Genomic DNA, 72,089 nt, shown 5'->3' with positions numbered 1-72,089 from the left:
CGCCCGAGCTTGCACGACGCGACTGCACCCTTCTAGTTCGTCTATGGCTTGGAGTAGCATTTTCAAATGCGTACTCCTTTCTTATCGGAATGTTCAACAGCCCACTTTTTGACTTCTGCGGATGCAATGAAACAATCGCGCACCCTCTTTGCCAGTGCTCTCTTTTCAACCCGCAAAGAGCAGTCCTCTCAGCCACCCTAGACAAACTGGACAAGCACAGAAAACAAGATCCTTGGAAACTTCCAAATCATATCGGACAGTTTTCCAGGCACAGACGCGGAACTACTAGAGAAACTGAAAGAACGATACATAGGACCACCATTAAACACAGACGCCCCAAACGAGACGCGACCATACCTTGGAAAGGCGAATTCCAAATTAGATGAACCTTTCACATATGCAGAAGTCTTTGAGGCAGCTCAAGCAGCCGCCAAAAACTCGGCTCCTGGCCCTGATGCCATCACGAACGCGATGCTTCGGAACCTGGACGCTGGAGTCCTGACTAAAATCACAGAAGTATTCAACGGCGAGAGCTGGCTCAAAGGCCAATTGCCCCCGGAATGGAAACACGCTAAAATTATCATGATCCCCAAACCTAAAAAGACCCCCTCAATAGGCGCTCTGAGGCCCATTTCTCTCACGTCCTGCCTGGGTAAACTGTACGAACGAGTAGTACAAACAAGACTGCAGCGGTACCTCGAAGAAATAAGATGGTTTCCAAACACCATGATAGGGTTCCGTACGGGGCTATCCTGTCAAGACGCATTCTTACTGATCAGAGAAGAAGTTATAGCTAACATCGCCCGCGGAGAGGAAAGACTAGTGCTCGCACTAGACCTCAAGGGCGCATTTGATAACGTTTCGCACAAAACAATATTGGAGGAACTCGAATTGACGGGATGTGGAGAACGAACGTACAACTACGTGCGGGCTTTTCTCGCCAACCGCACCGCCACGATAGGAATCGGTCAAATCACTTCCCAAAAGTTCAATATGCCCAGTAGAGGAACACCCCAAGGGGCAATAATCTCACCTTTGCTGTTCAATATGGCGATGTGTCGCCTGGCGCGACAGCTGGACCAAATCCCCGATTTGGGTTACACACTGTACGCAGACGACATAACGCTATGGGCAGCAAGGGGCTCTCTGGGACACAAAGAAAAAGTGCTACAGCAAGCAGCCGAGGAAGTAGACAAATTCTCGAGGAGTAGTGGCCTCAAATGTGCCCCCGAAAAATCGCAGGTCATTCGGGTACACTCGAGGGGCTACATATCCAACGGGCCTGTCAACATCGTTGTGGAAGGACACACGGTCCAAGAAGTTAAGGCGATGCGTATTATGGGTTTCTGGCTCCAAAGCAGCGGAAACGCATCCCACACCATCAAAACATTGAAAACCACCGCAAATAACATTGCGCAAATGATCCGTCGTGTAACTTATAGGAAAGTGGGCATGCAAGAACACGACACGCTGAGGCTCGTCCAAGCACTAGTAATAAGCCGAGTCACGTACGGCCTGCCCTACCACTTCCTTAGTCGCGAGGAGGAAAGGCAGGTCGACATCATAATAAGATCAGCATATAAAGCGGCCCTCGGACTACCCAAGGGGACGCCCGCAGATCGCCTGCTAGCCTTAGGAGTACACAACACATTCGAAGAACTAAAACAAGCCACACTAATCTCCCAGAGGGAACGCTTGAGCTACACTCACGCAGGACGGGCCCTACTGACAAGGGTACGTATTTCCCCACACCCACAATTTATCAGCGAACAGTTATTACCACTACCACCCTCAACACGAGCTCGAATAACAGTGGCACCCATACCCAAAAACATGCACCCTGAATACAATAAAGCAAGGCGAAAAGCACGTGTACAACATATTAGAACAATGTATGAAAATAATCCCACGTACAACACAATATACACAGACGCAGCCGCGTATTCGAACGTGCACTCGAACGCCAGTGATGCCCAAATGAACATCAGGAGGTACGCAGTGGCAATCATCGACACGAAAGCACGGCAACAATTTACGGCTTCCGTTAGGGCAGGTACTCCCGCTGCTGCCGAAACTTTCGCCGTGGCAATGGCCCTCGCTCACGCGGAACGCACGCAAAAGAGCGTCACCATAATAACAGATTCACAAGAAGAATGTCGCCTTTTTCTCAAGGGCCACGTGACCAAAACATGTCACTCAATAATACCGACGAAATTCGCCCATCATCACCGGATCCTATGGTGTCCAGGTCATACAGGCCTTGAGGGGAACGAACTGGCCGATTCGCTAGCCCGAGGTATTATTAACCGGGCCGACTCGACTGGGACGGTCCCAGGTAGCCACTGTAATGAGCCCAATCCAACGAATGCCCGGGAGATTCTCGCTCATCAGCGTGCAACTAGAAAAAAGTACCCTCCCCCTCATCCACAACTCAGTGGAGAGGAAGCCGCCAGCTGGCGCAAAATTCAGACTGGGGTATTCCCCCACCTTAAATTACAGAATGCCATGTTCCCCACTCGCTACAGGCCCGACTGCCCGTGGTGCGGAGGCATACCAACACTACAACACATTACTTGGGATTGTGAATCACACCCGTTTGATGAAACACACCACACAATGGAGCAATGGGAGGCACAGCTAACCAGCTCAGACCTGGTGGGACAACAGTCCTTCATAACACAGGTCAAGCGGGCGGCCGAGGCCAGCGGGGCCTTGGACTAAAGGGTCTCCGACCACTGCACGTAAATCGTTTATAAATAAAAGTTTCTCTCTCTCTCTCTTGGAAACTGGCCTACGCGAACATCAGTGCGATCGGCTATGAAGGCGCTGCTGCGGTATTTAAAAGACACTGGACTTTCTGACAGATTGTGACTTCACTGTGTGACGCAGGATAGCACGGTGACACTGCATAACACTAGGAACGCCTTTGCGGGCTGCGTGACAGTGCCCACAGAAACAGTTTGTGTATACGTGCTTGTGTGTGTAGTTCTTTTCTTTTTTTTCTTTTTAAATACTTCTCTCTCTCACCTATCGCATCCCCTTGCCCCTCCCCCAGTACAGTGTAGCCTACCGGATATTATCTTTGGTTAACCTCGCTGTCTTTCCTTTGCCTTTCTCTCTCTCTCTGTTTCTCTCTTTCTTTCTCTGTCCTGAATATAATGTTCAGAGACAGTCCATGGCATCTGTTCTAGCGCACCTGGACAATAGACCATTGTCAGTTGCAACCATTTTCACACATCGCCGACAGAAGACATCGCAGCTGAAGGCGACGAAGGGACTACTTCGGTTTATGAAGGATACGGGCTTGGACAAGCGGCTGTGACAGTGATATCGCGTACTGCGCAAGAGTGACGGTCTGTAACTGACGATGTGTTCGCTGTGTTATGTGCTCTCTCTCTCCTCCCATCTTTCATCTCCCCCATCCCGCTCCCATGTGTAGGGTAGCAAACCGGTTAAGCGAAACTGGTTAACCTCCCTGCCTTCCTTCTCCAATTTTTTCCTTCCTTTTCCTTCCTTCCTTCCTCTCTCTCTCTCTCTTATACGGCCAATAAATCTACTATCGTTATTTCGTATAGCTGTCTACTAATTTGCTATCGCAATAGATCCTTAGCCTTTAGGGCGAAGCTGCGACTTTTTTTAATGCCTAAGTTTCCTAGGACTGCTTCCCTCGTAAATCTGTCCCTGCGTCCGTCCGTCTGTACCCGTGTAACGCGTGACACGATGCGCTCCATAAGTGTGCATGGGGTTCAAGGGGGTATATATAAGAAGGCCTTATGACTACGCATGACTACTAAGATATATATACATATATATATGTGCGCGACGGCAAATGATGTATGCCCCCTATCTGACATTCTGCAGTAATTTTCTTAGAAAAGGGACCGTTACCGGGCCAATGACAGCTGTTTGAAACAATGCAAATTTTTCTCGTGCTCTCCCACCATCCCCCCTCACGTATGTGCTTACCTGCCTCTGCCCCGCGGTCATTATTTGCCTTGGCCCCAGAACGGGCAACAAAAAGCTTGCCCACTAGCTATGTGTGCATGTCATGACGGCACACTCCACTCTTTTTGTGCCCGGCGAGGTGGTCTAGCGGCAGTGCCCTTGCATCGCAGGCTGAATACCCCGCAGCTGCGGCCGCATTCCGGTGCAGGCGGAATGCATAAGCGTGGCATGTACCATTAGGCGCACACTGAAGAATTCCAGGTATAGCCAGAACTGATTCGGTGCCGTCCACTTTATGCGGGGTCTCTCACAGCCCGTATTTTGGTTTCAGGCTTTATTAAACCCAGGTGCATGGCCTCACCCACCATCAACACAGAAGGCTACGCGCGTCTTAATGACTGACAAAATTAGCGGACCCAAGGAGACGCTTGCAGATGCCACGGAGTGGGAGTGTTCTACGTACCACTGTGCAGGTGGCCACTCTCCTTTTTCCTTATTTCTAAGTTCCTCAACCCCGTCCTATTGAGCAGGGTAGACGTCCGATATTCGATATGGCTGATCTTGCATTTCCTTGTTCTCTCTCTCCCTTTATAAAACCCAGTCAACCAATTAATCCGAAAGTTACTCAATCATCTTTTATTAGTTCGCTCCCGCAATAGATCTGAAGGTAGCGCAGGTAGTGGGGGGTGGGGGGGTGGGGGTGGTATTGGTTCATTATTGTTGGATGCGGCACATAAAGAAAAAAGGGACCTGTCAGAAATGGCAGTTTGTCCGACAAAGAGAGGGACACCGCGATCGGGCCCTGAGAGAATATAAGAGAAAACTCGAGTAGTAATTGGATTCCGCGTTTTAAACTTACGAGCAGCACACAGGCTCGTATGGCGCATGGTAAAGAAGAGCGCAGAGTAAGACGCATCAAGCTGTTTACGTGGCGTCGATCATTTATTTAGAAACGCGCTGATTGCTTACATAACGCGGCACTTCTACAGTGGGGCATACCTTATATAGTGTTCGGTTCAGTGGATTCTCAACGAGCACTGTAAACCGCCCGTGTGTGGCCAGAGAAACGCAGGACAAACGACGACCTCGCCAGCGCATCGGTTGCGTCACGGGACGAGGATATCCAGCGTTGGTGCATTGGGATGTTCGAAGATGGAGTCGGCGTCGCAACCTCACCGCGGCGCCGACAAAATGTCGTTGCCCACGCTCACGCAACAGCGTCTCTCGCAGTTTATTTCTCTCCCGCGCCTGGCAGTAACCGCGCGCAGCCAGCACAGGCAGGCAGGCACGCTCGCACGCATTTACGTCCATCAGGTGTTGTAACATAACTACGGAATCGTTTCCTTCCAGCCACAAACAATGACCGAAGCGATACAGGCGGGTGGCCACGTGCAGAAAACAATTTCCCGCGGCGCTTTCCCTCCGTGCGTGTCCTTCGAGGCGTGCACTCGCTTCACGTTTGCGCAATGCGCACCAACGTATGCACACACACACACACACACGCGGTGCCTAGTTTGTACAAACGAGCGCGCTCGTACAAATGTGCTCGCTCAAATATAGCGAGGCTCGTTTTGCGCCGTGGGCGCCCTTAGCGTAGCGAGCGTTTACGAGCGTTCGCTTGTGCCGCAGTGTGCACCCGATGCGGTGATGGATGCGTGGCGCGGCGACGAGAGCGCGTGCGCGAGACCTTGACCGCGCCACAGCGGCGCAGACCAGGCGACGCCGCGCGCTGCACCGGACTGGCCATTCGGACGCGCTGGAAACCAAGTGACTCTGATGAATGGAAAAGAAACACGAGGGAATTGAGCTGTTCTCATAGCGGGGCAGCTGCGTGAGGAACATTTTGGCGGCGTTGGCGGGTATGTGATGCGGGGTGGGCGTAACGCTGGTATCGTCGCGCGATTTACTTTCGTTAGAACGCTTTGGCGTGGAGTTGGCGGTCTATACAAAAAATAAAAGGAGAAGAGAAATCCGAGGACACTTGCGCACTTCTTACTAGTTAAGAGTGCGGAATCAATAATGTCGAAGTGAACGCCGCTGAGCGGTCCTTCGAGTTTTGAATCCCTCGCGGGCAAGCGAGAGCGTTGAGAGGCTTGGACAAGGCCTCGTAGATAGCACAAGGCCGCTGCACTCCGATGCGCGATGTCGTGCTACCTTGCCCGACTGCCATACAATCTAGTGTTGACGCTCCCGAGTAAGGGGTGGTGATTTTGACGTCGTCGCTTTCGTCACCCCAGGCAATGGAAATTTCGGTCCAAGTATATCATGCTGTCATAAAGCATACTGCGTACGCCTGCTATCTAGGAGGCATTCGTTTAACCCACAGGTTAAGACACTAGGCCTGTGAGCGTGAGGTTGTAGGTTCGAAACTCACTACCGCCAAACTTACTTCTTTCGTACTGACTTCGCTGTTTATAAAATTTCTTTATAGCGATTACCAAGGTGAAGTTAGAACGCCGGCGACAACGTGCGCGGACAAGGAATGCGCGGATAACACGGGTCTGCGAGAGCGAGGGTGACCTGGCATCGCGGCGATGCCTCTCCCCTCAAGCAGCACCTGGCCAGCCAAAAGTTGTACCCTTTCATCCGCTCTGCTCCACCGAGGCGTGCACGTGACGTGGTGTTGCAGCCAATGGGAGCTTAGGGGCCGTTTCGCTGGTACAGACGCTGGCCATTTTTCACTCGATGGGCCATTTGACGTTTTGGCATCAATTAAGCTTACTGTATATCTACACTTCAGGGGTGTCATTCACGAAAGCCGAAAATATGCGTACAGAACGTCATAACTCACTAGTACGTAGCACGAGACAGGTGAACGAGAGGATATAGTATGTTGAACGAGAACAAGATATGAACTCGCAGCTTCTGAGACATCCCGCGCACGATGCCACACCGGTCCGCTCACCCTCTCGACGTCACGCCCCTGAAATATGAGCTTGCTTAGCGAGCGTTGAGCAGACGTAAAGAACCCCAAGTCGTCAAAATCATTCCGTAGCCGGCGAACACGCTGCGTGTTGACTGCGTAGTTCGGGGACACTAGACTCCACAATTAAATAGCCGCTGTGCCTCAGCGCTCTAAACCTTACCTCTGTAACGTCACGGAAAAGTTAACGTAGATGGCTGGCTTATCTACACAAATGATTGTCAAGTTCTACAGCAGCGCATGTGACAACTCATTCTTATGGGTTGTCACCGACTTTGTTTGCAGCTACGCAGGGATGCAGATAACGCGGGAGACGCATGGCCTAAGCGACGTTCGATGCTACCTCCGATACGACATGTGACGGCTCTCAAAGATCGTCGCTTGGACTGTCCAAACCTGTTGGAATATGTCGAAACCTGTCGTAAACTTGTTGTGCACCGGCTCTTGGATATGCGACAAATCGCTACGTCGATCAGGCATCAGAATGTGCGTTTATGCCCCCATTGCTTGATGCCTGGCCATGGCGCATCTGGTTTTTAACCGCAATTTTTTTTACATTCCTCTATCCCTCCTTTTCGCTGTGAGGTGAACGTTCTTTCGAATCCGAGTTCTCCTCTCAGATGCGTCACTGAGATGTCAACAGGCAGCCGTCTTCACTGTGGCCTTACAGCGCCAAAGGTTTAAATACTGCCGTTGGCTTGTATCTAGCGACTCAAATTAATATACTTGATGCCACCCTTTGATCGCTGACGCAAGAACTGCACCAGGTGCCGTTGTGTGTCAGTAAGACTAAACTTACTGCATAGGCTGTCTTTAGCCTGTACAGTAACTCAATTGAACACACACGCACGCACTAGGTCAATAGGAGTGGCCTGCATTCCTGTCTCATCGGTAGCAGCTGCGAGCATTTTGGTAAACACCCGTGGCTCTCTTGGGAGAATGCGCCTTAATGGGATGCGCGAACAAATGACCCACATTCAGCGGAGCCCAGCAACTATACGGACGGAGCGGCTGATGCGCCCTTCTTGGTGTCCGCATCGTCCAACGCGCGCCGCCGCCCATCTCTGTTAGCCGCGTGCACATCAGGACTGTGCGAAATGGATGACACCCATTGAAACGCCTCGGTTGATCGATGCAGTCTCTTGGGATCAAGTCGAAACGCCGCCGAGTTCTCTGTTCGCTGTCCCCCGTCCCCTTCCTTGTTGCCCCGTCGCGCATCGATCATGGCTCACTGGCGGACGAAAAGCGCTCTGCCGAATGAGGTGGGTCAGGTCGGCTCCTATGCGTGTGGACAGCTTCATCGACAGGCTCCCTGTATCCTCAAGAATGTTAGGCTTAGATGCCGCCTGCGCGGGTTGTTTGTGCAGTAATTATAAACGTTTTCTTGGGCGATGTTTTTTTGGAGCGTAGCTCTGAAGCCACCGTTCCTGCGTTGAGCATCGGCGTAACAGAGTGAAAGGGGGTGCGTAGTGGGCAATGCAAGAAAGCAATAGTGAAGAGGGGGCGAGGAGGAAAGCGGAAGAGGAGGCTACAATGAAAGCATGAGGCGAAAAGCGGAGGAGGAGAGTATGGCGAATGGGTGAGGAGAAAGAACAGAAGACTGCGATAGCGAAGAGAGTTCGAGGAGGACAGTCCATCCAACCATGGCAGCGGCGGCGCCGGCCGTCCGGGGAAAAAAAGTAAGAATCCGCGAAAGTTCATCGCGCACAGCGTTCGCCGAAAGCGTTTTCCAGTACAGACTATGGCACGCATAAACTGCAGTTGCCGGGATGCGGCAGCTCTGTGGCCGGTCTATATATAGCGCCGAGCGTCGCTATTCTGTCATTCGGTGATCGGTGCGACGCCTCAGTATATCGAGAAATGAAAACACGTATGGAGCTGCGCACAAATTTTGCATTAGGGGGTATCGTAATCGTCGCTGAATTTTCTTCCTCGGTAATATTACGTCGTTGAAGGTACTTCGCCTGCACACGCAGTCGTGTTTACGAGGTACTGCGTTGCGGGCGGAGAAGTGATACCAGAGGAGCATACTTATAGGCACAGCGATTCTTCGGGGACCAGGTTCAGAAAAGCATGCTAGCAGACGCGTTTCGCAAACTCGCTAACTCCGGCTGCACTGATCTTAGCAGTCTGTACCGAGTGAAAGATTAGTCCACAGTTTCTTTGCTCTGCTTGCTGAAAACTAACCATTCTTTACAGCTCATTCTATGTTGCGAAACCGGGTGTAATCGTCTACAATGAAACAGAAGGCCATTTAACGTCGTGATCATAGTATAACGGTCAAGTTCTGGTTTCTCGTTCGAAAGCAGTGATAGCCTCCTCTGTCCTGTTCGTTTCTCTTTCTTTTTGTAGCTAGAGTAGCGTGCTGTCACACGCCCCATTGAAGTGTGGAAGATAGCATAGCCATTAGGATGCTACTCGGTTTCAAGTCAATTACTATTCGGATGGAATTGAATTCTGGGGTGTTACGCGCCAAAACCAGTATTTGATTATGAGGCACACCGTAATGGGGGACTTCGGAATGATTTAGACCACCTGGGGATCTTTAACGTGCCGGCAATGCACGTGACACGGGCGTTTTCGCACTTCGCCTCATCGATATGCGGCCGCGGCAGCCGCGATTCGCACCCGCGACCTCGTGCTTAGCAGCGCGACACCATAGCCGCTAAGCCACCGCGGCGGGTTACTATCCAGATGGAGCACCATCCCACACGCGTCAACATCTACAAACCGCACCCACTGATCATCAGGACTATGTGAAAAGATCGCCACGCGGAAATAGGTTTGTAGTCAAGCAAAAACAAAAACACATGGATTGTAATCCTTTTCTGTGTTTTTCTATCTCCAAACGATGCACAACGCAAGTTCCCGCAATGTTACCTTTAGACTGAAGTAGTGAATGTGGTACCATCGGCCACAAGTGACGTTCACATTGGGATGGGTGACATTAATACTCGAGATGTTGGATGCAATTTGTTTCTTTCTTGCATTGAGTCCATTGTAACTGCGGTAATGAAGCCTTGCTCGTACACCTATTGAATATTTCGTTTTTTTTCTTTCCTTAAAAAAAGAAGGCAAATGCTTACGTTACTACTATATTATTGCATGATCTTGTTCCTTTCTGCTTGGTATTTTTTTCTCTGCTGATTATTACCAAGCGTCACGTAGAAATTTAAGCTTACAAGCGTGAGAACACGCTCCTCGCTTGAAGCAATGCGTGGTTCGCTTATTATAGGCGGAGGCTGAAATGCATCATCATTGACTGGCTGCATCTTCGGGGATGTCGCTACCTAGAGTAGACATTGCGCGTCCTATTATTCCTGTGGCATATAGCGTTCTACAGAAACTACAACACTGAAATTTGGCGGTACGCTGTCCACGGGAGCTACAATCAGGGCAATTTACCAAGCACTGGAATTAAGGGTGCAGTAGATATATTTGTCTAAACTTAGCCATTTTGTTTACAATGAAATTCTTGGCTTATTGCCTTCATTGTTTTTACAAAAACACAAATGCCACCTTCTTTATATTCCCGATTCATCTCCCCGCAGTGTAGGGTAGCCGACCAGACACATTGCTGGTTAACATCCCTGCCCATTCTTTTGAATTACCTCTTTCTATCTCTCTCTCTCTCTCATGATTCTTAGGAAATTCTGAGAAAAAACGTAGAAAAAGGACGCAGCGAGAACGTGTAATGTAACAAGCACGAAGCCGAGAAAATATCCCAATTCCCTTTATAGTTGAGTGCTCGTAGTGCTGGAGTAACTACTAAATTCACTAGGAAGTCAATGTCTAGCTGAACTCTTGTGTTCCTCTGTTGGCGATGAATGTCAGTACTCGAAAGATTGGCGTTGCAGTCCGCGTGACGTGGCATGAGGGCACAGCAACCGCCCCGACCACGTCGGCAGTAGCGGAGCACGCTGAGAACGAATGTGGCAGCAACGCCAGGGAAGCCTCAGCGACGTGGTGGTTCGGGGCTCGCATATGGTGAATTAAGGTTTTGGTATTATCGATTTTAATTAATCGATGAAACGTACCCACAACACGATTATAATATTGATCTATATCCCCCTTTCACGTAATTGACTTAATCGATTAGGTCTGTTCGATTAATAGTTTTTCCATGTTTGACCGGTGTGGCGCAAATCTATCGCGTTCGGAAGCCTATTCTCGCATGCTTGTTGTGTAGCCGTTCAAAAAAGGTGTCGGGTTCACCCAAACATCCCAGCCAACTGACAGTCCTTCGCTGTGTAGAAAAGAGCATGTGGCTTAAAATCCTTAAACCACTACTTTTATTTTTCCCAGTGCGTGTTGCAGATTCTTGCCCCATTTAAGTTGAACTTCACCTTTCACACAAACCTTTTTGCTACTTCTTGTTTAACTGCACTGTACAGGGATTAACTAGTACCGTGTATATTATTTAATTATGCACTAAGTGCGATTGTACAATATACGTCGTTTATCTTTTTAAAAGCCAATAGTAAGAACTATATTTAGTCTTTAAGAAGTTAAACATTATTCTTTATCAAAAGGTTATACATTTGTGTTTCAAACTTGGTTCCACCTCTCAAACATTAATATAGACTTCTACGAAAGTATACAACTGTGTTTAAACTTTCTGAAATGCCCTGCAAATATTTCGATTCATTAATCGATCAAAAACATTGCGTCGAAAGCGATTCATCGATTAAAGGCTAAATGATGAATGATTAATCGTTATTCTATAAAAAAACGTTAATGGACCATCCTTATGGTAAATAATCAAACAAGTAGAACTCTGAAAAATATAATGCAGCAGATGCAATGAATTACAATCTATATACAGCGAAGCTTTGTGTGAGAGCATAGAGAGCCGAAACACAACCACACGCACGAACGTACACACACGCACAGACAACCGCGGGCGCACGCGAAACACACCGATCCTTTTCTTAAGCAGAGTGGCTGACTAGTACGACGGACGCCTTGGACTCATCATGGTTTTTGAGGCAGCATGCGTACACGTACGCAGCGCAATTCGAATCCTCATCTCGCTTCGAAAAGGAAAGAGCTTGCCTTTGCGTTATCATAAATTTTTTTCTTTCCTGATTTCATTTTTACTCTTAATTACTGATAGCAGGTTTCTTTTGCACTGCCGCCGCCCATGCGATTATCTCAGTCTTCCTGATATTCCGCTTGACGTTCTTTGTTGCCATGTTGCTCAGCATACAGGTCACATACTTGCTAGTAAGCCTCCTAGTTCTTTTCCTCCACTGTTAATCAATGTTTTTCCTCTATGAATACCTGAAAACTCTCCCAGCCTATTTACTTTCTTCCACATTCCTCATTCACTCTTCATTATCAATCTTATACTGTGAGCTTCTCTCACTTCAAAACTTGTCCAGCTCATATTGCCCTGCACAGCTTCATTTGCAGTCTTCCAGGCGTCCCACTGACCTTTGGCTGCCGTCGAGTCCTGATTGTACCCGTGATTTCACGCAAACAACCGCATTTCCAAAAGTAATTCGTGGAACCATCACACATTTCCACATACCCCGGAACAACCCGTGCCTATCGTATCCCCACAGCGCTCTGTGTTTCATTGTGGCCGCACTTCTCTTCCCATTTACTGTTTCTTTTTTTTTTTTTTGCCTGTCTTTCCTCGGCTGCCTTCTGGTGCTGCTGCAAGAAACGCAGCTGCGCGCCCGCGGCTCGCGTGCTCCGCTGTGATTGGCTGGCCTATTCGGCAAGAGAACAGCCAGGCCGCAGCGCCCACGGTCACGCGAAAACCGGCGAGGTTCACGAAGCTTGGCTTAAAAAAAAAAAAAAAACAATGAATCCTCGCGAAGGGCTCTCGCGTGCCCTCGCTGTTGACGAAGTCTAGCTGAAGAGCGAAAGTATATTCGAACAACTCCGGAAACGTTGAATCAGCAACGCTTGCTTTTTTCTCCACAAATGCTCATATGCTGCAACCTAAAGCTCAAGGCGCGATGCATGACTTAAAAAAAAAGCGAAAAAAAGAAAACGCTAAGAAAGCTAAAAATTAGATAATGGGGTTTTACGTGACAAAATCACAATCTGATTATGAGGCACGCCCCACTGCGGGACTATGGAAAATTCGCACCACCTGGGGTTCTTCTACGTGCATCGAAATCTAAGTGCAAGGGCGTTTTCGCATTTTGCCAAAAAGAAAACGTTGTAAACGGGACAAACGCGGACAGAACACTGCACCGCCCTATCGGCGGTTTATTGTGTCGTTTTCGCCGTTTATCGGGCGTGAAACCGTGTAAAAGGCTTAACTTCAGGTGCGTTTGCGATCTGCTGCGCTTTGTTTATGTATTTTTGGTTAGAAAAGCCTTAAAAGAATGCACACTTCGGCCTGTTCATATGGCTTATTGGAAGAAATTGACATTACTTGCGCGGCTAAACACAGTGTTCAGGAAGTTACAACATAGGAGATTAACTATTTAGCTTCTTCTTTGTTCACTTTTTGTCACATGCTCAAACTGTGAAAATGAGCATGTGGTCTAGTCATGCCGCTTAGCGGAAATCCAAAATCTAGTGGAAACTTGGGATCTGCCTCTTCAAATTGTGGTACGAAATACAGTGGCGATTCTGTTAACAGTTCGGGACGATGATAACTGCAACGTCAATGCATATTCTAGCACATATTGGCAGCGCATCTGGATTCTATAGTAACAAGATTGCTGCTAGGCTGATATAACTTTATTATGTCTTGATTTCAAGTTAGCAATTTCAGCGAGTACATAATTTTAAACGTTTATTACTGCATCTCTTGCATTAGCTACCAGACCATTACAACTTGTCGAGTAATGTAAGACTATTCATATAATTCACCTAAACTGACCGAATCGCATCATTTTTCACACGCGATTCTTAAAAGATTTGTTCGAACTAAAAAAAAAAGGAAACAAGAAAGGAAAGGAAACACAGAGGCACTATACCGCTCCGAGCGATGCGAAAATGTCCTGCATATCTCGCTGCGAAATGAAAATATCCCGCAATGGCATCAATGCGTACTCGCAAACTCGTTCATAATCCCCGCGATCGCTGCAGTGAGACGACAATGGTTCCAGTCGTACAGACAACGTAGAACAAAAATCTATTGGATCAACTGTTCCACGCAAATAACGCGGCTCCGCGGACTCCTTTGCTACGACAGCACGCAGTGGCAGTTCACTATATTTTGTTAACACTTGGCGTGTGTAAAGCGATCTGCGTTTGCGGTTTGCCCAGAAGCACTCATTTATGTGGCAGTTACCAAGAGAGAGAGAGAGAAAATAATGCAGGGAAAGGCAGGGAGGTTAACCAGAGGTAGTTCCGGTTGGCTACCCTGCGCAGGGGGAAGGGTTAAGAGGGTTAAAAAGAGAAACATAGTAGAAGGGGGAGATAGAAAGGGAGACAAGCACGAACAAAGCGCGTACACTACAGAGCGGTAAGGGACGGCATTCTTAGAGTCTGTCGTGAAGCCCCGTGGAACGCAAGAACCTTACCAGCGCGAGTAAGGCCTTCAACGCGGATGTTCTTTCGGAGCATTGGCCTAAAGCTTTTAGTTCTGACAGTTACCAAGTTTTTCTTGTTGTCAATGCACATACAGGATGTTTCTACCAATACTTTCAAAAAAAATTTTTTTTTGAAATTGTCTGTGGGAGATTGCACAATTCTAGTCCGTGAGTTCGGTCTACTCGATGACGCGGATATTACTTGCATAAAAATTGAAATACACAATCGACAAATTAACGAACATTCACTAATTATGTTTTTTTAACCAAGTACCTTATGACACATGTTGCAATTTACAAACTCTGGCGGCTGAGGCTGCAAGGCATATCCACTTGAAGATAATTGTGTGCGGTAAAAATGCACTGTCGTTCCACTTACTTTCTTAACAAAAGGTCGTTTTATGCATTGAAGCACCAAAGCAACTCGAACGTCAATGCGTTTCTCCGCAAAGTTCGGGAATTAATATCTCGAGGCTGGCGCTATACTGAGAATTCGCTCCAAGTGGATCGGCCTTGCGAACTCCCCGGCTGGAATTTGAAAACTGGAACATGTGCCATAATGTAAATAGTTAAAAACGTAATTAGTGAATTTTTACTAATTAGTCGTTTGTAGATTTCAGCATTTTGTGCATGTGCACTTCTTGGAGTAGACAAATACGTGGACTAGAACTGTGCTGTCTGCCCCAGGCAGCATTAAAATTTAAAAAAAAATTGAAAGCGTTCGCTGAAACACCCGGTATAGCGATGTCAAGGAGGGTGACGGCGCGGTGTTTTCTTTGAGTGCCAGGAAACAAACTTAGAGTTACTGTACGTGCAATAATTTGCATATGCAGTAACTCTAGCCAAACCTATACACGACCGCACGCCAAGTTTCATCCTAGACGCCAGCGCTCGTTTTTCCCCTGGCGGAGCGATTTCATCTCCAGCGGGGGTTTCCGTCGCCGCTTCCCTTCGCGGTCGCGCCCGCGTTCAGTTCGCGCTGCGCGCGAAACGTCTCTTGTTTGCGACGGCACCTCTTAAGATGACCGGAAATTATTATTGTGTTGTTAACTGTCACGACAGCAATGTAAACATGAAAAGGTTGATGCCACCAGTGAAATTCTGCCGATTCACAAGAAAATGGTACGAAAGAAGCAGACGACAGACATGGATTACTGCGGTGCGCCGAGCGAAGTAAACATCTGGCAAACGAAGCGAGCTCGTTCATTGATCCCTCCTGAGTGTATGACGGTTTCTATATGTAACCCACGTGAAATTAATAATTACTCGGTACATAATCCTTTTATTCATATAAAAACTTTAAGTTAAACGAGCGCTTGTCCTGTCTTCTTTCTCGTGTTTCGTTTGTGTGTGCGCTGTCTAAGAATGGAAACCACGTCTGTTGTATGCGCTAGCAGTGGCCGAAGTTCACGCGTGCCGAGAAATTGAATATGTGCATGATGCATTGAACATGACCGGAGTTCATTCCCGCTTCACCACCGCACCGATTGATCGGGTTACTGGACGATACACACCCGCGTCTTGGTCGCACCGGCATTGCTGAAGCAGGAATGATTAATAATACTTTCAACTTCCGTCTCTTGAGTACTGTTAAAAAATGACCAAGCTGTCTACATTGCTGCCTCTATTCCATATTGTAGGGGACGTACTAGTTAAAGTTGTGTGCGCATGTCGTACTTGTGCTATGCAGCGATATATCTTGTTTATTTCCGCACAGTGTCGATAGAAGTCCGTTGTCGCCATCAGAGACAACACGGATTTGTAGCAAACATAATGTGAGAAACTGCAAAAATGACTTTAGCTCGTAGGTGCCGTATGTATGTGCCGCATCGTATGTGCTGACGATTTTTCCGGCGGCACATACGATGTCGTTTCCAATTACCTCCTCAGCGTCCCTTACATGGTTAAGCAGACGCTGCCCTTTCGCCGCATTGCAGCCATAAAAATAATCGTCAAGCGTACCGATCTTCTTAAAGGCAAATATAGCGTGTGCAGTTTGTTTCACACTAAGGGGAAAACTCGGAACGTATTGCGTCGCGATGCGGCAAGCAATGGAGTCGTGCGGCGGCAGCAGCTCGAGCAGGCGCACACGCTTGAGGGGCAGTGTCGTGATCTGCGTCGTCTGCTACGGCGGCGCGCGCTGGCCGCATTTTCGGGAAGCGTGGTACTGTCAGGGGCAGTGCATCGATTTCATCGGTACTGCGGGAACTGAGCTGATATTCTTTACTAAACGTTGTGCGTCGCCACACTCTGATCCTTCATTGGCGATAATGGAGTTCCACAAACTTTTTTTGACAACATGGTTCATTTGTTCTTTCGAAAGGCCGGAGTACTGAGCGTGTGCACGTATATTTCTTCACTGTGTGTGCTACCGTAATGAGCAGCGACAAAAGGCACCAAGATGTGCGCGCAACGTGCTCAGTCTTTGTTTGACTCGAAAGGAAAACAAAGCACTCAACAATGGGAGTCGAACACGATGAAAAAAACGGACACGATTAAATGAACGTTTTAGGTTCAGACAATGAGCTGGAAGTGATTTTTCTCGATAATCATTCGCTACACCAGACAGACCCTGCCCGCCGGTGGCGAATTGGACACGTCACGCTCGGAACTTCAGTTAGTATCTCGTCATGTCCCCAGCGGCAGCGATGACAGCGCTCATCCTGGAAGGCAGTGAAGTGTAGAATGACTTGATCAGGGATGTGTTCATTCGCTGCACGTCTCAGTCACTGACGATGGTGGATCGAAGCCTATCCTCGAGCGACTGATAGAGGGGATGTTTCGCCAGAGATACTTTCAACGAGCCCCAGACATTTTAAATGATGTTGGCGCCCGGGGATTGAGGCGGCCGCTCCAAGAGAGTGACTGCGCGCTCTTCTAGCAGTTCTTGCACAGCACGAGCAGTGTGGATCGGCGTCCTATCGCGTTAGAATATATAGTCGCCTTCCAGAAACGGGCCGTCAAGAATGTATGGAATCAGTACGTCGTCTATGCCTGCCATGCAGCGATGAACTTACATTCGAGGCGTATCAGTGGGCGTCGCGCAACGCTTAGCAAAGAATACCGGCTCATTTCACGCAGTAACGATGTGATCAGCGCCCTGCACCTGACAGTAGAACGTTTCTCGACAATGCGGCCAGCGTGAGCCGCCGTAGCAGACGACGCCGTTCAAGATCCCGCCCCTCGAGCATCTCTGCGAGCTGCTGCCGCCGCCTGACTCAAGCGCTCGCCGCATCGCGATGCAATGCGCTTCGAGTTTTCCCCTAAATGTTAGAGAGACTGTACACCGCCCATCGAAGGAAATGTCCACGCGCACACACCGCGCGCGGCGCGAAACGTGCCCAAACACGCGCAGTGCAGGAGGCAATCAAGGCGGCGCGAACGAGAGATGGGAGAGGGGTACCACCGGCTAATAGAATTTTGCTCCGCATGCGGCGCTCTCAACGCCGGCGCAGCAGCGCCGCTCTCGGTGCCGTTCTTGTCTATGAGGAGCGCACCGTGTTATCCCTCATCGCACGTGTCAGCTCCGCGCTCCCGGAAGATGGCGCCACCGTGCACGTCCACGCGCTCAACACGAATCGCTCTTCGCGCCGTGCGCGAAAGAGTGCGCGGCGCATGTGTGCGATCAACGGACGTCGTGCAGGCGATACGAGTTCTCGCGTCCGCCTCTCGGAGCAGGTTAGGAGAGCCCGGTCGCCGACTCGCACGATCCATTACAGTGCCCCGGTCGGGAGATGGCACAGAGATAGAGGGATACGAGAGAATACACGAATCGATCTCTGGGCCTCCCACCCGGAGCGCCAGAAGGGCAGTGCTGTCTCTAGTTTGTTCGCGAGAGGCGCGACCGGTGCTTTCATCGGATAAGCGTGCAACGACTGGAAGCAGGAATGGACAAGCTCGGGCACGGTTGATTGGAGCACGGCTTATGGCAATCGGTTATCCTTTCGAAGTATCGCGAATCGTCGGCGCAGCCATTGACCATTCGAAGAATAGAATTCGATGTGTTTCTGTTGTTAGCCACAGAGTGAGAGAGAAGGAAGGAGGCGGCAGGGCGAGCGCTTGCGGCAAACCAGTGTGTCGACTGGTTGGCCGACTGGTGTTGACTGGACAGCGGGAGCATCGTTTGCCACTGCGTCGGAGCCGATGCCAGGCTCTGGCATTGCAGCAAAGGCAGCTTGCGCTGTGCAAAAGCAATATACATTGAGCGTGGTTATTTTCCGACTGGACAAAACGAGCGAATGGCACCTGGACCTGGCGCTGGACTTCCGTCACAGTGATTCGTTCGAAGATTCGATGATTGTCACCGCATGTGCAGTAGTTTTCCAACTTGGTACCTTGTTTTTGTGCAGCTACGTGGGATTCCCATATTTGTAAACTCTGGCTGAATTTAGCTTGGACGCCCTGTATATGCTATGCTTGCAGTAATGTGTTACCCATGTGACATCCACACAGATTATCCGTTTGTCATATTTCGCTAAAGAGAAGGTGGTAAACAAACAAACAAACAAAGAAACAAGAAAACAAACAAACAAACAAATAAATAAATAAATACATAAATTAATAAATATAAAAAACACTATCGAGCTACCTCTTACTTTTTTCACCTTTACAGCGACGGGGAACGCTTTACGACTTTGCGGAGTGTTCACACTATTGTGTGTACGTAACGTAGATAATCACGCAACGAAGTCAGCGAAACGAATAACCATGCGAACCTAAATATTGCTTACTTAAAATCCACAGTAACTGTTACGTCGTGATTCTCTTATCTTCCTTTGCTGCTTATACGTAGACCTGCTGAAAGTAGTATAGCGTGAAGAGAAGGAAGGAAGGAAAGAGTGGAGAAGGAAAGGCAGGGAGGTTAACCAGTGTAGCTCAGCCGGTTAGCTACCCTACACGTGGGAGCGGGATGGGGTGGATGAAAGATGGGGAGGACAGAGAGAGCACATAGCACAGCACACACATAGTCAGTTACAGTCCGTCACTCTTGCGTGGTACGTGTTATCACTGCGACATCCGCTTATCCAAGCCCATCTGTTTCAAAAACCGAAGTAGTCCCTTCGTCGCCTTCAGCGGCGATGTCTTCTGTCGGCGATATGTGAAAATCGTTTCAATTGATAAATCGATCTATTGTCAAGGTGCGCTAGAACGGACGCCAGGGACTGTCTCTGGACATTATATTCAGGACAGTCGCAGAGAATGTGTTCTAGCGTCTCCTCGCAAAGACAGGCATTGCAGAAAGCGTTGTCGGCCATTCCAATGCGAAATGAGTAAGATTTCGTAATTGCCACTCCTAGCCATAAGCGATAAAGCAGAGTGGCCTCTCTTCGGCGGAGTCCAGCTGGCATACAGAAATGCATCAAAGAGGACAGGTGGTATTGATGATAGGTTCGATCAGAACTTACTGGAAAAGAACATAGCCGCCAAAGTTTGCTCAGGCACATATTTCAGGGGCGTCTTCGGCTCGCTGAAGTCATTCCGGTACGCGCTTGTCGAGGCGAATTTAGTACCTTGTTGAATAAACGGGTGTGAACCTTATGCACCGCGATTTTGGAACGCACTGCGCTTTGCACGTCTATTAGCATAATTTGATTGAATGATAGACGAAGTCTATTTTAAGCAGAACAGCTAAATCGTGGGGATAGAAGTTCATTGCTTTCTAAGACCAAGGTGTTATGAGGCAATAGCTGGTACTGGAGCAAAACGCACCTCTAAGTATACGTAGCTCGCTGCAATAATAATATCAAATCCTTGTATGCCAAATAACGAAACTCTCGCCGTTTTCGGTATGACGTAGAATCAGGCGAGTCAGGTGACGGTTGCGTCATGACGTTCTGAAAGTAACAACGGACGAAGTTCCATCACCAAATAATTGGGATTCAAACCGGCTTCTGATTTGAGCTCGTGCTTCACCGAAGTGGACCAACCGTTAGCACGGAGTGGATCATAATGCAAGGGAAAGCTAACACTTTGGTGAAAAGTGTCAATTTACGTCGTTTCCACGTTGAAAATAAGAAGTTACTACTAAAATAAGATGTTACTACGATGCGGGTTCTCCGACACGAGAACGCTGCTTTGAGCAGGCGAGGCTTCCCCCCTTTCGTTGTTCTCTGTGTAAGAATTTCTCAGACAGTCTCAGATTGGTCGATCTCTTTCATATTGAGCACCCTGTGCATTCCTGAGCAAAACGAGGGAAACCGTTCGCTTATCGACGCTCGTGCATCGACTCTCCGATCCGCAGATTGCACGCAACAGCGATCCGCGATCACCGGGACACGCCCGCCGTTGGCAAGAGACTTGGACATAAACTCTTTCTGTCTTCTTTTTTTGCGAAGAGCTCCCGAAAGCCATCATCGCAATTCAGAGGAGGAAATAAGTGCACATCGAGGAATCCACGCAAGGTTGTCGCCGCCGCCAGGAGCTGGAGGGACTGCGTATACATTACTTCGCGGCGTAGGCGCGCAATATGGCAGTCGCGGCGCGTGCGATGGAAAAATCAGTTCGGCACACGCGGGTACAGCCTCGTGGCCAACTGGGTCACCTTGACGACGCGCAGACGGCTTCGTCGCTCAAGGACGGCCGCCACTGCTTCGATCGCTCCAGTGGCACGCGCTCTTTGATATATGCGAAGGCGACTGAGAAAGGAGAGGAAAAAAAAAACAAATAAAGAGAACGCGTAGCGCTCCTCTGCGCCGCCAGATATAGGCTTGCCCGGACCCTGGAGCACGCGTAGCATCGCCCGACACCCGACGTATCTCGTTTGCGGCAATGGAGGAAGGTCAGCGTAGCGTGTGCGCACTTCGGGAATTCCAGAGGACTCTGCGCAAGGGTTTAGGCATCTTGGATGCAACGACGATGTCTGGTTGTCCATATAGCATACGACAGCGTGCCCCCCGAGCGGCGGACTGAGATCGGACGACGAAAATTCGCGTCACGTCGTGACTTTGTACACGCAGCGCCAAACGGGGACGCTGACGCTGAGTAGAACCGAGGCGAGCGAGGGGAAGAAGGGGTTGTACCAGAGTTGTTCGTACTCGAAGAGGATGACAGGACATCGTGCGTGCGAACGTCCCTCTTCGATCCTTGTCCCCGTCTTTCTTTTACCAGAATGAACTATATTGGTCCTTGATCTATATCTTGGAGCGCGTGTGCAGTAGGATTGTCGTAACTAAATTCTGGGTTTGTACGTGACCAAAATCAGGATCTGATAATGAGGCACGCGCTATATACGAGGGGGCGGGGGGTGGCTCTGGAATATTTAGGCCAGCCTAGTCGTGTTTACCGTGCACCCAATGCACGGTACATGAGTGTGTTTGCATTCCGCCCCCAGCGGAAGGCCACCGTCAAGGCGGGGATCCAACCTGTGAGCTCGCGCTCAGCATGGCAAAAAGCCATAGTCACCGTGCTACCGCGGCGGTTGCAGTACGACTGTTGAGATTCCTTGCATGGGCGTACGTTGGTGCGTAAATATCGACGTAAGCTAACTGGGTAGATACTGCAAGCGTTTTATCTACAACGATGCGAAAATGGTTGCGTCAGTCATGTAGTTTCTTAATAAAATTACTATAGAGAACTGTGGTGCTGCTACTGTTCAGTCATCATGGGATTGTTTAGTATGGTACGGAGATCAAGACACTTAGCACGAAACCAGCTGGACGTGACCACGCACAGCTACATTTAGGATATCCCTTCTTACCTCTTGAACTTTTGATCGTCTAATGCTGCGGCAGCTTCTTTCGCGTAAGGAGTGCGTTTTAGAGAAGTGTCCTGGCCTCTGTACACGCATTGTCTAACCTTCCCGCTTGTTGCTTGAGACGTTCTTGTTGAGGTATTGCTTCTTTCTTTTTTTCTTCCAAGCGATCATATAACATTTCTAAACGCATGAAGAATTAGAACGTATCTGCACACATGAAAATTCATTGCACATTGGTGCATTTATAAAGCGACATTTTGTTGGGAATTATAAATTTGTAAATCCGCAAGATCGTCTCAACCCAAAAGGGCAAAATATTATATATCATTCCGATGCTGACTGAAGCGCTGTACTTGTAGCCCCCGTAGACACCAGCGGCACATTTCCCTCTAGTGAGTTTTGTAGGAACGTCTGTACCGTCAGAAGCCCTTTGGTGTGTCGGCATGGAAGAAATTCGCAGTATCTGTGTGCAACAGTGTAATGGACCATTACAAATTCTTGTCATTGCTGTATAACGGACCGATATCTTCGGTTAAATATTCAGTTGAAAAGCAGGCCTGCACCCATACATGCGTGTCTGAGTTGGCACCGATGTCTTGAGTTGGAAGTTATTCCATGTGGCCCGTATTCACAAAAACGTCTTACGATAAAATTGTTCGTAATAGAAAATTTCAGCAAATGCTGATGCTGGACATATCATTGGCGAGGTCCGGATGATCAATGAAAAGAACCGCTTACGAGTGAACGGCTTTGCGAATTCAGCCCCGGGACCTCTTTCAACTAGCACTATACGTTTAGTCTCAGCGACCACCTACATGGATGTGCACACTAACCTGCCCAATTTAACGATGGCTGCACACTATAAGTAACGATGGATGCACGCTGACTTAGCCCCAATGTGTGGTTTACTGAACGGATGGCCAGTGTTTCAACTGGCCGCAGAAAATGACAGACCTGCTGGGCTACCTGCAAAGCAAGTGGGCAAATAAGTGTGCTTCTGGCGGTGCAGCCCATTCATTTGGACGGTCATTAGGTAAGCTGGTAATGTTTACGAGAACGGAGCTAGCTAGAGTCGGAAGCGTGATGGGTTGTGCGGAACGTTCTGTGGTGGCTCGTCGGCGGCGCCGTTTGAACGATAACAAACGTGAAGCGGAAAGCGCGTGGGAGCCACTTTTGCTGTGCATACGCGGATGTGAAGCCACTGGCGTACATCGCCGTGGTGCCTCAGTGGCCACGGCAAGCTGCTCCTGGACACGAGGTCGGCCTCGGTTGCTTCCCGATTGGTGATGGATGCAAAACCACCCGTCTACCGTGTTCGGGCACTCGTTGAAAAAAAAAACCTTGTGTGGCCAAAATTATTTCGCGGAAGGCTTTCACTGTTTCGTATCTTTGGCGTGGCTTTCGCACGTTAAACTGTACATATCTTGCAAACGCCACGTCTTCTCAGTGTTTAGATAGAGTGGTTCTGGAGAGGAAGATGAGCTATATTCAGCGGCCCTTGACTGCGTCTTGGGGAAGGGCAAAGGCACAGAAGGAAGAGAGTGAAGGTCGTCACGCGTTTGCAGTACCCGTGGCTGACAGACCCACTGACAAACGACTGTCCTCACTGGTAAAGGGTGCGGAGAGCATCTTACGCACGACCTGAGGGAATAAGAAACAAGAAGCGACCTAATTAGAATGTCGCATTCTTTAACAGGGACGTGTTGCTGGCTAAATCGCGCAGATCACAAGTTTGTCGTGGCCGTCCCGGTCATGCACTGCACCCTTGCGCTCTGCACACGCAGATACAGTGTACGGGGTGAGCGCGTTTTCGTACAGTAGTACGGCAGGGCAACAAGTGCAATGGAGAAGAATGAATGAATGAATGAATGAATGAATGAATGAATGAATGAATGAATGAATGAATGAATGAATGAATGAATGAATGAATGAATGAATGAATTTAAGTAAAGGCCCTTAGGCTTCAGCAATAGCTGGCGTCTTCGGTGGGTTTTGATGGCATGCTTTCCTACGTACAGTCTATATCGTGCAAGGCTCGCTTACCAATAGAATGCAAGCGCCAGGACCAGCCGAACTGGCCACTGATATATAAGGACCAGACGTGGCTATCGTCGCAGTCATTCGGTGCGCTCTCTCTCTCTCTCTCTCTCTCTCTCTCTCTCTCTATATATATATATATATATATATATATATATATATATATATACGCTTCTTGCCACATAAAGGTACTTTTGTTGCTGGCTTCCATTCGTGTCAACATATATATATATATATATATATATATATATATATATATATATATATATATATATATATATAGTCATATAATGAGAAGCCAACAAACACTGACACCAAGTACAAGATAGGGGAAATTGCATGTGCTTAAGAAATGAAATAAAGTAATCATAAATTAATGGAAATTGAAGTGGATGAAAGAACAACTTGCCGCAGGTGGGAACCGAACCCACAACCTTCGCATGTCGCGTGCGATGGTCTACCAAATGACTATATATATATTGTTGCGGGAAGAAAGCAGGCCCACGAGTGTAAAATAACTTATATTTACAAATGATGGATATGGCGTTCAGGCAACCGCCAGACTTCGTCTTTCTCTAGTCCAACTCAACGTCTTCCTTCACTTCACCGTAACATCACCCTCCCGGTGGGGGAGCTCCGTCCCGGTGCAAGTTAAACAGCCTCACTTATTGGGGGGACATAGGGCTTGAGCCTGGTGACGTGAACAACATCACTGGTTAAGTTGGGAGGCACGGAAGGCTGACCGAGTGGGGCGATCTCGTAGGTCACGTCGGACAGTTGGCGTAAGATCTGGTACGGACCAGAAAAACGGGACAGTAATTTTTCCGACAAGCCGACACGACGTGAAGGCGTCCAGAGAAGGACAAGGGAACCAGGTGAAAAATGGTGGTCTCGGTGCCGAAGGTCGTAGCGTCGCTTTTGAGAAGCTTGCGAGACTGTGAGGCGATGACGGGCGACATCTCGGGCCTGGGCGGCTAAGTCAATAGCCTCGCGAGCGTAAGCAGTGCTGGGTGACTGTACTGCGGAAGGTAGCAACGTGTCAAAAGGCAAGGTGGGGTCGCGGCCGTACAAAAGGAAAAATGGTGAAAATCCGGCAGTGTCGTGACGGGACGAGTTGTATGCGAAAGTGACGTATGGTAAAGCGACGTCCCAGTCGCGGTGATCGTTGGAGACGTACATGGCGAGCATTTCAGTGAGTGTGCGGTTGAGTCGCTCGGTGAGGCCGTTCGTTTGAGGGTGGTACGCGGTAGCAATCCGATGTTCTGTAGAACAGGAGCGGAGCAGATCATCAACGACCTTCGATAGAAAGTAGCGGCCGCGATCCGTCAGCAACTGGCGAGGGGCGCCGTGGTGCAGGATGACGTCTTTTAGTAAGAAGTCGGCGACATCTGTAGCGCAGCTGGTTGGCAGGGCTCGTGCGATGGCATATCTAGTGGCATAATCGGTTGCTACAGCAATCCATTTGTTTCCTTTGATGGAAATTGGAAACGGACCAAGGAGGTCGAGGCCCACACGGAAGAAGGGCTCTGTAGGTATATCAATGGGTTGAAGCAAACCAGCGGGAGGCATAGCAGGCGTCTTCCGGCGCTGACACAGGTCGCAAGAAGCGACATAACGGCGCACAGAGCGATAAATGCCAGGCCAGAAGAAGCGGCGCCGCAGGTGGTCGTAAGTACGAGTGACGCCCAGATGTCCAGCAGTAGGAGCGTCATGAAGTTGCTGGAGCACGGTGAGTCGAAGGTGCTTGGGGACGACTAGGAGGAGCTCCGGGCCGTCAGGACGAACGCTACGACGGTATAAAGTTCCATCGCGCAAGGTGAACATCCGAAGGGACGGGTCATTGGGCGAGGAGCTTAGGCGGTCCATAAGTGTTCGAAGAACAGGATCCTTGCGCTGCTCGTCGCCAATGTGGAGGAAGCCGGAGAGGGACAGAATACTGATGTCCGAGTCTGCATCGGTATCGTCCGGTTGATCCACGGGATTGCGGGACAGGCAGTCAGCGTCTTTATGCAGGCGTCCTGACTTATATATAATAGAAAATGTATATTCTTGTAGGCGCAATGCCCAACGTGCAAGTCGTCCAGTTGGGTCCTTCAAAGAGGAGAGCCAGCAGAGGGCGTGATGGTCGGTGACAACGCAGAAGCTCCGACCGAAAAGGTACGGGCGAAATTTCGCGACCGCCCATACGAGCGCGAGACATTCTCTCTCAGTAATGGAGTAATTTCGCTCGGGCGTGGAAAGGCGGCGGCTAGCGTAAGCGATGACACGGTCTTGGCCCTGTTGACGCTGAGCGAGGACGGCGCCGATGCCATGACCACTCGCGTCAGTTCGTACTTCAGTGGGCGCAGAAGGGTCAAAGTGGGAGAGAATCGGGGAAGTGGTAAGCCGCTCAATCAGGGTAGAGAAGGCTTTCTCCTGTAGCGGTCCCCAAGAGAAAGAGGCGTCTTTCTTAAGAAGGTCAGTGAGAGGGTGAGCGATGTCCGCAAAATTTTTCACAAATCGCCGAAAATAAGAGCATAAGCCCAGAAAACTACGGACATCGTTCGTTGAACAAGGTACAGGAAAATTTCGCACGGCGTGAACTTTCTGTGGATCAGGTTGTATTCCGGCGGCGTTGACGAGATGACCAAGCATGTTAATTTCACGGCGACCGAAATGGCACTTGGAGGAGTTTAGCTGAAGGCCAGCCCTGCGAAACACGGAGAGTATGGTTGTGAGGCGCCGCAGGTGGCTCTCAAAGTTCGGCGAAAACACAATCACATCGTCGAGGTAACACAGGCATGTAGACCACTTCAAGCCGCGCAAGAGAGAGTCCATCATGCGCTCGAATGTAGCTGGCGCATTGCATAATCCAAAGGGCATGACTTTAAATTGGTACAGACCGTCCGGTGTGACAAAGGCGGTTTTCTCGCGGTCCATCTCATCGACGCTAATCTGCCAATAGCCGGAGCGGAGGTCAATTGATGAAAAGTATTGGGATCCGTGAAGGCAGTCAAGAGCGTCATCAATGCGAGGCAAGGGATAAACATCCTTCTTTGTTATCCGGTTGAGGTGACGGTAGTCAACGCAGAAGCGCCACGAGTTATCTTTTTTCTTTACTAAGACAACCGGTGATGCCCACGGGCTACTGGAGGGTTCAATGATGTCCTTGTCCATCATCCTGTCTACTTCTTTCTGTATGATGGCCCTTTCTGTTGCCGAGACACGATATGGCCGCCTATGAATGGGGCTGGCGTCACCGGTGTTGATGCGATGCGTGACAACAGATGTCTGGCCAAGTGGACGGTCGTCCAAATCAAAGATGTCCCGATAAGATGACAGGAGATGACGAAGAGCTGTTGTTTGCTCGGAAGGAAGGTCGGGGGCGATCATCTTAGAAACATCGTCCGCAGGCGTCGAGTACGAAGGAGTGGATGACAAAGGTCCGTTCGTACTGAGGAAGGATTCAGAGGTCAAAAAAGAAATCTGAAATTCTTCCAAAGGAGTGATATGCGCTATGGCGATACCGTGTGGCAAAACATGTGACGAGAACCCAAAATTGAGGATGGGCACGCGAGCGCAGTTTTCGCGGATCCGAATTAAGGTGCTCGGTAGGGCAATATTACGCGACAAAACCACGTCAGTAAGCGGCGACAGGACGTACTCGCCATCAGGTACGGGAGGACAGGGCGTCAGCAGGACATTTGTAGCAGCCTGTGGAGACAGCCTTGCAAATTCAGCAGCACATAAGCGGTGTGGAGCACAAGTGGTTGCGTCGGCAGGAAGCGGCAGGTCCAACTGTACAACACCTGCGGAGCAGTCAATTTGGGCAGAGTGTTTCGAAAGGAAGTCGAGGCCGAGAATTAGGTCGTGTGGGCAGTGTTCAAGGACGATAAATAGAACAACGGTATAATGGCCCCCAATGGTCACACGTGCTGTGCACATTCCAAGGACAGGTGACGTACTCCCATCGGCGACTCGCACGGTGCACGGTACGGCGGGGGTCAGAACCTTTTTGAGCCGGCGGCGGAGAGCAGCGCTCATAACTGAAAGCTGCGCTCCTGTATCAACGAGAGATCTAACAGGAACGCCATCGACTTCAATGTCCAGCAGGTTTCCACATGTAGGCAGGGTCAATAGAGGATTTGTGGGCCGGGTCGGAGTTGCAGCTTCACCTCCGGGAGCTGCACCGCCTAGTTTCCCGAAGCGAAGCGACCGGTTGCAGAAGGGGACGAAGAGCGGTGAACGAGAGGCGAACGGGACCTACGACCTTGCGGAGACGGGGATCGGCTGGATCTTGGTGGAGCACTGTCGGCGTTGATGTTCCTAGTCGGCGTATAGGGCGAGAAAGTGCGATTGTCGGGTACTTGGCTGTAGTGACTCGGAGACGACCACCGAGGAGGCGACGACCAGTGGTTGCGGCAATGACGGGCGATGTGTCCAATACCGGAACAATTAAAACAGATGGGTTTATCATCCGCTGTGCGCCATTCAGCTGGGTTGCGACGGAGTGGTGGAAAGCTTTGCGTCCGGGAGCGAGCGGTCGGAGAAATTTGGTAGGTGTTGGTATGGCGGACTGAACAGAGAGATGGAATGCCCAAACTTGCTATTTCCTCCCGAACGACCGCTTGTATAAGGGAGATAGCGGGTACGCTTTCCCGACAGTCTGAACGAACGGGAGCCGGGGCCATGGCCTCAAGCTCACGGCGAACGATGCGCGTTATTTCTTCCGGTCCTGCGGGCTGAACGAACCGCGGCGGGTCTTCGCAAGAAGATGTCGCGGCGGTATTGGGCAACCGGTCGAAAGTTTGAGTGACGCGGCGGCCCTTCGCTTGTTCGAAGCGCCGGCACTCCTTAATAATTGCATCCACAGTGGCACAATCCTTACACATCAAGAGATTGAAGGCATCGTCTGCAATACCTTTCAATATATGGCCAATCTTGTCTGCCTCGGTCATGTTGTCATCAGCCTTGCGACAGAGGGCCAGCACATCCTGTATGTACACGACATAGGATTCTGTGGACGTCTGAGCGCGGCACGCAAGTTCTTTTTTAGCTGCCAGCTGACGACCGACAGGTCTGCCGAACAGGTCTCGCATTTTTTTCTTTGCAAACATCCCAGCTCGTTAGGTCAGCTTCATGTGTGTCATACCATTGCTTCGCAGTTCCCTTCAGATAAAATATTACGTTTGCAAGCATCATTGTAGGATCCCACCTGTTGTTGTCGCACACTCGCTCGTACATCGTAAGCCAGTCCTCGACGTCGACGTTGTCCGTGCCACAAAATGTTCCCGGGTCCCGTGGGTGAGTGAGGATGACCGTGGGCACGGGCTGCCGAGGCGTTGTCGCTTGTGTCGGTTGATTTGCCATTGTGGCAGCAGGTAGATGACGTCCGCTGCGAAGTTCCGTGGTGGTACCCCGCACCTTCCACCAAAATGTTGCGGGAAGAAAGCAGGCCCACGAGTGTAAAATAACTTATATTTACAAATGATGGATATGGCGTTCAGGCAACCGCCAGACTTCGTCTTTCTCTAGTCCAACTCAACGTCTTCCTTCACTTCACCGTAACAATATATATATATATATATATATATATATATATATATATATATATATATATATATATATATATATATATATATATATATATATATATATATATATATATATATATATATATATATATATATATATATATATATATATGTATATATATATATACGCTTCTTGCGAGATAAAGGTACTTTTGTTGCTGACTTCCATTCGTGTCAACATACAGCCACAATTCACTTACCGTGAAGTGCAGGTCATCCATTACGAAATGCACGAAATCCTGAAACATACGAGATAGAGTTCTAAGTAGAAGGAACTATGGATATGGATGGAGCGATTGTTATCTTACACGATAACTGCTCCATTGTGTAATCTGTCTGGACAAAAATTTTGTTCCTTTCAAGGGCTCAGCAATCTTCGTCAAGCGGCCTATTTTACACCTAATTCCGACCGCCAATCGAATTATATCCCCGCTCGTCGCAGCACCAGTTCGTTTATTCCTGTTTGTCCCCAAAGTGCTTTTTTTTTCTACGCTAACTACATCACCGCGTAAGTAACCTTTATATGGCTTATTCGTACTATATGGCCTTCTTTCTTCCATATTCGACGAAATTGCCTTTTGTCATTGGATAAGTAAGGTAAACTTCGCTTGCGCAATACTTGAGCCGGCGTGTAGCAGGCAAGGCCGAGTATACGGGAGAGAGAGAGAGAGAGAGAGAGAGAGAGAGAGAGAGGGGGGGGACGGAGGACGAATGCTTACTTTTGGGCAGCCTCGTGTCCATAATCGCGCACGCAAGAGCGGATGAAGGCCGGCCTTTGTTCGGTGCACCCCTGTTGTCTTCGGTCGCGTTTTCTGCACGCCCTCGCTCAAGCATTACGGCTCGCCCACACGGACACCGTGTTCGGCAGAACGAGCCTCACGTATTTGCGAGCGACGATACATTTTTTTTTAAATATTTCTTTACTAATTGAATATTGCAGGAGGGAGAAGAATTAGGAACACACTAAGCATCGTATTTCGCAGCGACAAAGAACGAAAAGAACAAGCCATGAGCGCGAAATGCACAATAAAATAAAAATGTGCTAAGATTAACATGTACTTCTAAAGCAAAGCAGTTAGGGCAACAAAAGTAAGGTAACATAGGCTCTTATTTCTTCTGCAGAGCTAAGGCGATGTTCAGGTAAACAGTTTCAGCCAGTAATGACATTGGTGTTGAGGGAATAATTGAACAGGCTTGTCTATGAAAAAATATGGGAATAAATACAGTGAATGTGAGGGGCGCGTTATTTGAGGAGTTGATACTTATGGGTAGCACCACGCGCACGGTTCTGGTTCAATAACAAAAATAATAATTTGAGCATAAGACTATAAGACTTTTTGCAACGTAAAGCTAAATAAGTAAGCAAGTGAGTAAGTTAATAAAGCAAAGTAAGTAAGTGAATTACACTGTCTCGTTAAACGTATAACCACCTGATGCGTCGCTGAATGAAAATTGTAGCACCAAGGAAACTTGAACAGCAACAAAATGATGCAATAAAAGTACCCGATTTTGGCTTTTAACAAAATGATTTTTTCTTTGAATTTTTGGAATGCAATAAAGTACTTAGAAAGGTTGCTCCACGCTTGTTCAAAGCCTACGCGATGGCGACGATGTTATAATAGTTGCAGGGCATGATGCGATAACCGTGACTCGATGTGGGGTTGAATGTTCGTTAGCTACATCGGAAGCCCAGGAAGAAGGTATCTCTGATCAGTTACATGCAAGGATGGGTTTATTGATTGAAGATTAGTCATTGAAGTGTGTAAACAGAAAGTGATGAGATGTAAAATGGAATGTGGGGGAGCGGGATTCAAATGGGGCTAGCTACGCCCGAGATTGCGATAAAAATTGCAGTTCAAATGAAGTCTATAGTTACTCTAAGCACGTTATGTCTAGCTCGGGCGGGACCCATTTAGGGGCCACTCTATAGGCAGCATAGGCGTACGAAAAGCAGAACAAAAGCTGTAATTACGCTAAACACGCGGCCATCAACAGAGACAAATAATAGAGGCGAGGCTATATACGAATGCACCTGGGGAAGTGCAGGGGAAAATTAGATAATAGAAGGCATCGCAGATCCCGATGGCAATCATTTACGAGGTACGAGCGCGTCTCCCGTGCTTGGACGCAACGAAGAGCCGGTCTTCGACTGGTCCAACGTCGCGCGCCGCAACGTTTGCGACTCTCGAGCCGGGCTGTGCGACCAAAGAATCGGAGCTGGGCGGTCGATCATTCTGGGTAGCGACGGATCACGATGGTCGGGAAGGCACGGGTACGGCCGGACCATTAGAGGAATTATCCGGCGTTGCGAGAGAAATGGAGCGGCGTCGTTTGAGCGATTGCGAGCTGAAAGGCACGAGCCCCGGTCACGTTCCATTTGCGCTGATGAAGGCGAGCACGCGCGGGATGTACACCGGGGCCTGGTTGGTTATGGCGCAAGAAGGAGCACGTGACCAGGAAAATGGCCGGTATACTCCTCGTAACGCTGCTGGTTCTGAGCGATCGCACTTCGCGTCTGATGGTTGGGAATGGAGGAAACTCTGGTATAAGCCTCTCTCTCTGTCTTTAATTTTTTGTATAGAAGGCACGTGGAAGGTGCATTTACATACCGAGTCGCGTCCGATCGGCGCAGCCAAGATGGGATGTACTTTTGCTTTGCCTCCTAATCATCGTTAGTTCTCGCAGCGTTTCTTACTCGCTGCGCGATATTCGCCTCATCACCGCCATAATAATTGTAATATTTGACCCTGTAATGGCGAAACACTGTTTCCCCACCAAGAAGAACCATAGCAATTTGTTCACCTTCTTTTCTGGCCACAGAGAGTTCACTTGAGCAGCAAAGAACAAGTAAATCTTATTTCAGTAAGCTTTCGTCAATATCTTCATTCATTAATTAGTAATTTGATTGCTCAACTAATTATAACCGACCATTTGCTTCGGCGCATCAAAACGCCTCTATAAGTTAAGTGTTGTTTCTAGCGCCTTAAGTGAATTTCGAAGCCTGAAGCTGTGCATAGCAAACATTACACGTCGGGCATGGCGCAGTAAAAGGAACACGAACAAACGCAAAAATAACCGAAAACTAATTGCTTTACAGGCCTCCTTCCAGTGGTTTTTATTAAAAACTAACGTCGTTATTCTCACAGCACTATGTTGTAGGACGGCCTTACAGATTACAGATAGTTTAACTGCTGATGCGCATTTCTGGTATTCCGAGTGGCAATGACTTTTCAAAAAGTTTTCAACGGGGCAGAAATTCCTACGCAGTTGTCCGGAAATGGGCAAGCTGGGCGGTGCTCCGCGACGCTTCAGCTTAATACTGGCACCAGATGTCTGTGGGGTGCCTAGCCATAATCTGATTCTGTGATAAACAGCCGTACAACACTTTCAGTTTACCACAACTTCAACAGACTCTTTGACGGAATGTACGAAAACGAGAAACGAGGGGGTCAGCAATTGGATATTAACCTGTGACGCGACAATAGCAAGCCATAAGTGAGAGGGCCGAAAGCCTACAAAACAGAAATGAGCATACGAAAAAAAGTCCATATTGCGGCCAAACATCTGAGAGAAAGAAAAACAGTCCACAGAGAAAACGTAGAAAAAAAATTGCAGCGCACATAACACTATAGAAAAGAATAGAGCACGGGCAGCGATACCGGAATGACAAGTTCAAATAAACAATTAAATGCGCACCTACCTGCACAGCAGAGGGTGCACGGCGTTCTGTCGTCGTCGCTTGTATGTTTAGGGAAAAAAAAAAGAACATCATTACATACGTCCCAGATGTTTAAGATATAACATTTCAAACCTCACTGTATTACATACATCTACAGTTCATACAGTACATACAAACCATAGTATGAATCGGTACCAACTCGCCTAACTTTCAGTTCTGCAACAGAAGAAGGGATTGCTCTGACACGTGGTGCAAGATACCAGGTTCGGCCGTATAAGATAGTGTGTGAGTGTAATGAAGCGGAAAATAAGACTAGTCAATCTTGATTTTTTCTTTTGTGTTTTCAAGTGCCATCAACCACACGTAGTCAGCAATGTAATAATAATAATAATAATAATAATAATAATAGCATGAACCTAAAATACGAAGAGATGTGTCTGGTTAGACAGCAAGACGTGGGCTATGTCTATAGTCCTATGAACGAATGCACAAACATGACATTTTAACAAATTGAGAGCTGGGACTGAAGTGTACGTCATTACACTCGCCAAAGATACCAAGACTGTGACGGACTAGCGTATTTGCGCGGGAAAAAAGTGACCACGAATATAACGCGAATGGGGACGTCGACCTCTCAGGAAAAATATCACAGTTTCTCCATAAGCGCGAAGCAGTGAATGGGGTAGCAACGTGTTAGAATATTAAACGAAGTGTAGACTCGTAGCTGTAGTGGTAGTGTGAATTGAAGTGAACCTAAGCTGACGAAGTAAAAACGAGCTCTTGTGCTAGGGGCTCTTTGTTTCAACCTTGCCATCGGAAAACTTCATGTATGTTTAATAATTAAAGCCAACGTATTCCTTAGCGACTTTACCACCACTTTTCCGTATCGGGCATGTTTCACACTTCTTTCCTGGGTCGATCCCGGATGCTGGTGCAGAGTCGCGCCAATAAAATTGCATCATTTTCAGGTTCGTGCTCTGTTATTGTTTTGCACTTTTATTATTTAAGTCTGAGCAGATTTAAGATAAAAGGCATGCGCCGTCGGCTGTCTTGTTTGATGACATTCGTTTGCGGGCAGTAATGTACCAAATTTTGAGGCAGACTTTTGTGAAGCGTGCAAGACCTGGTATGAGAAACTTCAGTGACAGAATGATGGGGCAATATAACCCGCATATACCCCATATCATATAGCATGCCATCGCATATAGCATACATATGCCTAAATATATACGGAACCCCACGGCGACGCCAACGTCAACAACGACGGCAAGAATTCGCTTGAAGGGTCCATATAATTGTTATCGCAATAAATATCGCAATACAAAGTAAAATACATATATTACGATTATATCGCCGAAGTGACGCCGCAAAGAAACAGAAGGGGGCCCGAGAAAAGTGGGTGCCCGCAGGGCTTTACTCGTGGGTGCTGCCAATTGCCGTCGAAAAATAAAGTGAAAGGACGAGTGCTGACGTCTTCGTCACTCTGGGCCATAACGGCGTCGTCTTCCGCGACAGACATCAGGGTTATTGGGCAGGCAGCAGTTCAGTGTATGCCCACGACACAATCGAACACGGCAGCGCCTTTTACAGATTGCGCGGTGACCAACCGCGCGACTTCGAAGAACGCCTGCTTGACGCACCTGCACAACATCGCCGATCAATTTGCTCAAGGTTGCGATTGAGAAAGAAAAAAACAAGAAGATCAACCAAACGTAAATAAATTGCGTTGTATTAGAGTGTCACGAACCCGAGTATAACGCGAGACATGTTCTGAGGTCTCAAACGGTGAGAAAAAAATGGCTGTGGCTTAGCTAAGGTTAAGCCCAGGATGCGAAGCATACTAGCCTTTATTTTAGTTGTTGAACCACTGTTTAGCCTGGTGAACTGCTGTTGCTTGGTTATATTTGGTTCGGCTAGACGAAGAAACAACTCATGCGTTACTCTGCTTCGCCTTCAAGAGTGGAACGCGACAGCGTTCCCGTCGACCCGGCAATGGGTGGAAGACAATGGGCTACGGCGCAGCGACTACGCGCCCCGCATTGGACGCGGTGAGCGTTGAGCAACGCAGCGTTCGGCGCGGCAACGAAATGTGCACCTGAGCAAGCGACGCACTCCTGAGGAAACAGCTCGTTTCTAAGGCAACACCACATTCACTAGAGGCGCTTTTGTACCGCTTTGAAGCATCGTACTCGTGGCTCAGTGGTAGCGTCTCCGTCTCACACTCCGGAGACCAAGGTTCGATTCCCACCCCGCCCATCTTGCAAGAGTTGAGCCAAAGCCACCTAGAAAATCAGTCTCTGTAGCACGCCGCAACCTTCGCTTCTCATTCCAACGAGCAGCTGTCTCCAGGAGGCATCTCACCTCGTGAGTGTCTAGCAGAGGCAAGCGCAGCTGCTTATATACCGCCGCGACGCCGCGAGCGACGGCGCGAGTTGGAGCCCCGCTTCTCCGCCGTCGTGACGTCACGGTGTCACGTGGTATTGCAGGCGACACCGCCGCGCCTGAGGAGCTGGGTTGAGCTCTCGTAATATGCTTCGCATAAAAAGTTGGCTAGGGCTCAACGTGGCTTGAACCTAGTTATGCGAGAGAAAGCTCCGTTGAGCATGGTTAGACTTGGTTCTTCAGTGCATCTACCCGACGAGCTATATCGGCAGGGTGTTCAGACTCAGCCTGGCGCGTGCGGCGAAGAATTGATGCACTCGCACCGGCGCGTGCTCGATCCACGGCGAGCATGGAGGAAGGAAATAATAGGAGGGAGCATACCACAACGCGATTAGATCCGTTGTGGCGGCCCAACACGTGACAGAAACGTCAGAGCGCGCGGTAGGTTTTAGTACTCGCGGTTGATTTCTTCTTTTCATTCCTTTCGAAACTCTTCACTCTTCTTCACCATTCGAAACTCTTCAAATAAACAAAAACGTGGCTACCACCGCGGCAGTTTCGCTTTATGCCGCGCTCAAGTTTCTGGATTGTGGCGTTGGATCGCAGTGTTGCGCTATGCGTGTCCGTTCGGCGAGCCGCATCAGAGAAAATGCCTCTCAAGCATGTCGAAAGTTGAGGAAAGCAAATGTAGCAGGCCTCTCCGAAAGGTACGCGGCGTTGCTACACTGCTGACTGCTTTTGCGGCAAGTGTGCGCGGCGACTCGTGTTGCAGTAAATTGCATAGTAATGCCTGTTGTCATTTTAGAAGCTAAGCACGCATATCCTTCACTTATATAGGGAGGCTAAAAACTGTTTCGTAAACTGGTCAGTTCTCGTGTGAGGGATAAAGCAAAGTTTAGTTTACGAGTTGGAGTGCACCTTTCTCTTTCGTTCTCCGATACACTTTATGCTTTAACCGTTGTGGTTGCTAAGTGGCTATGGTGTTGGTCTGCTAAGCACGAGATCCCTGGATCCCAACCACGGCGGCCGCATTTCAACGGGGGTTAAATGCGAAAACATCCGTGTACTTAGATTTAGATGCAAGTTAAAGAATTCCGTGTGGCGAACATTATTCCGGAGTCCAGTGCGGCGTACCATCATAATGAGATCGTGGTTTTGGCACATAAAACCCTATAGTTTTTTGTAATAAGATCGTATGCGTCCGATGGCCAACCGCTTGTTCGTGTTCGCTGTACGGAGTGTTCGAAGCAGGGCCAGCTCTTGGTAACATAGCGGAGACCGCATGACCCGGCCGTAAATAGGTCTCAAACGCCAAAAGCTGGACCAAGCGTTGTTTGCAGTTGCTGCTGCTTTTCTTGGGAGCAGATAAACTGGCAAGGCACCGCGTTTCACGAGAGAGCAGCATAGCACATACGTGGCAAATGCAACTCACCGTTTCTTGCGGGAGTCAGCGTTATCTCAGGTAATAAGCTCCTCCGCGCTTGGCCAGCAAGGATGACTCCGCTCCCGCAATGCGATCAATCGCACGCATGCAAACCGTCATGCGTAAGATACCACTGATCCAGCGACAGTGCAAATCAATAAGGTTCGCATAACAGGGCAAAGTACACACGGTCAAGGCCTCGGTCAAAAATGTGACGAATGTATATCGCATATTACCGCTCACAACGATCTGTTTACTTGTACCTGTAGCCTACATGCGCTGACGTTAGATTGTGAACCTCTCTCAACTCGACCAAAGTGCGGAACACATGCCTTGCAGGAACCGACCGAAGCGAAACAAGCATCCAGAGAAAATTGCGACCAATGATAGAGTCAGACCAGCTAGCAGCTGCCGGCAGAGCGCGCACCGAATAGAAACTACCGGTAACCAAGCGTGTCGGCAAATCTCGAATTTCCTCCGTGATGTCGATGCGAAAGGTGACGTGTTGGGCCGCCACTGTGGCTTCACAGATCGTTCGCTTGCCAGGGCTGGTTGCCTGACGTAATGCTCCCACGAGGCGTTCATTAGAGGGATCGCCAGCCATTTGTGCGCAGGCGCTAGTAAGAGCGGGCGTGAGTGAGAAAAATATTAGAGGACGCTTAAGCCTCGCCTTCAAGAGTGGAACGTGATAGCGTTATCGCACCCCGTTCGCACAACCCACTCATTCGCTCGGCATGCTCTTCAGTCATACAAAGACAGAAGTGTCATATACAACACTTCTAAGTGCACAGCACAACTTTGGGGCATCCCCTCACCGGTCCCCGCACGGTCCCCGATGTGCTCAAACGAGACGAAGGGGAGAAGTGGGCGAGTGGCGCGCCAACTGTCGGGGCAGCGCCGTACATTGCGAGGAGGGGGTCTTCTGCGTTTGCCGCAAGATGGCTCTGCGTGTGCGCCAAGCGCAGAAGATATGTAGCGGAAACGTACTTTGCTACTCGTTTAACTGCGACTTCTGTAATTTACATGCTCATAATTACTGATATAACCGCAGCATAACTTTCTACGGCACGTTTCTAAGGCAACACCGCATTCACTAGAGGCGCTTTTGTCACGCTTTGAACCATCGAACTCATGGCTGAGTGGTAGCGTCTCCGTTTCACACACCGGAGACCCTGGTTCGATTCGCACCCACCCAGCCCATCTTGCAAGTTGTTTTTATTTACGAATTGCCTTCCGGGATTTTGCGCTCATGGCCAATGCCGCCGACACCGGCTTTTCTGAGACACGAGCTCCTTAACGCTGCCGCGTTAAAATCTGGGGCTTTTGCTCCTTGAATATAGGAGTTCTGCCATGCACTAGGAGGCGGTTTCTTAGCGCGTGTTGTATGCGTTGTCCCCAAGACATGCCGGCCCTGTGGAGTGCGGTCGAGCTTGTTTACGCTCCGCCGCTGGCTGCTCGATCGTGCGGTGAGGCAGTGGGCGCGGAAGCCCCATTTGGTGATCGCTGTGTCTGAAGGGGCGAGGTTCTGACTGGTGCTGTATAAGTCACGGGGCGCTTGTTTGGTCGCGCGACGCTAGATTAGATTTTTTACAAGCACTTCTCCAGCAGGGCACATGTAACCGGCAAACGAAGGCCTCAGGAGAGCACCTGAGGTTATAATAAAGCAGGCGGCACAGCATATCCAGGGCACCCGAGGGGTTGAGGGGGGATCAAAGCTGGAAGCAGGGCGGCCCGTGGGTTGGGGCCGCGGAGGCCGAAGTGTGCCACGGGGTGTTTCGCATAAAAAATGGCTGTCCCGCAAACAGCCGATCTTATATACCGCTGGCACGCGCAGGCCTCGGCGAGCCCCAACCCACGGACCAGTCCGGGTTCTAGCTTTGGTCTCCCTGCTGCCGCTTTGGTTGAAACGACGCCGACGACTCTCTGATATCGCGCCGTGACGATTATTGCCTTTGCCTGTCACCTACGATAGGTTAAGCCAAGTTAGGTTAACGTAAAAGGCGTTAGGTCGCGCGGCGTACTGTCAAAGCGGTTGCAAAGGCGTTGAGCGTCGCTGGCAGCGTGTCAGCCAATCGCGTTCAACCGCGGTTGCTAAGGCGTTGTGCCTTCTAGATTTTCATTATATGCAGTCCGGCATTGCACTATCTCCGGGATCGGCCCGCGCTCACCTATTTTGTTGCCGCACAAACATGAAGAACACATGTAACCCCAGCGATATACAACGTGGCTCCAAAAAAGAAAAAGAAATGAAAGAAAACGAAAGAGGGAACCATCGTGCAAATCAAAAGCAGGGCGCGCATATGTTTACTTTTCGCGCTTTCGCTATCCTAGTTGTCGCGCTGCGAGCCCTTTCATTCGAGTGCATACACCAACCCGCCCAACGCACACCCTGTTGTAGGCATTTCAACATGACGTGGTCGATGGCCGGGAAGACGTTGCTTTCGCGCTCCCACGTCGGCAGGGAGGGACACGTGCCAGCAAGCGCCCGATGGGAAAACAATGGTGCGCGCGTCATCGCGTCATTGCAACAAGAGCTTCGTCCCAGTGCCGCGATCCCACGCGATTCGCGATGTGTACAAGCGTTCGCAAAATACGGTTGTGCTGGCCAACTCAGTGTCCTCCCGGAACGTGGCGAGAGCGCTGGAAGAAGTGCGTGGGAGTGGCGGAACAACGCTTGGGCCAATGCCGATGCTAATCAGTCGCGAGCCGCTCGCAAGTTGCTCGCACGCGCCTAAAGTGGCTTCGCGCTCTTCGGGTGCTTGTCGGCCCGAACGAAGGAACCAAGTCGGTCTCTCGACGTGGGCGCGAAGACTATCGCGGGACACCTTTTGGTTCTAGAAGCAGACTGCATCGTAATCGTCATCACCTTTTATGTGCGATGCAGAGGTGCACAGGCGTATCTACCGGTGGGGTAGGAGGAGGCGTGGGGGTGGGGGGGAACTTGTCCCACCCACCCTAGCTGTCACAAGCGGGAGGCAAATTATGCCATTCCCCGCTCACCAACCTCCCCTCTCCCCCCTCGCACACAAAATTTTGAAAGAGGCCACTTGCGGCTGCACGCTGGAAAGTCCAACAAAACTACAGCTCAAGTTATATTTTCTTTTTTGGTAGAGTGACCACATAAGTAATGTTTTTATTTAATACGCATCCCCTGCTTGGACAGCGAGGGTAGTCTGTTGTGATTTCCCGGGAAGCCCTCTAGTGAACGACGCGTGGGATTCGCCATATAGGCACGCGTTGCGGAGAGCGCCTGGTGATGCGCAGTTGCCGCCATAACAAATGTCAGTTTGCGCAACTTGCATCATGGCCAGTTTTTTGGAACCGCTATATCCGCATTTGAAGATACAGTGAGCTTGCTACACTTAACCTGCGGGCAAGGAGGCGGTCCGGATAAACTATTATAATCAGGTGCGCTCAACGACTGGTGTGCTTTACGGCATGAACTCGTTGGACTATCAAATGCTGGAACTATTTGATCTCTGTCCAGAGATAGCCAACATAGCGTTACAGTTTCAGTTTCTTATCACCATAAAATAGCTATTCAAACCTCTTACAAGCATAACTGTCGAATTTCATTGCGTAATCATGACTTATGGCAGGTATTCTCGTGAAAATGACCTTTGTTAAACGTGCGGAGCCATTTAAATGCCAATAGAACACTAACTTAAAATTTTTTATAAAGGCAAGTGTCACTGCTGTCATTGATGATTTCATTTTCAGGCTGTTTCTAAATGAAAGCTAAACTTTACTTATTTGGCGGCAGGAGCATGCAAAACAGCAGACGTTTCGCACATTGAAAAAAATTAGGGCCGCTTTTTGGTGACGTGTACTGAAAATTCGCATCATGTAGGTTGCTTGCGTGCTCTGAAAAAAGTTACAGAATAGCCGCTTCCTCCCAATTTTTATGAATTATACACGGCGTTTATTTCTTTTGCCCTCGTATCCTCGGTAAAATATGCTGGGTACAGTGTTTATATTTATTCGAAGTACGAAGCAATGTCCTTAGTGACGAGCGATATACAGAATGTTTCAAAGAACACTTTGAAAAATCTTTAATTATTGCCAGCGGTAGATAGTGCAATTCTAGTTCATGAGCTGGTCTACTCGAAGAGGCGAACACTACTTACATAAAAAACTGAAAAAAAAACATAGTCTAATATGCCGAAAAACATTCACCAATTAAGTTTTTAAAGAATTACCCTATGGTACATATTTCAATTTAAGAATTCTAGCTGGAGAGACTGCAAGACATTCCACTTGATAAGAGTTATGTGAATTGCGCCATTTACGAGATATGCGCCGTCGTACTTCCGGTAAAAATGCACTGTCGTTCCGCTTACTTTCTTAACAAACAGTCGTTTTATTCATTGAAGCACACAAGTGGAACGCCAATGCATTTCGCCGCAAACTTCGGGAATTAATATCTCAAAATCGCTGTTATCCTCAGAATTGATTCCAAGTGGGTTGCTCTTTTGAAGTCTCCGGCTAAAACTTGTAAATTGCAATACGTGAGATAAGATAATTAGTTGGAAACCTAATTAGCAATTTTTCGGCAATTAGTTGATTGTGTATGTCAATTATGTGTGCAAGTAATGTCGGTCTCATCGAGTGGATCAGCTCATGGGCTAGAATTGTGCTATCTGCTGCGGACACTTGTTTTTTTTTTTATTTGAAAGTGTTCGGTGAAACACCCGGTCTGTTTATGCCTTGTAGGTTCATCACAGCCTTTGTGGGAAGTTTCTCATTGAAGCGTTCCAACGTGTCTTACTGTCACTAATCGAAGTGTTTCCCAGACTTCAAAAACAATAGCACGAAAAACGGTTGAAATTCCTTGAAAATAGAGACGATCGTAAACGCAATATTCATTGTAAGACTTTCACTTTCGTGCTTCAAATGCAAGTGTTGCAGATAATTACTGCTCTCACGTTTTCACAGGTGCTTTTGTGCGTCATACGAGATTTGTAGTTTGTTTCTCCGATGTCCTGGGTGAGCTAAGCAAGACATCTTGTGCATATTTAGGGAAAACTGGGAGCGTGATACGTATAAGGTTATGGGGGCAATGCTCCAAATGGGTGGTTGAAATGTGCATTCTTAAGTAGAATAGGTATGCAAGTGGTCCATAGCGTTGTTAGTCTGTTTTAGGGGCGGTGTAAAACATGGACGGCTGCGCTGGCATAACTTCAACTACAACTGAGGTGCAGTTGGGCGAACACAAGGGGAATAATATGCCAAGTTTATGTGCGAAGGTGAGTGCGTGTTCATCAAGTACAGAGTTAATAAAATTGTAAGCAAGTGTTCGAAAGTACTACCCTGCCGCTGTTACGTAGGTTTCCCTACGTCCCAAGAGAACTCTTCGTTTCAGTTATACTTTTAAGGAATAGGCAGCATTTTGAGTGCAATGTATCGCGTAGATTTACGTTTCTGGCCTCATTATAATTGTGGCGAACAATTATTGAACCCTCATACTTTTTGTTTTTACTTTTTTATGCGTGATATGTTAGTTTCGCCTTGTGTCTTCACTGAACTCTAGGAGGCAGCTTCCTGAGCTTGGTGACTGCAAGGACAAGTTAACTGGTGATATGTAAACGAAGTTCAAAACAGATGGGTAGGTTGGCTTTACGCAATAGATTACGTATGCAAGCACTCTAGAGCATTATGAGCGTGTCCATAACGAGTGGGGCAGAATTGAGCCCGCTGCCCCGGCAGCACCATAAATGCCACCAAGACCAAATTTATCCAAAATTGGTAGCAGGCTATGTAAACTTTCTGTGCGAAGTTAAATGCGGTTGTAAAAAAATGCCTTTTGTAAAAAAAAATTCTTATTCCCGTTTTAGAGCGTGTGATATGCTTCCCAATATCCCGACATAGCTGAAAGGTACAACGTTTATATATCTTGAAAAGTGGAGAGGGGTCATGGTAAGCGCAATGTGCGACAAAATTGTTACGCTCCTGCTCCACTTAGAAGCGTTGCAAACAGTTACTGAGCCCTACTTTCATGTGTAATAAGACGTTCCCAGTTGGTTTGAGCGATGTGCTCGGTGAACTAAACAAGACGCTTTGCTTATATTTGATAAAAATAAAGGGTGCATTATAGGCAATGTGTACGTAAACGTCAAAGATAGGGGACTGATTATAATTTTTGCAGCAAGTTACGTATGCAGGCGATCGGGAGCTTTATACATGTGTTTTAGGAACAAAGCATGGTTTATACCGCTTCCCCGAGAGAACGGTGAACTCTCAACCGATATGAAGTCTAGAGAAAATTGAGTGGGGCAGGCGGGAAAGGACACCATGGTAAATGTTATGGCCAAGTAACATGTGTGTTGATACATGACTGGCTTTTTCTAAATTCCTAAGTGCTCCAAAGCAGTGCATGCAGTGAATGTTTCAAACGGACAACTTGTGCAAGTATGCTATATAGCTAGAGGAAACTGAAACATCTATTGCAACTGTTAGAAAGAAGCAGCTTCGCTGGAAATTCACCATATTGCTGAATTCGCTGTCCCGGCCACGTTTGATTGGCTCACAAGAGCTATAGTCTTTTTCAGTAGCTCAAAACGCCAAGATGCTGGGAGAAAGAAATAGCGAAAAAACAACTTTATTTACCGCATGCCCTGTGCAGTCCGTGTGCGCTGAGAAACGGTGAAATACCGCAGTTTTCAGAACATTATCCAAGGCTGAACACTACGCCCACCGATCTCCGAATTATCCCCATCTTCCTTTAGTCTACTCCATGCAGCATTCTCGACCTGAAAATTCCAAAACTAATGTCATCGCTGAAACCATTTCAATACTCCATTGCGTTATACTTTCCTTGGCACACATTTTGTTGCTATCCATTCCTTCACGTCATTCTCAACTATTCATTAAGTGATGCGCACTATAGATTTCTATTAAAATTAATATAAGCAACGCTGTCTTTGTATTTGCTCAGCTAGCATGGAATGGATGGCTAGTACACTGATTTGTCTCGTCTTCATGCTTGGGGCTTCAGAAGTTCTTGGGTTTTTTACTACGCTTCATCTTCCTTCATTGCTTTAGGTGCGAAGCATTCCTATTTTTCTAAAGTAGAAGGCAATAAGACAATATGACTGTGCAAGAGAGCTATTTTCAGTTAAGTATTATCTGGTGTCAAACTGCACAGGAGAGCTTAGGCCTTGGTCAGGCCTTTCAGCTTTTAGCCCTGGCTTCCTCCTTTCTAGCAAGAAGGAAAATAAACTTCACTTCTCATGCTTAATCACTGCGACTCATAGTACTTATATTGCCATATTTTGCCGAAAATGATCAAGTAGCAAAGTAGCGGATTCGTGTGAAGACAGGACAAAACTTTAGACAAATCCGCGCAGTAACCGTCATTCCATTGCTGGCTGGATAACCATATCTACAGTTCCCATAGACACTGCAGCGCCCATAGTTCCCTGAAACAACTTTTGAAGGAGACTCAAGGTGTCCATGCATTTCGATCAAACTTAGCGACGGCTTCCTTAGTGTAACCTAAATCAAACTTGATGGTCGTGTTTTTGCGTACTGCAGGCGCCGGAAGATACCACTGGCATCGTGGCCCACGTTTTTTTTAGATACCGTCTACCTCTATACACTGAACTTGTTGTTTGCTCCCTAACCCCTACTGGTATTGCACCTATGGCGTCTTTGCGAGCATGCTTTAATAATATAATTTCTGGGGTTTTGCGTTCCTCAAGTACGATCTAATTATGAGACACGCGGTAGTGGGGGACTCCGGATTAATTTTACCCAGCTGAGGCTCTTTAATGTGCACCCAATGCACAGTACACGAGTGCTGGCTACATTTAGCCTCCATCAAAATACGCCCACCGCAGCCTGAATTCCATCACGCGCCCTCGTGCTTAGCAACGTAATGCCAAAGCCGCTAAACAACCACGGCGGGTCGAGCATGCTGTTCTTGTGCATGTAACTTCCCTCACTTCTTAGGGGTGACAGAAAATGTCCACGCTACTCTATGACGCTTTAAAAACTTGTGGCTTCTAACTGTTGCATAGTTAGTTCTTGTTTCTTTTTCAATGTGAACACCGCCAGGGGGCTGCAGTTATCTATATGCACACGTGTGCGTTATTCAATAAAGTCAGTTTGTTTCTTGCCTCGATTTTCATGTTTTCCACGATTCAAGGGCGGCTCACGCCGTCACTACATTGGCGCAAAGGGTCAACAGAAGAAAGAGCGTAACAGACAATAAACAAGAAACGAAAGGTTACTACAACTCGGAGTGCATAACACGCTGGAGGAAATCGCGGAAGCACAGAGGATAGCGCAACTCGAAATACTCTCCGGAACCAAGGCGGGTAGAGAAATCATGGAAAAGATCGGCATAAACTACCACGGAACTCATCCAGATTCCCGAGCCGCAATAAACACGGAAAATATCCCGAAGAACATGCACCCCGTGCACAATGTCGAGAGAAGAAAATGCCGCACAAAAACAATTCACAGAAATCATGGCGCGTGGGAGGGGGTGCTCTTCGTAGACGCCGCGGGGTACCCCCGAAACCGGGACGACAATGGTGGTGTCGGCGCTGACAAAGGTAACTCCCTCTTCGCAATGGCAGTCGCATGCACGAAAGGAAAGACCGTGACTGCGGGCACCGCAAGGACCAGATCGTCGAACGCAGCAGAAGAAACGGCAGTCGCATTGGCTGTAATCAACGGTCGGCAACAATACAGAATAATAATCAGCGACTCGAAGACGGCTATTATTAACTTCACAAAGGGCTGGGTCTCCACCGAGGCGGCCAAAATCCTGAATCGCAGAGCAGCGGAGGCGGAGGATATGGAAAAGACGGAGGAGGCGACAACGACGAAGAAGCGATAAAAGACGACAGGGACAGACTGGTCACGTACCACGACACATTGACACACTACACGAAACAAAGAGAATCATACCCACCACCCCACAAACAACTCGACAGGTCTCAAGAAACAGATTGGAGAAGGTTGCAAACCAGAACATTCCGAAACCCTGTACACTTTAACAGAATAAATTCTTCACAATACCCAGACGCGAGCTGCAAGCTCTGCAAACACGAACGCGCAGACATGGCACAAATCTTATAGAAGTGCACACAGATTAGATCAGTATACGTAGAGGACAAGATAGAACCGGACCTTCTCGAGGAGCGATGGCTAAGCGCTCTGACTAGCTCGGAACTTCACGACCAATTATGGGCTATCCAGCGGGGCCGGGCAGCGGTGGAAAGGCTATGCCTCACCGCACACAATGCCCGGGTGGCCTGAGCCCGGGCTGGCAACCTCGCAGGTCGTTTTCCCATTAAAGTTTTTTTCGTCCGTCCGTCCTTTCTGCTTCCCGCCATGAGTTTTTCCGGACTCGCGCCACCGCCTTCATTTCCGCCTGTATCCGGCTGCCCGGCTATTCCTTGTTCGCAACGGCTACGGCAATTCGAGAACTTCATGCTGGCTTCGGAAACATCTGAATTCTCGGCAGAACGTCGCAAGGCCCTTCTTATCGACAGTTTAGGCGTCGAGGGCCAGCGCATTTTCTTTATGCTTCCTGTGTCTACCGAATACGCAGAAGAAGGTGAGACCGAACAGGCTGCTGCCATTAAAGATATTCCGCAAGATAGGGCGCCAGCAGTGGACCGTATGACAATGCTGTCGCAGCATTGGAAAAATTCACCGATGATTACTATACGCCTTAATGGGAAATTTCGGCGCAGCTCTGTACGTGTTTTTATTTCATGAACTATCGAGGCAAAGAATTTGAGAGATATGTGGCAGCGTCAACAATCGTTGAAAATCTTATAGACGCGTCAAGTGCATCGTCTTTCATACATGACTCACCGCCTAAGGTTGCAGTGTAATCGCTGGTGCCGCGTGGCTTCCAGAAAGTACTAAACAATTCGCGTCGCGCTTTCAATCATATTACCAAACACTCTCAAACCATGACATTGAAAAAAGCGCGAATGAAACCAAACCAAGCAAACCAAACAGGCGAGACCTGACGCGAGCAGACGATAGTATGAAACGAGCGGTCCGGCTGAGACCAGGTAGGAGTAGGCATCGAGTGGTCGGGTATGTAGGCGTCATGCCAGTTTCCCGCGCGCATGTCACTGAAGGGCCCGCTCTCATTGGTCTCCGCCGTTTGCGGCTCGCTTCTTTCATCTCCCGCTGCGCATTCGCTCTTTCATCTTTCGCTGTGCTCGTTAGCTCGGCTATGCCACCGCCGCCGCTCACCGCAGGAACGGGCGCCTAAGAGCTGCGCTCTAAAACCACTTTACCGCACAAACTAATATCGTGGCAGAGCGTCATCGTTCTCGTGGACGAGTCCAGTAGCCATGGGAATCTATCAACGAGTACGTTGTTGCGTTACGCGAGCAAGCAGCCGCTTGTTCGTTCGCTTTACGTGAACATGCGTTCCATGACGAATTTCTGATATACATCCCTTGGCAACGTTTGTGTGAGCGTCCGCTGCTCTAGAGCGCGAGTCTTTCTTTTTCACGCGCTGTGCTTTTAGCTACTCATTTAGAACAGACAACCCTGGTCTGCTTGGTCACTCGAAGTCAGTGTGTAACAAAAACCGACGCGTTGCTTCTTTTTGTAAACTAAGCACTGAAGCAAGCAACGGCGTTGCAAATGTTGTTTCTGACCGCGTGCAGTCAGATTGATATTCACGTAGAAGTCACTGAAGAAAATGTCACCTTAACGTTCTTAGTTTACTCGGAATCTGCAGTTGCCATAATGTCGTATAACCTTTTCAATCATGATTTTTCGAGTATGACACAACGTACTGCACCTCGGATTAAATTGGTCTACTCAAAACAGCCCATACCTGTGCATGGCTGTTTTGTCTCGGAGATTACACTAATGAGTCAACATCATCCATTTTGTGTTATGTCGTGTTTCAAGACACGTCGCTTCTCGGTGTCGATGCCATTAAGGCTGTTAATCTATACATTGAAGGCATATCCTTCCGTTGTCTGTAGAAGATTGCCTCTGCAGCTAGTACCAAATAACAATGTTCAGTCAAGAGCCCTCCTCCGTTTTGTAAGGGACTTCCTAGCCGCCTAAGGGAAGAGTGCCGTTGTCTCTTTGGAAATGCCTTTCACCTAGCTAAGAATTTTCTCTACAAGGTCAAAACACGTCCATCTGTGCAACCCGCTGCGCCTGCGCTTCGCCGCCTACCACTGTCTTTAGAGCCCTTGATCTTCGAAGAACTTCGTCGGCTGGAAAAGACGGTATTATCCAGCGCGTCAGAATGGGTCTCCCCTGTCGTCGTTGTAAAATAAGATGATGGGGGGTATTCGCCTGTGTGTCGACCTTCGGGACGCCAACAAGGCCTTTCTGGGCAATTGTCCGCTTCCCCACACCGAAGAACTTCTGCACAGCCTTGTGTACGCTACACACGTCTCCAAGTTAGGTCTGGCATCTGCTCATCACTTTGTGTTTTCCATACAGAGAGTACTGATTTGACAGCCTTTGTAGCACACGAAGCACTTTATCGGTTTAAGCGCGTATGCTTGGGATTGACTTCCGCTCCCTCTGTCTTCCAACGAATGATGTAGAAAATTCTTCAAGGATGCTCTCGTGTCTCGTTTAACATCAATGAGATTATTGCTTCTGTGAAAAGTGAAAAAGACCACTGGGCAAGCCTTAAGACTGTTCTGAGGTGTATAAAATAAGCAAGGCTCAAGCTCAATAACAAGTGTGTATTTTGCACAAAATAGCGTTGATTCCTGGGCCACAAAGTCACGTCCGATGGCATTATTCCCAAACCAGAGAAGATAGAATCCATCAGAAACATCCCTGCTCCCGCAGATGCCCCCGGCCTTCTATTCTTTCTTGGCTTAGAGAAATATTATGCCAAGTTCATTTCTAACTTAGCTGGTGTCGTCAAGCCTATGCGGGCTCTTCTTCTCAAGAATGTCTCCTTTGTTAGTTCTGAGCACTTTGATGCCCACTTCCGGATGGTCAAATGCGTGGTCGATTACGGTATAGTACTCCAGATGTACGACGCATCACGTCCAGTCGTTGTCGCCACAGATGCATCAGACTGCGGACTCGGAGCTGTTCTTCAGCAAATCTACGGACACGAATTAAGCAATGTCGCGTTCGCGAGAATACTGTCTCCTGCCGAGAGAAAGTAAGCCGTTGGAGAAAGCGAAGCACTCTCGTGTGTCTGGGCGATCGAGCACTGGCGTACGTATCTTTGGGGCTGCCATTTCACACTGCACAAAAACCACGAGGCTTTGGTATATCTGCTTTCAAGTCAAGGCACTGGTAGGCAACCACATCGTATAGCACGCTCGGCAGATCGACTTCTCCGGTATAACTACATGGTGTAATACAGGAAGGGATTGGAAAACCAAGTGGCAGACGCTCTGTCCTGCCTTTCAGTTTTGTTGTCCCAATACGAAAGTGCGACAGACGAAGCTGTAGGCTGCATTCTAGCGCCATCTTGTATAACCAAAAACCTGTTCTACCAATTCCTCAGTGAAGAAAACACGTTACAGCAAGTAATTTCCCACGATCAGCCACACTTACTGTAAGGGGCCATTTTGTCAGGTAAGTCAAGAATTGTCCGTTGCTGAGAATTTGTTGCTGCGCCGGGAGGCGTCATATTGTTCCAGAATCACTGACACCGCAAGTGGTCGCCGCAAGACACGAGGCCCATCCCGGAATTTTCAAAGACAAAGGCACGCCTACGAGAACGTTTTCGCTGGCCAGGCATGAATGGACAAATCGAGCTCGCGATTCAGACCTGCAGCATTTCCTAGGCAGCGGACAAGAGCCAGTACAATTCCCAGAGGGCCCATGGCAAAAGCTAGCACTCGACATCGTGGGTTCCCAGGAGCCAGCTCCGCGCAACTGGCGATATGCGATTACACTGGTGGATTATTATTTTCAAAGTGGCCCGAAGTGCACTTCAGTTGCGAAGTCTTCACAACTGCAGTTACCAAGTTCTTGCTCTCAGTATTTTCCCGCGAAGGTTACCCAGATGAGGCCGTTGTGACAATGGCCCATAGTTCACTTCTAGAGAGTTTGAGCACTTTCTAAAGACTGTGGCCTTAGCCTTCTGCGTTCTGCTTTGTATTATCCTCAAGCATACGGAGAAATTGAACGCTGGGCGCCTTTCAACCGAGTTTTGAAGTCATATGTTCAAGTGGCAGCTTTAGAATAGCCTCCGCTTCGTGAAGCAATAATCAAATGTAAGCAAATTTACCGCTGCACTCCGCATGCTACACACTAAGAAAAAAAAGAGTACCTCTTACTCTTTTCGGAGAGTCTGGACTCGCCACGTATACGACACACTTTGTGGGAGACACCCGAACTCTCTTTCGGCAGAGAGTCCCGAGACTATCTGTGCTCAATACGAGGTGTTTGCGTGACTCCGCACACAATAGTCATGCACACTCTGTTGTAATAGTCGCATATACCCTCTCAAAAGGGTTACAAGACTAGTGCTGAGGGAGTCCGTTAACAATTCTAAATGAGTCGAACGACTCAAGATAAAGGGTGACATGACCACTGCTGAAGGATTCGGGTAACTATTGTTGACGAGTCTGATGACTCCAGCAGTGTGTGTCAAGTTACCCTTAGTGCGTGGTGCAGGACTCTTGTAAATGGAGTAAAATAACTAATCCATGTAAGTCGTTTGACTCTCGGATGGCAGTGTCGAGCCGCTTTTCAAAATGTGTAACCAACTTTTGCTGTAAGTACACACGACTACGGCTAGTTCTCAAGATGGCTACTGTGAAAAGACAACATATAAGAAAGAACCCATAGCAAACTTGCCAAAAAGGACGTGGCAGGTTAGCAACGAAATGTTAACATTTCATCACCCTTTGTTGTCTTCTGGAAAATTCAAATGTATTAGTCAGCACAGAATCACAATGAAAGCAAGACAGTTCTCATTACTATTAAACTGGAATCAATAGCCAACCAAGCAAAACAGTCTTAAATAAACATCCAATATGTAGCCTGCAGGTGCATATGCACGACACTGCAATGCAACTCAGAACCATAATGAGACCCCAAAGTATTATGTAACTCATGTATAAGTTCAATTCAGCACTGCACAGGTCTCTAATGTCAAAACATTTATAAGTTAAACCTATTTCACTGTTCTTCGAGACGTGTTTTTATTTAGAACTTACGATTTAACATTTTAAGCAAGTAAGCTACACATAAATAAAGAAGGCCGCACTTACGTACAAAGGAGACCCAGATAATCAAGTGCAATAAAAACAATATTCCAACTTAGATTACATAATCTATGCGTTATACTATGCTTGCTGAAAACAACTGGTTGGCAATTGATAATCCAATCTAACAGTAAGAACAGCTGTCTTACCTTATGGTACTCTTGTTGGCACTTCTCCCCCACAACTTGTGCGTGTTAGCGTCAGTTGAAAATTGGTCTGAAAAATACCACATTAAAAAGTTGTGCACCAATTTTATTGTCATACAACATGCAACAGTGTATAAAAGCTTCGCAACAGATAATATTACAAAAATAAATAGAGCAAAATTTATACTAATTGTTTATTTATGTTGACAAACATACTTTTCAAGACGAAGTATAATAGCCGACAGACAATTTCACAGATTGCAATAAGCACTAATACAAAACTTGCCGTAATGCAAACACGCTGACAAAATATGTAGCACAGGTAGCTGTATTTTGTTACGGCAAAGATAGCACATGAATATGAGGACAAGGGAGGTAGCAGAGCACATAAGCTATACCCAGCTGCATGCATGCAGCTGTAACAATACACATGGTGCACCAAGGTCCAAAAGAAACAAAGAGGAAGATGTGAGGAAGGCTTCTTTTACTCATCACAAGCTACCCTGTAAGAGCAGACAGATTATGCACTGGATGTAATGTACCCTCAGCACATACGTAAATAAGTTCCATTATGTGCCACATTTACAAATCACCCATACAATGTTCTTGTGATCGTCCTTATTCCGATTTTTAACTTGGAAAGCATGATTGAGTTATGTAATGCTTCCCTACGGCTTCGCACATATGCAGAAAGAAGTGTTTCTATAAACACGGGAGATCATGCAAGGATGACTGACACATACTTCTTTTAATTCTTTTGTCTTGGTCTTTATGATTATCTACCACAGTAGTCTTTTGTAGAGTGAAACACATTCAGATAATACACTGTGGGCAACAAAGTGTGAATACCTGTTCTTGATTTCTACCTTTCTCAAGTGTCCCGCTAAGGTAGGATTGGTGCAAAAAATTGTCTTCCCAATGTATGCGTTCCCACAAAACAGGAGCAGATGATAAGCCACATTAATGGTGCATGCAATAAAACATCTGTTCTTAACTTACCACTGCCATTCCAATCTGGTGCGATTTTCTGCTTTGTTGTGTACTCTAGCACAGGTGCTACGCAGTTCACTTGGTGCCCAAAGCAACTCTCACACTATAGCAGGATGTCAATTTTGTTTTTCAAATTCTAAGCGAAACTCAGGTTATGGGGGACAACTGTAAACTTATAGTTTTGCTTTGTATCTTCATAATGTTGTAGAGCAGGGTAGAAAGCAAGAACAGATATTTATAATTTGGGTTCCCATTGTGCATTGCATGGATATGTTTCAATGAATGATAAAACTACTTGGTAGATAAGAGAATTAACTTCGAAGTCTACCATATCAGCAACTGGAAATTTTATGTGTAATTGAAATTTTGTGATTCCCAGTAATGAAGAAACAGTTTTGACAATATGTGCCAAGGCAACTAAGTCACTCATGCTCACAAAGGAAACAAAATAAAAATAACCAAGATTGCAATAAGTTCCAACTTGCAACCTAAAGTGAGACATCTCACATGACTGACTTATGTATTTACTGAGCGTAATTTACATCTAGCGCATAATCTGCTTGTACAAGATGACGAACAATTAGTTACTGTTGCTTTCTCTCTGGGGCATTTGGCTCTTCTGAACACATGCACATTTTGTGGCAAAGCCGCGTGGTTGTAGCTGGGCACAGCTGTTATTCAGCATCAGTCTGTTTTATGGTCCTGTACTATTATCAATGCAATTTATAATTAGCAAATAGCCTAAGTATTGGGTTGATCAGCTCATTTTTAAACAAAACATAGTGAGATTTCCCTGTTTATCGCTAACAAAGTGATGGGTACATCATTTCAGATTTCAAGAAACAGCTGTGGAACAGAACAAATGCTGAAGACAGAAAATCTACAATGACCAGTACCTTCTTTATTAAATGCCATGTACTAGCTCTTTCTGCAATGAATACCATTATTACCAAAAATTGTAGCCTGAAAAAATAATTGGGAAATATTTACAAAAGTGACAGAGATTAGAACTGCATGTTAATTACATATGTCTTCTTAAACAAGATCACAATAATTGAAGTTTCATTAATTTTAGCAAAACACTGACATCCGATTATTGAAGCTAGTCAGTGCTGAAGGTATTGTTAGTTTGTAGGAGTCCTCAGACTGGCAGCTCTGAAATATTTGTCACCATACTTGGTGGAACATGCTTTGCTCTTTCGGATATTACTTTGCCAAAAAGCCTTCTGTAAGCCTTGTAGGACAATTCTGTGTGGAAAAGAAATCTATTTGATCATTACTTTTTGGGCATATGTATCTCAGAACTGGTGCTAGTCTGAGTTCTTACAAAGTAGACGTTATTGAGTACTATAATTCTAATGCCCGCCACAGCTAAAATTTATGTTAGTGAAAATTGTCGCACTGTCATGAAGCAGTTGTGTTCAATAATTAGTGGCAGTCACCGGTGAAACACTCAGTAAAAAATACAAATACATGGAGTCAAAATTTAAATGGCCAACAAAGTCACGTCTCAAGTCTACATTTCACAGAACTGTCTTTTTTTCTGTTAGTATGCTAATACCAATTGCACATTCACAAACATTTTAGTATTGCACTTCTGGCAAATGCAGGAAAATTCACCGTCTTTAACAGAAGCCCTTGGGAAGACAGCCCATATTCGCTTCGACAAGAGGACTTGCCTTAAGCTTTGCGTCGCTATGTTGTAGGTCACTGTAGCAAGGGGAACGTTTTGCTGATTGAATATTACTCGAAATATTTTTATTATTTGTACTAGAGATTTCAAAAGAGAGCCAATTGTAGAGTTCTTCATGCAGATTTCATATATTCCATTAGTTTTTGTTTAGCTGCTTCTTGAGTTATGTCCTATACAACGGCAAAATACATAGTGATATTTGCGGGCACTTTCTTGTGTATTAAATTTTCACAAAAAAGCAGTGTGCTGCAGCTAACTCAGCTGCAAGGTGCCGATATCTATTCAAACAGCACGTACAGTTACTAGAAGTATGCAAGATTAGTACGCAGGCAGGCAGGCCTGCTACTAAAATTATTGAGAATACTTCAATAATTTTTTCTCACAATAGCATGAGAATAACCTTGTGCTTTATAATTGTCCTATACAAATTAAATTTGGCATACATACTCTTCAAGATAAGCAGAATACCAGTATCTACTTGAAATTGCAATCTAAAAATTATTTAAAGTGGCCTAATATTTTTTGCATAATTCCAGTAATTGTACAAGCTGTTTGGATAGGTATCGCCACTTTGCGGTATACACCTAGCTAAATAAGATACAGCATGAAACCATTTGCGAAACTTTTACACACAAGTGCCCATAAAAATATAGTGCCACTATGTAGGACATAACTAAACACCAGCTACACAAAAACCAATGACAATTCAAATCTACATAAAACTCCCTATGAATAGCAGTACATTCAAATTTCTAGTACAAATTAAAAAAGTTGTTTCGAGGAGCATTTCCCCTTAATAAGTGGGTGTCAGTGTTTCTACGAAAGGGTTACAAAATGCCTTGAGGCATACCATAGGGAGTTTTATAAATACCACACGCATGCATCTGTCTAAAAAGTCCCATTCCCTGCTTGCATTCCTTAGACATTTTTCTGCATTCTGTTGTATGTCACCGTTTGCATCCCTTAACACTGAGGGCGCAAAACCGAAAAACAGCCTATTAATACACTTAATGTTTAGCCTGTAAAGGGGTTGTATGCGAATGGGGGCAGCCAACTCTAGCATGAGAATAAACAAATATTTGTTCTCGCATTAATGAAACCAGTCAAAATATAATCTCGCAAATCTGGAAATGAACGCACAAAGAACCTTGCTGATTGTTACATTAGTGTCCCGAACAAGATCTTTTGATGTTTATAATTCCTAGTTTTATTCACTTTCCTCTAGTAACTGGGCTTTGACCTAGAATACTCAGTGTAGGAGGCTAACCCAGGCCTGGAAGCCAATATTTAAATCTGAAGTAGACACTCATCCCCCGACCACATGGCACTGCTACGTCATCAGAAGAAACATGCATCCATGGACATATAGTCTGTAAAATTATTTTTACATGATCTGTAGCATTACTCTTGCACTAACAAATTCTGAAAATTAGGAAATACATCTGCTATTTAAAGCACTGCTGCAAACCCGTGTGTTTGAGAAATGCAATACTCAAAAGGTGTAATACAACCAATGTGTGCATGAAACCTATGCTGCCTTTGACATTAGTCAGTGTGGCAAATAAGCACCGAGAAATGCCAAGGGTATCATAGCTTTCATGTCTCAAACCTTGTATGCGAGTACCAGTATCTTTGCAGTGAAAGAACTCACATTATTACCAGACTTATGAGGGGAACCAATGTTTCTCTAGTTCAATAATTTCTTTCTTGTGCTCCTATATCCTTGAGTTTTTAAAAAATAATGGGTGCTTGAAATAAGTACTCTATATTGCTCTTAAATTTATCCTGCACCAGAGCCCGTGTTATGTTACATTCCTTGAACACATTGCTGTGCTGTAGATTATCAAGGGAAGAAAAAATGCCGTAAGTTCGTATTTTAGCCTTCCGTACAACAAGAATTAATAACCTATCAATTACATCCACAAGTACGAAAGAACTACGAGAAACGGGGCTTAAAGGCAGGTATACATTAGAATAGCAGGGGCTGATGGTGAGAATTCTAAGAGAAAGGAACTATTAAAAACTAGATACTAAAGACACATATGAATTATAACAGAAATATTTACAAAGAATTTGAAGAGACAAATAGAATGTCTGTTCAAATCACTCCACCCCAACATTCATCCATGGTTCGATAAGTGATCACAGCCGGTGATGCTGTTTGGATAGATGGTAGGTGAGGCACAGCTGTGAAATAGGTAGCACATGTAGAGGGGTCACCAAAGGTTGCACGCTGGTTGCACAGCAGGTTGCCTTGATCTCCGGACTCCCTCGACCCTGATGCGTTGAGCCTGGTTATACGTCGTTCGCAAGAGGCCTGGCCCGAGTGTGCGGCATGGCTTGGGTAAAATTTTGAGGCAACCTGAAAAACACAGATTCATATATTTAGCACCAAAATATTCTGTACCATAGGGCAAATCTGAAGTTTACCATCTGCACATAGCAGATGATGAAAACAGACACAAGTCACCAGACTCAAGGTATATAAATGTGCAAAAGTGGAAATGAATGTGAAGAGCTGCTTATAGGATGGAATCCTTCAATTTGTCTTTTGTGGATCAATAATAGTATCTTAACATAAAGTCAAGTGTACATAACCCTCCCTATTTGTGTAAGTAGGCTATTCCATGCCAGCTGTTCCAACCTGGCACACAACCACTTGGAATTTCTTCTTGAAAATTGAGGGCCTTTCAATATAGAACAAATCTCAATTTTACGCAATACTTAAAGCAAAAAAAAATTTTTACTGCCATAAACATTATGCCAAATTTCGTGTAATGCACCAAAGTATGCATCATAAAATGGCAGCCAAAAATTTGGTTCTTTCATTAAGAGGGCCAAATTTTTAACAACGAAGAGAGGCCTTACACCAAGAACTTGACTGCTTATTAGCCACTGCTCAGTTTATTATGGCTGATTAAAAATGGACAAAATGGCTTATTAACTTTATTTTCACAAAAGTGACCTACAGCAAAAGCTGCAAATTTATGCAATCCATATGTTGAGGACTTGTGCTGTGTGCAAGAATGGTATCAGAAAGATACATTATGCAGCGGTGCAGAGAGGAGGATGAACTTGGAAAAGAAGACAGTTTTGATGTACGTTTATCGGCCTACTTACCATTGAGGCAGCCCTCGTAAATTTATGCCAAATACCATGTATGAGAGTACATCGTATTCTTTTTAAATTGGTAAAGCTTTATCAAAGTAGTTTTCGTGTTAAGCAAAAAAAATTGTGCAAGTGGTCTCTTGCAGTTTGAAAATTTGCATCGCATTTCGTCTAATACACATAGCCTCTTGGCGGCTAAGACAAAATACATGGACTTGAGCATCCCTGCACAGATAGCAGGAAATCTAAACTGCTTCGAAGTTACGTCTTTCATTGCTGAGTGACTACAAGCCATTTCACTCAAAAAGACGTCGCTTAATTACAGGTATTTACCTGAATCTTTCTGTCGGCTGTCAGCCTGCTGGCATCATCACTATGGCTGCCAACTCCCTAGTGGACATAGTCGGGACATGGTGGCGGCAGGATGCAGTGGCAGAAGCCGCCAAAGGTTCCCAACTACCTAGTGGACGTAGTCAGGACAGGGTGGTGGGAGGACACAGGGGTAGCAGCCGCCAGAGTGTACCTGCAACAAATTTGCACAAATGTTCTTAGTCCTACCATGACATGATTTACAATAAAACTGAGCTGTCTGTGTAACATGGCTACCAATACAAATAAAGGTAAACAGTTAGGTCCTACGACACAACTAGAAGCCCGACAAGAAAGAAACGGTACTTATGTTTATGAAAATCCAAACAATGAAACAAAAAATGTGTAACCGGTTTGTGCATGGAAGCTCGGTTGAAACCTGAGCTCATACCATCAAGTGATCTGCTAGACAACTGCAAGCCTGCCACCTAAATATGTCATTGTAAATTATTTTTACATGCATTATGTTAAGCTGCATTAATACAAGTTCAAAATCTCTTAATATAAGTAAATCACCAAGCTAATTCAATTAACGAATTCCAGTGGTCGTTAATGCAACAAAGTGCAAGCTCTGAATAAAGCTGGCTAAACTGGGCAGTGAAAAATAACAATGTGGTTCTCTACATCTTGTTTTCCTGGCTTTCGCTTTAGCACTGGAATATACAAGAATTTTGACATTCCTCATATTTCACCCTGCTAATTTTTATGCCATAATGCATAATACTTCAGCAAGAGGAATAATGCTTTCTTTCAACCGTAAATAGTGATAGAACAAGAAAATTCATTGGAGCCAACGTTTTGAGAAGAAAAATCTCCTTCTCTTTGTCGAAATATTGGCTCCAGCGGTCCTTGTTCTACGGCTCTTCATCAGTTCAAGTCTCTTGTCTTCCTGTGTACCTCTGTACTTTCAATGTTATGTCAATGAAACTGTAATAACGGATCATTAGTAAATGTAGCTGATGAGGAACTTGGGCTTGTTGGTAGATAACGACAGAGTAACTGCGCAACATAAAGATACGGGCAAAGGAGGCTTGTGTGTGTTGTCTCCTCCAGCCATGTCTCCCCTTTGGGTGATTACTCTGTCTCAATGTAAAACTGTTACCCTTTGCACAATAATAGTAAAATGCATAAAGACATGAAGGTGGACACAAAAATTACAACAAATAGCATCATATGCTAATGAGACATGCAGAAGTGCCTGCTACGATTTGTCTCACCCATAACGTGCTGGTAAGATGGTGACTTCTGGCTGTTGCCATTTCTTGAATACCTAAAATAAAATACATTTCAAAATTATAAAAATACACAGGACAACAGCAGTAGCCGAGGACATAATGCATTGTTTAGTACAAGAAGGTAAAATAATCTCCGATACACGGCAGACGAAATTTCCTTTATTAAGTTAGTAGAAAAATACAACACACTTCATTTCATTCAATACTGTCAGCGTTTCTTGCTACAAGAAAAAAGGTATTTCTGCATGGAAGCAGCAAAATAATAAATGGCCTTCTACTTTTACAAAATATGTTGCAGCGACTAAGCCAACTACAGCTGTATATACTTAAAATTGTTGTATTCACATTACAATAGCCAAGACAGGATAAACTTGGGTTCATATGCAGCTCACTGGAAGGTACAACTTTGCAATCAACTCATTTCTGCTGGGCAAATATACGCACTAACATAAAACTACACATAAAAGGAGCTTTTTTTTTCATAAACCACCGGACTCAATATAAGAAATACAGTAGCAATAGTACAATTTTACCACATAACACAGCCAGGTTTTGTAAGCGTAGTAGGATTTACTATATAAATGTTGCAGCATATTCATGCTTTTAAATTTTTACAACCATGAAAATAAAGATTACGTAAAAATAATACATTAAATATAGGCTTAGATTGCGAGCTAATGTGTTTTCTACTTACAGCCAAATGCACAAAAAATTTGTTCTCTTTCAGCGCTTTGAGAGCGCTGTGTCTGTTCGCTTGTGCATGCAGCCGCTTAACCGCTCTTAAAATATCTGTGCTGCCACATCGCCTGACACTGCCATACAGCGTTGTAGCGCTTTTATTATTCGCGGCAATATACCTAAAGCGCTAGTAAATCTTCAGAATGCACAAGCTGCCCTTTCGATTACCTGTCTTCGCCATGAGAAAGTCACACTGGTGCTAGTATTGTATCTACACTTCAAGTTACGCAGTACTACTTGATATTCTACGGATTTTTCGATGCGACAGGCCACTCGTCACTAGAGTCGTTAAGAACGGTGTTTCTCCTGAGGCTTCCGTCTGCCAGTAGTATTTCCGCATACATACGCGCACGCATGCCTAAGAAACGTCTGTGAACTGCCAAGAGAAACATGGCGCAAAATGTAGCCGTACTGGAAGGGCCGAGTACGCGCCGTTTGTAAACTCGGAACAAAAGCTGATATGCTTACCTGAGACTTTAAGAGAAATATGGCACAGGTCACTCCCCGCTGGTAGTCGTTCGTATGCATCTGGTCGTCTCTGTCCGTTGCGATCTCCCATATCACAATGAAAGATGCAGTGCAAGCCGCAGCACTTCGGGCGCTTGTAACGGTCCGGCGAGCTCTATGTCGGCAAAGACGAAATCAGCGATACGCTGCTGCTGGCGGCGGTCCCCTCGTCGCAATCACACAGCACGGACAGAAGCTCCCACCGTAACCAGCTGTAACTTGCCACAACGCTTGGTTGCAGTCGCCCTTAACGCAGCGATTTGAGAACCACTCAACGACAACGTACTCGCGCGAGATGAAGCACAAGTTCAAAATGGCGTCATGCTATTGACGGCTTCGGCTTTGGATCATTTTGTATCTGCACAGCTGGGCAAAACAGTTGCGCTAGTTTCGGTTTTGTTTCCTTGCGTTGAAATAAAAACTGTTTTGCTCACTGATAATTTTACGTCACTTAAGTAATGTTTACGAATGAAACAGCCATGAATTTAACACGCGTCTTGAAACACCCGCTACGTTCACTTGGCAGAAGCAAAATTTTCTCGTCCGAGTGTGGTTGTGTTTTAAATATCTATCGCTGGGCTGTCGGAGCGTGCTCGAAGTGTGAAGACGCGGCGTAATTGTCCTTAATTTGCTTAGCTATAATGGTGCGGCTGCCCTTCATTTCTGTCGAGTGCAGTTTGCTCTGATGTAAGGTAGAACTACAAAGCCACCCATGTTACTGAATGATCTAGTGCACCTGAAGCTGCCTGAACTCCGGTATTTCCTCCACAAGTTCTTGCGACTCTGTGCCGCTGTCACCAAATGCGAGCGTATAGTCATTTGGCGGAGATTTAGCAACACATTTTCTAGAACTATCGTTCACCGCTCTATCACGACATGGCGAAGCAGCGTGGTTGGTCCTTAGTAAAATTTTCTATGTATTGCGAATTTTGCGATAGCAATTATATGGACACAACCGCCGAAATATGTCTGTCGGTGTTGCCGTGAGCTTACGTATAAAGTGCGATAAGATCCTATCCTGCGCCGTTAGCTGTGCGCGATAAAGGAAGTGTACGAGGGCGAGCCGAGATGTAAAGTGCCTGGATGGGTGCCCCAAGTATCTATAGGTGGTCACGTGATAAAACGCGCGCAAGCCGGGGAAAGGAGGCGCTGGTTTAGCACGCTTCTCCTCTGGCCGTTGCTCTAGCCCGGTCTGGCGCCACTCTCGCTCTGTCTTGGAGATAATTTCCGATGGGTGCAAAGCGGGGAGGGGGGGGGGGGGGGTAGAGGGGAAAGGCGCTTCTACATCGCCATTTCAAGTTTCGGAGACGCTTTGAAGGACGAGGCAGCAGAAGCGTTCTGTCCGCTCTGTTCGCGCCCTTCATCTCGCCGACGCTGTGGCAGCGAGTGTTCGCGGTCATTGAGTGAAATCTGTTCATGTTTGCACGTGCGCGCGTGACCCCGTGCTTGCTAATTTGCGGAGTAAGCGATTGTTTACTGCAGTTTATTCAGGCGATGAAGCTACGAACCTTGGTTCGTGCAGTTGTTCGTGCAGTGGTTCATGCAGCATTGGGGAGAAACTGCTATATTTTTGTTTGTAAATTTCTGGGGGGTTCAAAAGCAGTGCTGCGTAGGCTAATGTTTGTTTCTGGTCGCGGAACGCAACGCACTGCGGTAGCCTAGTGGCTTTGGTGTTGCGCTGCTGAGCTCGAGGTCACGGGTCCAATCACAACCGCTGCAGTCGCATTCCAATGGGGGCAGAATGCGAAAACGCGCGTATATTGTGCATTCCGTGCACGTTAAATAACCCGAGCTGCTGAAAATAAATCTGCAGTTTTCCATTACCGTGCGCCTCATAACAAGATCTTGATTTTGGAATCTAAATCCTCAAAATTTAACTTTACGTAGCGCCATTACATTTACAATCGACACTGTTGAGTGCGCCTACTGAACTTGTTATCTCGTTGCTGTGCTCTCTTTAGTAGCCAATGCTATATTTCTTAGATTTACTTATGGTCAGAATCCATTGTGACAAATCCGGGTCTTCCTTAGCATAGGAAGCCAGCTATCGCTTAAGCGTGTGAGATATTAACAAACATTTTCAAGGAAAATCGATATTTAGAGTTCGATGTAATTGCAGAACATGACAAGCTTGACGAAAGAATGATACACCGCATGTCGGTAACATGTCGGTAACATCATTTGAGCATCAAACAAAACACTCGGTTTTCTAAAACGTCACCTTCGTCTTGCCCCACCACATGTTAAACTGCTCGCGTATAAATCACTTATAAGACCCAAATTAGAATATGCATCCCCCATCTGGAGCCCACTTCAAGCATATCTAATCACCGCATTAGAAGCTGTGCAGAATCGTGCTTCCCGATTCATTCATTCCTCATACTCATATGACGTCAGTGTTTCATCCTTGAAAGCTACATCCGGACTGTCACCCCTCTCTTTTCGTCGTCGCATTGCTAGCCTCACCCTTTATCACAAATTCTTTTATTCTCCTCTCAATCAAGCACCGTATATCGCCGCCACATCACGCATATCTCACCGCACCAGTCATCCCCTTCAAGTTGCCCGCCCACTATCACGTACTACTACGTTTTCAGCTTCGTTATTTCTTCGAGCAGCCACGGACTGGAACGGCCTACCCCATGACATCGTCGCCATCGCTTCAACACCTGCTTTTCAAGAACGCGTAACAGATCACCTTCAATGTTAAATCACCATCGCTGTTTGTTTTCCTCACTACAAATGTAATCCCACACCCCCCTGTAACACCCCCTGAAATGGGGGCCTTTAAGGAATAAAACTGAACTGAACTGATTACAACCAGGACAGGAACCCGAGGGCCTGCCTAAAACAGAAGACGTTATCTGGTATTTCTTCTCCTGCATTTTAATCTTTATCTCGCCAGACTCATCTCGAATATCAGAGGAGTCGCAATCTTGCACGACGACTCTTCGCGTCCTATTAAGAGTCAAACGACCCACACACAAATGTTGACTCTTGTTTTGTGACTCTACCCGCGCGAAAATGGGTCTTCGTAAGAAAAAAGAGAGTCAAGTTGCTGTGACTCACTTTTTACTCTCTTTTTTCTTAGAGTGTAGTACTGGGGTCACAGCTACATTACTTCTCCATGGACGCGTACCAAGGACAAAACTTGATGTTGTAGGAGACCCATCACCTACCTTCTTCAGTACCAAGACTCTGAACTTGAGCCCCTGCGCCAGCGGGTGAAGACGCAAAAGCAGTACAGCCAGAAGTACATGGGCACTCGTAGGTCCGTGAAAGAGACTACTGTGAAAGTTGGGCACATTGTGCGAGTGAAGAAGCAAGCCATTTAATTGAAGGGCGACTTTGCTTTACCGGTCCCCGAAAAGTAACGAAGAGACATTGGCAGTCGTTTTTTCGTCTCCACGACGGGGGGATATGGAATGCGTCTACACTTTTGAAGGCTTCATCGGAAACTTCAGCTGCTCTTCGATTGAGGAACCCAAATGAGAGCGTTCTTGTCCAGCACGGACCCTGACGGTCCTCGATTACTCGGACCAGTGTTCGTTTGTTTGAGCTCGCGGTGCCCTGCCACCCGCTCAGAGCCGCAAGACACAAGGGGTATGGTGTCTCGAACGCCACCAATCCTCGATATCTCGACTCGCCGCCACTCGCCACCTCGAGACCCCGCCTCAAGACAGAACTGAGACGCTGTATCGAACGGCTGAGCATCCGCGTCGTGTGTTGTCGCCTAGTAAGAGGCGACCGCCTGATCAATATGGCTACATGTACTGTTCCTTATGGGTTGGATGTTGCATAAATGACCTCTTACATGATCCTCTTCTCAAACTTTAATGTTTTGTGTATTCGTGTATATTTCTGCATTGTAATTATTTTCAGATTGCGAAATATGCACTGATTGACTAATCTGGTAACCGCTACATAAATGAAGAGAAAATGTATGTTTAGTTCTTGTTTCTTTTTCAATGTGAAGACTGCCCGGGGGCTATAGGTACACACACACACACACACACACACACACACACACACACACACACACGCACACGCACACGCACACAGACACACGCACGCACATACCCACACACACGCACGAACGCACACAAAGACACACACACACACACACACACACACACACACACACACACACACACACACACACACACACACACACACACACACACATGCTTGTGTTATTAAATAATGTCAGTTTGTTTCTTGCCTTGACTTTCTCGCCGTCACTGCACTAACGTTACGCCTATAATATTTAATGTTCTGTCTGACTTACGCGAGACCTACCCCTTTCTCAAGTTCGTACCATTACTTGCTGCTCGGCTAGCTGGCGTTTGCACTCACCGATTGACTTGCCGAATCGCGTCATGTGACGCTTGAACGCGAATCTTCGATTTAAGGGATTGAAAACGTGCCATGCGAGGTTCGAGTCATTTGCTATATTAGTTTCTGATGATACGATGGGAAACCTTAATGTTCGCGGATGTGCACAATGTGCTAGGCACTCTGGGCGCGTAATGGCCAGATTGAGGAAGAAAAGTGATGGCCGAGACGGCTTTCCTACAGTGCCTTGTCCGGTGAAGCGGCGGCAGCGAATCTCTCTCCTAGAGTTGGCTGAAAGAGTTTCTAGAGGGCCCTAGTGTCTAGGAAGTGCTTGCGTGGCGCTTGAGCCAACACGAGAATGATGGGCTACGGCTTAGATGGGTCGTATGCGGATTTGCGTAAACTCAGTCTCTTGAACATCAAACGAATTTAAGACTTAGGAAATTTATTTTTATTTTCACTAATATATTAAGTTATCAATGACCCGATTCGCTCTTATTACGCATGCGCGAAGAGTTCAATTTCCTTTCGGCGCTTAGAAAGATATATGCGTGCTTGGAGACTTTAAAATGCGAATCGTATTAAGTAACGCTCCAAAAACACCGGCCTGAAACCCAAATCACAAAAATGAGACAAATACGTGTACGATACATCACTCCCGCGCACAGTAGCTGGACGACGACAGCGCCAGAGTTTCCTGTGGTAATTTTTGTAGGGAGCTCTACGGTTTCTCCTCACCAAAGGCCACGCGATCGTGGCGTGGTGGCCGTGCTTTTGCCGCACCTATATTCCGATACCGAAAGCGATCGCTGCAAGGTGATACGCAGTGATCCGCTTCTTATGTGCCACGCCTGCATTGGTACCGGTCCGTGCGTCCTTGAGAGGAGCGATGTGTGCTCCCCGTCTCGCGATATCGTGCCGCGTGAACGTGTGAAAAACGTGGCGGACGTCATATCCCGTGCTTTGTCAGGTGCCACGTGTGCCCCGGAGTAACAGAACCGGCGACTGCAGCTACGACACGTTGCGGAAATGTGCGTTCGACTGTTGTGCTTTAAAGCGATCATCAACCAATGACACTAGCCGCGGTAGCCCACTAGTTATGGTCTTTCGCTGCTGAGGTCACTGGTTTGACCGCGGCGGTCGCCATTTTGGTGGGGGACAAACGCAAGAATTCTCGTGTGCTTCATCATAATCAGCTGCAGCCGCAGCAGCAGCAGCAGCCTATGTTTATGTCCGATCTCCAATTACCCCTCTCTTGCGCTAGCTGAATCCAACTTGCGCCTGCAAATTTCCTAATTTCATCAACCTACGTAGTTTTGTGCCGTCGTCGACTGCGTTTCTGTTCCCTTCGCACCTATTCTGTAGCTTTGATTGTCCACGGGTTATCTAGCCAACGCATTACATGGCCTGCCAAGCCCCATATTTTTTATCTTAATGTCAACTAGAATATCGGCTATCCCCGCTTGCTCTCTGATCCACACTGCTCTCTTCCTGTCTCTTAACCTTACACCTTACTTTTTTCGCTCCGTCGTTGTTTGTGCGGTCCTTAAAGGGACTGACAACCAATTTTCGTGGTACCCACTTTTCTTTAGTGGAATGGAAAGCTTACCGGCCAGAGCGTCTAAGCATGGAGTAGTAATGCGGAAAACAACATGTAACATTTTAGTATCAGAATTTTTTTAGCTACACTGAGGATAAAGTCGTTCACTGGAAGCATGCTAAAAACTGTGATAGGTGAGCGCTATAGCGATTATAGGCCGACACTATAGTGGGAGGCAGACGACAAGTGCGGCCTTAGGTGTGAGAAAGTATTATTTTGTTTATCAAGTCGATGTCCCTACAATTTGTTTTCCAAAGTGTTAAAGTATTTCTGCAATAATAGCTACGTGTTCTTGCGGTTTCCTGTCCAGTTGCTTTGGCATTTGACTAGTCAAAACCAAACCAAGCCCATCGAAAACGGAGCGACGCTTTTACACGTGATACGCGTTTCGGGGTGCTGTAGCCAAACGTGCGCTTCTGGTTTCCGATGCCGTCTCTCGAAGACCTGAGCGAGCTGGAACAAAGGATTTTAGCTCTTATGCGCGTTCATAATTTAGATCCTTACGAAGTAGCACGCTTCGAAGTAGCAAGCGTCACGCTTCGATGGACAAAAGTGGCAGCGGAAGATAGGAATCCGGCTTGCACGATGGACCACCGTCGCCCACCACAAGCAGCGCGTGAGACTCGCACTAGACCGACCCGACACCGATTTCGGTCTGCCGACTGTCGGCGTTTTTCCCTTCGGGTCGGCGCCTCTGTCACACTGTGCTGACGCCGACAGTCTGCCAACCGTCGGCGGGAGCTCGGCGTCGGTACAGTGTGACAGAGGCACCGACACGTAGGTAAAACACACACCCATTTACGGCACAACTAGTCGATGGCCTCTTGTATCACAGGGAGATCATAAAACTCTGGGTACTTGCAAACTCGTGCTGTACTCGCGCGCGTACAACAGCACGTGCGCCGCCACGACGCGAACGCCGCTCCTTAGCGTGGACTTCTTTCATTCGTAATACGCATAGAATAAAGCGCAAGTGTCTAATAATATACTAACTGAAATTTTAAGCAATAATTATACTGTGCTTAATGGCAGTCGACTTACGAACAGTAATCTCTTGACTGCATTTCGAAGTATCAAGATTTCATCGCCAGGCCTCGCCACTTACTGCTTTTTCTCACTTTCCTTGCCAATTTAAAATTATATTTCCTATTTAAATCCCGAACAGCGTGCTGGATGCTATCACTATAAATCCTATTCATTTCATTTCATTCAACGTCTCACAACATATACTGGATAGTTATCAGTTACTTTAACTTGTTCTTCAACTTCTTTGTTGATTTCCAAGTTTCTGGCTCATATGTTAGCACCGGTAAAATGCAATGATTGTAGACTTTTCTTTTCAACGACTGTGAAAAGCTGCCAGTCATAATTTTCACTCCAACACATTTTTATTTTTCTGTAAAATTCCTTCTCATGATCAGGGTCCCCTGTGCGGATTCTAGAGGCTGACTGGCGGTCATGAATCTTGTTCCTCTGCCAGGCTATTGAACATAATCTTAGTCTTGAGCATAATAATCCCCAACCCCACTCTTACACGTTCTTGATTAAGGTCCCCAATGATTTGTTTTAATTCGTCCCCAGTGTTGCTGAACAGGACAGTATCATCTGCAAACCGAAGGTTACTGAGATATTCGCCTTTGATCCTCATTCCTAAGCCTTCCCAATCTAATAGCTTAAATACTTTTTCTAAGCATGGAGTGAACAGCATTTGATAAATTGTGTCTCCTTGCCTGACCCCTTACTAGATAGGTAACTTTCTACTTTCCTTGTGGAGGATTAAGGTAGCTTAGGTGCACTTAAAAGAGCCCCAGTGGTTCAGAATTTACCCCGAGTCCTCCACTACGGCGTGCCTCATAATCAGATTGTGGTTTTAGCACGTAAAACCCCAGAATTTAAGTTTAGTCCTGCAATGTCTAGAATGTTTCGAGGCTAAAGAAAGCACCTGCGAAACATTTCGTTTGTTGTCATTTTATTCCTTCGATGAAAATCATCGACCTCGACACCCTAGAAAAAATACCGAGAAGCTTGGCAGTGGCCTCGATAAATTACTATAATTACTCTTCTACGAACTATGTGTGTCGCTTTCGTTCTCCAGGGGGTGTATGACGTCATGACGCAGAAGGTGGTCTCGCAGCACTCGCTCCATCGCGTACTACTGGGGCCGCGCGACGTGCTGAAACATCACGATGTTTTGTTGGCGCGTTTCACTGCGACGTTTGCTGATCAGAAACAATTAAGATTGGCCTTGTGTGCGCTTGCAGACGCCTGCCAGAAAGAGAACAAGTGCTGTGCCGCCATTCGATTGAGATTAGCGTGCTCAAGGATTAGCATATTACAAGGATTAGCACGTTCACACTGCTGCTAAGGCTTGTATTAATCATATGTAACATACACCAATTGCAGTCTTGTATTTTGGTACCCTCGTCTGCGTATTTTATACGCTCTACTTAAGCTCCAACGTGTTAATAAATTGATTGAACTGAAAAAAAGAAATAAAGCTGGGAAAACAGTCGGACTTTATCAGTTTTACTGGCGCCGAACTCAAGTACAGCGACCGGCAGAGTAATCCTGACGGCGTTAATTTCTGTGGTTGTTGCTCTGAATTTCCGTGGTGCGCATACCCAGAACGGGTAATCGGCCAAGAATTGGGTAGTTACGACTCTCAATAGAAACGTATAAAGTCGAGCTGAATGAACGACTAGCAAGTTGTGACAGACAAAAAAGAAGAAAGAAAGAAAAACGAGAAAAAGAATGTTCAAGTATGCAGGAAAGATGAACGTAAAGCAATGAAAACAAAATACTCAAATAACTGAAATGAAAAATAATAGAATTTACGAAGGTAATCATCAGCTTTAGTAGGCTATTTCCAGGCTGGCTCATGCCGAAGACAGCACGTAGAGATAAATCAACACTGAGAATGCACAGTGGTGTTTGTGATGCTTTTGTTACTGGGACAGCAGTAAGTGCTCGAAACTTAGTTTACCTTCGTTTATCCGTTGTTAAGAATGGCGAGCTACAAGGCAAAATTGCCACCCAATTACGACAAGGGGGCAAGACGCGCATTCCGCACTCTCCGTCGCTACAGCTAGGAGGCGTTCGAAGAAGCGGCCTTTGCGCTGTTAAGAATGGCGAGCTGCAAAGCAAGATTGCCACCCGATTACGACAAGGGGGGCAAGACGCGCATTCCGCACCCTCTCCGTCACTGCAGCTAGGAGGCGTTCGAAGAAGCGGCCTTTGTGCTGAAAACCGCCTCCTGCCTCCAGCCCCATCGACATTGTGAAGTTCGCTGTGTGAACAATGGTTTCGGAGTTCCCCAACGTAGACCTGATATGACACGCATGGACAAGCTGCCGTGGGGAAGCCGTATTTTGGTGCTTCTCATGCTCGTCCAGGCGCAAGACAACGAGCTACTCACGATGGGCACCGATACTTCCCGGAACGGCACCCCTCCAACGCCGGCGTCAGGCATCAGAACGCGGTTGCCTTTGTGTACGTAAACTGATCTGTGGAGCAGCGGCGAGTTGGTGATGAGTAAACGAACAGTCGCCGCCTCGTATGGCCGGCGGACCGAGTGTATAAAAACTGTTGTTGTGCGAATGCTGGGGACACTTCTCTTGAGCAGTCATGTTAGACTGATTCACTTCTCTTGAGCAGTCATGTTAGACTGATTCACTTCTCTCATGCCTTCATGTTGGACTGATACTCTTTTTCACAAGCAGTCATGTTAAACACATTTAATTTCTGTAAATAAACCCTTTTTCCTCGTTCTCGATGAGAAACAGTTCTTCACTTCATCAACGATCTCAGCGTAAATAAGTTGGACGACGGCATGGGCCAGCTACCTTCGAATTCATGCCGTACTCCAATCTTGGCAAAGGACCACGAGCGATGGGATTGAGCCCCCAATCCTGACAACTGGCTGACAGCGGTGAGATGGACTTTGCGACATGGTGCTGTATCTGCGGTGAGTGCTTGGTTTTTGCTCTGACTCTCTAGGCTTCATTTTGTGGTTGTTCTGTTTAGAACAGTAGGGAAGCTAGATTGTTGTGTGTTAGCTAGGTTGTGTTTTCCTAGCTAGATTTAGAGAGCAGAATCAAGGCAGTAAAGCAGCAGTCATGGAGTTAAGGACACTGCTGAGAGACGAGTTGTTGATTGTTGGTGAGGAACTGGGCCTAGATGTACGCAAGGAAATGCTCAAATCGGAATTATTGGAGCTAATTCCCGAAAAGGCCAGTGGGGAAGAAATTGAAATGGGGTTTGAACTTCTGAAAAAGAGAGAAGAACGAGAGAGAAAAGAACAAGAGAGAGAGGAACGCGATAAAGATCGCGAGTTAAGAAAAATGCAACTGGAACTTGAAAGCAAACGTTTGGAGTTGTCTCAAGGAAGTGAAGGCGCTCTGGGACGATCAAGTGAGGCAGAATCGTACCGCATGGACAGGCTATTAAAGCCATTTGAGGTCGGGACCGACATAGGCTTGTTCCTAAGCGATTTTGAAAGGACTTGCGAAAAGATGAACTTCGGCCCGAGTACATGGCCACAGCGGTTGCTGTCGATGTTGCCGTGTGAGGCGGCGGAAGTAATAGCCAGACTGAGTGTGCAGGATGCATATGATTATGCAAAAGTTAAGGCTAGTCTCCTGAAGAAATACCGCCTTTCAGACGAAGCTTTTCGGCAAAGGTTTAGGAGCACAGGCAAGAAAGATAGCGAGGGCTATCCGGAGTTTGCATATAGCTTAAAGGCCAACCTAGTCGAGTGGCTTAAAAGCGCGGAAGCGTACGACAGCAGAGACATGATCATTGAATGCATGTGTCTAGACAGGCACGTACCCAGGATTTTTTTTCGGGGGGGGGCCCACCACCTCCACAATCATCATCATCATCATCATCATCATCATCATCATCATCATCATCAGCCTGTTTTTGTCCACTGCAGGACGAAGGCCTCTCCCTGCGATCTCCAATTACCCGTGTCCTGCGCCAACCGATTCCAACTAGCGCCCGCAAATTTCCTAATTTCATCGCTCCACTTAGTGTTTTGTCGTCCTCGATAGCGTTTCCCTCCGCTTGGTACCCATTCGGTAACCCTAAAGCCTGTTTCACATGCAAGCGAAAATGCTCGCGAATCCTGCCGCCGCACCGCGGAAATCTGTTCCGAGCGGCGGCGGCGGCACCAGCGGCGGGAGCGGCGAGGTTCGGGCAAGTTGGAATTTCATCGCAGCGGCAGAGCGGCAACACCGCTTCCGAACGGCCCGCCTCGACACGTGGAGGACTAGTGCGCGAAAGCCTGCGCATAGGACGATGTTTTTTCACTTGCTACACGTGGTACAGGCAACATGCAAAGAGAGCTTTTCAACGAATTGTTAATTGCTAAGCGCAGGATATGTATTTATAATATAAAAATTTGAGAGGCAGGGACAAAGCAATGCTTTTGTTGGTAGTCAAAAACTAGCAAAACTGGCTGAAAGTCCGGTGTTTTTTGGCAGCAACATTGCTATTCGCAGCGGCGGAAAACGCGCGGCGGCAATGCATGTGAAACGAAACCTCGCGAAAAGCTTCGCAGCGCCGCGCCGCTGTTCGCTCCATTCGCTCAATCGCTTGCAAGTGAAACGGGCTTAATGGTCCAACGGTTATCTAACCAGCGCATTACATGACCTGCCCAGTTACATTTTTTCCTCTTGATGTCAATTAGAATACCGTCTATACCCGTTCGCTCTCTGATCCAAACCGCTCTCTTTCTCTCTCTTAACGTTATGCCTAGCAATCTTCGTTCGATCACTCTTTATGCGGTCCTTAACTTGCTCTCAAGTCTGTGCCCCATATGTCAGCACTGGCAAAATGCACTCATTGCACACCTTACTTTTCAATAATAATGGTAAGCTTCCAGTCAGGAGCTGGCAATGTCTGCCGTATGCGATCCAACCTATTTTTTATTCTTCTGTGAATTTCCTTCTCATGATCAGGGTTCCCTGTGATTAATTGACCTAGGTAAACGTACTCCTTCACAGTCTCTAGTGGCCGA

At 47.0% G+C, this 72,089-nt stretch overlaps 1 long non-coding RNA gene across 1 annotated transcript; it reads right to left on the bottom strand.

Moving 5' to 3' along the window:
• Positions 1 to 51,614: 51,614 nt before the first annotated feature.
• On the bottom strand, positions 51,615 to 60,418 carry LOC135901811 (uncharacterized). The gene is made up of 4 exons (XR_010564273.2): positions 60,097 to 60,418; positions 58,873 to 58,925; positions 57,620 to 57,809; positions 51,615 to 56,540 (listed from the first exon to the last, which is right to left on the bottom strand). It is a non-coding gene; the product is annotated as an uncharacterized lncRNA (long non-coding RNA).
• Positions 60,419 to 72,089: the final 11,671 nt, after the last annotated feature.

This window comes from Dermacentor albipictus, chromosome 2, assembly GCF_038994185.2.
Source record: "Dermacentor albipictus isolate Rhodes 1998 colony chromosome 2, USDA_Dalb.pri_finalv2, whole genome shotgun sequence".
Taxonomy (NCBI): domain Eukaryota; kingdom Metazoa; phylum Arthropoda; class Arachnida; order Ixodida; family Ixodidae; genus Dermacentor; species Dermacentor albipictus.
This window is presented reverse-complemented; position numbering and strand designations above follow the sequence as displayed.